At 53.9% G+C, this 61873-nt stretch overlaps 3 protein-coding genes across 6 annotated transcripts; 2 read left to right on the top strand and 1 right to left on the bottom strand.

The window, feature by feature from the left end:
- The first annotated feature begins 18551 nt into the window (after positions 1-18551).
- On the top strand, positions 18552-41519 carry PFKL (phosphofructokinase, liver type). The gene is made up of 22 exons (XM_044001352.1): positions 18552-18764; positions 21277-21350; positions 22781-22858; positions 24179-24368; positions 25894-26059; positions 27084-27128; positions 27811-27919; positions 29022-29117; positions 29446-29538; positions 30369-30494; positions 31124-31188; positions 32428-32491; positions 33724-33870; positions 34019-34089; positions 34433-34520; positions 36066-36218; positions 37459-37623; positions 38272-38333; positions 38788-38899; positions 39458-39557; positions 39986-40091; positions 40696-41519. The coding sequence occupies exons 1-22, from the start codon at positions 18656-18658 to the stop codon at positions 40841-40843; spliced, it is 2367 nt and encodes a 788-aa protein (XP_043857287.1). The 5' UTR covers positions 18552-18655; the 3' UTR covers positions 40844-41519.
- A 955-nt stretch (positions 41520-42474) lies between these two features.
- Positions 42475-45195, top strand: LOC122725568 (gamma-crystallin B). Its single transcript, XM_043962750.1, has 3 exons — positions 42475-42617; positions 44325-44567; positions 44920-45195. The coding sequence occupies exons 1-3, from the start codon at positions 42582-42584 to the stop codon at positions 45193-45195; spliced, it is 555 nt and encodes a 184-aa protein (XP_043818685.1). The 5' UTR covers positions 42475-42581.
- A 6526-nt stretch (positions 45196-51721) lies between these two features.
- On the bottom strand, positions 51722-58618 carry CFAP410 (cilia and flagella associated protein 410). 4 transcript variants are annotated; one of them, XM_043963151.1, is made up of 7 exons: positions 58290-58618; positions 57584-57602; positions 57024-57070; positions 55925-56154; positions 54640-54814; positions 53837-54041; positions 51722-52907 (listed from the first exon to the last, which is right to left on the bottom strand). In XM_043963151.1, exons 1-7 carry the CDS (start codon positions 58364-58366, stop codon positions 52779-52781), a joined length of 882 nt encoding a protein of 293 aa, XP_043819086.1. In that variant the 5' UTR covers positions 58367-58618; the 3' UTR covers positions 51722-52778. The 4 variants fall into 4 exon arrangements, with proteins under 4 accessions (XP_043819086.1, XP_043819088.1, XP_043819085.1 ...); XM_043963153.1 differs by having other exon boundaries at positions 53948-54041; positions 58290-58615; XM_043963150.1 differs by lacking the exon at positions 58290-58618 and having other exon boundaries at positions 57584-58174.
- Between the last annotated feature and the right edge of the window lie 3255 nt (positions 58619-61873).

Raw genomic sequence — 61873 nt, 5'->3', positions numbered from 1 at the left:
TCCCCAGATTCACCTTATGATGTGTAAACCCAAAAACACGCCTCCACAGAAAAAGGTACCTGCCTCAGGGGTTGGCTTAGGACCCCAGGAACTCCAAATTAGGATAAGCCCTCCCCTGTACCTCCCCAAGGTGGAGATTATTATAATGAGACTGATAATCAATTTATCTATACTATAAATATAACTGTCTTTCCTTATTCAAGAGATACCTTTCTACTTTTCTGGTTCTCTCCCTGTGCTCACCTACAGTATTGCAATAAAACTTGGGAAACTGAGTCACTGAGCCTTGTAATACTTTTGGGACAACTCACAATCAATTTGACCCCAAATTCTACCCCACATCAAAAATCTTATAAAAACAAATGTTGAAAAAGATCTTTACATGTAACTGGAAAATAATAAAATACTTTTCAGATTGGAAACCCCCCCACACACACACACACAGATCTAGACAAAAGAACTTATCTCCATTCCTTTTGTTCCCCTGGGTTTGTCCCAGATGAGATATGATAAAGTTTGTCAAGGAGAACTCTACTTTCTGGAGAGGGGGGAGGGAGAGAATGGACTGATCTCTGGGTCCCCCAAGAAATTCATTATTAATGATTATTTTCTCACAATGGACTGGAGTGGGAAGAGAGTAGGGGCAGGCAGAGTCCCCAGCAGCTATTGCAATAGTCCAGGTGTCAGGTAATGACAGTCTTCAACAAGCTGGGGGCAGTGTCAGGACAGAAGGGGGAGTGTCTTGCAGAGGTGAAATCAACAAGAGATGCGTCAGAGGTGAAATTAACCTACCTTGACTTCACTTTGTATGGGAGGAGAGTGTGAGAGTGAGGAGCCCAGGCTGACTCTTTTCTGAGGAACCAGGAGGTGAGGGACCAAGAGGAAGAAGGGGGGGGGGGCCTGCAGTTAGGGAGAAAGATAACATGTTGCATTTGGGACACATTGAGTGTAAAATGTGTAGTGGACATCCAGTTTGAGATGTCTGAAAGGCAACTGGAAATGAGATATGGGAAGTCAGCTGAGAGTTTGGGGCAGGAAAGGTAGATTTGAGAATCTTCAACAACCCTGGGCAAGTCACTTAACCCTCATTGCCCTACAAAACAAAAACAAAAAAAGAGTAACAGAGGGGCAGCTAGTTGGCACAGTGGATAAAGCACTGGCCCTGGATTCAGGAGGACCCAAGTTCAAATCCAGCCTAAGATACTTGACACTTAATAGCTGTGTGATCCTGGACAAGTCACTTAACCCTCATTGCCCTACAAAAAAAAAAAAGAGAGAGAGAGAGAGAGAGAGAATCTTCAATAAGATGTTTATTCAATCCCTGGGAGCTGATGAGATCCCCAAGTGAAATAGTCTAGAAGGAGAAGAGGGAGGGCCCAGAACAGACCCAGAGGGACACCCAGGGTTAGAGGGTGTTATCTAGAGGATCCAGCAAAGGAAACAGAGAAGGAGTGTTCAGAGAGGGAGGAGGAGAAGCCAGGAAGTGGTATAATGAAAAGTATCCTGGAGGAGAGAGGACTCCCTCCCCCTGCCCCCACCCCTGCCCAGCCCCTGAGTCCAAGGCTGCAGAGAGGTCAAGGAGAACGAGGACCGAGGAAAGGCCACTGGACTTGGCCACTAAGCGATCCCCAGTCACTGCAGAGGGTGGTTTGGGGGGAATGGCGGGGGCCGGGAGCCAGGTTGTAAAGGGGGGGGAGGCAGTGCCAAGAGTTGCTGGACCCATGAATTACCTGAGGGTGACCAGCCCCAGCCTCCAATTATTCTGTAAATACTGAACTCTCTCCTCTGGAGATCCCCAAACTTTCTTTAGTTTGTTCTGTAAAACCACTGGAATGTCCCAACCCCTCCCCCCTGCAGCCTCTCTCCCAGCCCAGCCCCCTCCTTGGACTCCCTGGCCCTGTGGCAACTCCCTTGGGCCGACCTCAATCTTGCTCGCTGGCTGTCTTCTCTGTCATTGAGGAGTGAGAGGACAGAAAGAGGAGGCACCATGGGAGTGTAGCCACAAAGGAATAGGATGTAGTCAGCAGAAACGGAAAGGGCAAGTGAGGATATTTTTGAGGATAGGGAAGACACAGGCATGTTTGTAGGCAGTAGGGAAAAAGCCAGGAGAGGGAGAGATTGAAAATAAGAGAGAATGGGGAGGACAAGGGGGAAGGGGATCTCCTGGGCAGGTAAGGTCTGAGGCTACCTCATCATGGGAGATGGGGCTGAAGGAGGAGAGGGCAGAAGGCCCTTATGGGAGATGAGGGAGCTCATGGCCAATGGCCTCCATTTTTTCCATAAAATATGAGTTCTTAGGGTTCTCAGCTGAAAGAGTGGGGAGAAGAGGGAAGCACGGGATGTTTGGAGAGGGCTGAAAAGGTTAGGAACAACCTCTGAGGACACTCCAAGAGTGAGTTGATAGCAGAGGCAGAGTAGGATTGCTTCTTCTTGTTGTTATTGTGTTGATTGACTGACTGACTGACTGACTGACTGACTGACTAAGGAGTAGATAGCTGTGAAGCCAGACCTGGAGGGTAGGAGTGAGCAGGCCCAAGAATGTCAGGGGAAGGGGAGTGAGGATTTTCAGAGACAATTGGGCTGAGAGGGAGCTAGATCTGCCCTCCGTCAGACTTCTTCCTGATCCAAATCCCAGTGAATCTGATGTAGGAGGCCAAAAAAGGGGTTAACAGAAAATCCCAAGACCCGAGCTCGAATTTAGACCTGAGCTCTAAGCGGGGTTCACACCCCGTTAATGGATCACTTAAGACTTGAGTCTTCATTATTACAAGTCAGGGCCTAGGTTCTCTTACCCACATTAATCAGCACCTATAACAAGAACGTACAGAGCCAGGTCATAGAGATCTTTTTTTTTTTTAAGGGAGGCAATTGGGGTTAAGTGACTTGCCCAAGGTCACACAGCTAGTAAGTGTGTTAAGTGTCTGAGGCCGGATTTGAACTCAGGTCCTCCTGACTCCAGGGCCGGTGCTCTATCCACTGCGCCACCTAGCTGCCCGGGTCATAGAGATCTTAACTATAACAATGATACATTGGCAGAGCATAGACATTCAACTGATAAATGAAGATATTTTGAAACTGGGTGTGGGGATCAAAAAGTGACATGCACAAAGAAGGCCGAATTTGTCCCCAGATTCACCTTATGATGTGTAAACCCCCAAAACACACCTCCACGGAAAAAGGTGCCTGCCTCGGGGGTTGGTTTAGGACCCCAGGAACTCCAGATTAGGACAGGCCCTCCCCCGTACCTCCCTAAGGTGGAGATCATTATAATGAGACTAATAATCGATTTATCCATACTATAAATATAACTGTCTTTCTTTTCCTATTTGAGAGATACCTTTCCACCTTTCTGGTTCTCTCCCTGTGATCACTCACAGTATTGCAATAAAACTTGGGAAACTGAGTCACTGAGTCTTGTAAAATTCTTTTGGGACAGCTCATGATCAATTTGACCCCAAATTCCATCCCACATCAAATCCACAGACAATCCTGAGCCCCAGAAAATAAGCCAGTTGTGCTGTGGGGGAGGGCCCCCCCCATGAAGGATCCCACTCTTTTTAGTGGAATCTCCATTAACATTTTCTCCATCTCATTCCTTTGTCTGAACAATGAACAAAACAACAAATCTGGCCCCAAGTGCAGTTTGCCTTTTCCAAAGAGTAAATGCTCACACAGAAAATTTGACAATTGGCTCTCTGGAACTAGGCCCTGAATGAGGCCTTTTGTTTCAGTTGAGGGCCATTCATTTGGAGGCTACAACCAGAGTTAGGAAAGTGGGGTGGAGCAAAGCCTCCAGGTGTCCCAAAATTTGAGAGTCTGGGAATCCAGTGCTTGCTGGGTTTTGCAGGACTCAGCCCACTGGTACTGAGGCAGGGCACAGGGGTGCCCTATTGACTTTGGATGGCATCTAGATAGAACCAAAGCTATGCAGAATCTGAGTTATGTGAACCTCCCAGAGACCAAGGTGGCATAAGGGAAAGCGTGGCCTCCAGGTGTCAGGAGGAAATATTTTGTCCTTGCTACCACCTGTCCCCCCCTTTTTTTTAAATAATAAGCATTTTTATTTAAAGTTTTGAATTCCAAAATCTATCCCTCCTTCCCTCCCTCCCCTCCCCGCTTCCCAAGGTGGTAAGCAATCAGATATAGGTTATACATGTACAATTATGTAAAACATTACCAGAGTAGTCATTTTGTACAAGAAATACTTGAATAAGAGGGCAGCTAGGTGGCACAGTGGATAAAGCACTGGCCCTGGATTCAGAAGGACCTGAGTTCAATTCTGGCCTCAGACACTTGACACTTACTAGCTGTGTGACCCTGGGCAAGTCACTTAACCCTCATTGCCCCGCAAAAACAAAACAAAACAAAGAAATACTTGAATTTTTAAAAAAATGAAAGGAAGTGAAAAATAGCATGCTTCAGTCTGTGTTCAATCAATATCAGTTCTTTCTTTGGAAGTAGATAGTGTGCTTCATCATTAGTCCTTTGGGATTGTCTTGGATCAGTGTATTGCTGAGAATAGCTAAGTCATTCACAGTTCTTCATAAAACAATATTGCCATCACTGTACAACATTCTCGTGGTTCTGTTCACTATGTGTCAGTTCATGTAAGTTTTTCCAGGTTTATTGAAATCATCCTGCTTGTCATTTCTTAGAGCACAATAATTTTCCATCACCATCATAGACCACAGCTTGTTTAGCCATTTCTCAATTGATGGATGTTCCTTTGATGTCCAATTCTTAGCCACCACAAAAAGAGCCACTATAAATATTTTTGTACAAATAGGTCCTTTCCTCTTTCTTTGGCTGTCTTTGGGATATAAATCTATCAGTGGTATTGCTGGATCAAAGGATATGCACAGTTTTATAACTCTTCGGGCATAGTTCCAAAATCCTCTCCAGAATAGTTGGATCAGTTCACAAGTCCACCAACACTGGATTAGTGTCCCAGTTTTCCCACATCCCCTCTAACATCCAACATTTTCCTTTTTTGTTATATTTGCCACTCTGGTATCACTTATCCCTTTGTAAAAGTTAATTAATTTTGGGGGGCAGCTAGGTGGCACAGTGGATAAAGCACTGGCCCTGGATTCAGGAGGACCTGAGTTCAAATCCAGCCTCAGACACTTGACACTTACTAGCCGTTTGACCCTGGGCAAGTCACTTAACCCTCACTGCCCTGCCAAAAAAAAAAAAAGTTAATTAATTTTAATTGGATAATTGGGACTAATGCATCAGTCACTTTCATTAACAGAAGGGAAAGCACACTGGAATATGTGCTTGAGCAGATAACAACCCCCATTAAACACCCCCAAGTTTTCAAGAATACCCCTAGGATCCCAAGGAGAGAGATGTACCTGACCTCACCATGGCAGATGAATTTACATATATGTTGTTTTTTGTTTTGTTTTTTGGGGTTTTTTTTGGGGGGGGGGGTTGTGAGGCAATTGGGGTTAAGTGACTTGCCCAGGGTCACACAGCTAGTAAGTGTCAAGTGTCTGAGGCTGGATTTGAACTCAGGTCCTCCTGACTCCAGGGCTAGTGCTCTCTCCATTGTGCCACCTATCTGCCCCCATATATGTTGTTATTGTTGGTCAGTTGTGTCCAACTCTTTGTGACCTTATTTGGGGTTTTCTTGGCAAAGATAACAGATTGTTGCCGTTTCCTTCTCCAGCTCATTTGAAAGAAGAGGAAACTGAGACAAACAGGGGAAAGTGACTTGTCTATGATCACACAGCTAGTAAGTACCTGAAGCTGGATTTGAACTCAGGTACAGGCCTGGTACGAAATCCACTGCAGTGTCATAGTACAACAGACGGGGGGGGGGGGGGGGGGGGGGGGGGGGGGGGGGGGGGGGGGGGGGGGGCATGCACCTGGGTTGATAAAGGCATTTCCCTCATCTGGAGTTCCTCCCACCAATGGAATGGCAGATCTAATCTGTTCTCCTCTGTCCCTGTTATGGGCCTGGGGTACCTCAGAAGTTTTCTAGGGGAAATCTAGGAACCTTCTCCTTGAGAAACTAAAACAAAGGACAGACATACCTAATGAGATAAAAGGAACCTAATCTGGACTGAGTTAGCCTCCAGGACCACCACCCTTCATTCCAGTTTCCCTCACCCCTAGGGGAGATAAGATTAGGATTAGGTGTAGCTGCTGCCTTTGTGGTTTGAGGGGGACAGAGATGGCTTGAGAGATCAGAGATCAGTGCCACTTCTCTCCCAACTTCCCCCAGCCACCACTAGTGGGGGATGGGCCTCCCCCAGTAAGGGAACTTTCCACAGTCAGATGATCACCCTGTCAGTCCTCTATAAAAGTATTTGCCTGTCTCCTGCTCCAGGAGATAGGTATCTCAGAGTCAAGCCTCTGTGCCATGCCTTCTCCCCATGAGAAGAAGTCCAAGGATTTCTCTCTTGGTTTCCTTTCCCCAGTACCTAAATAAACTATTATTTTATTCTAATTGGATTTGTGTGCAAGAGGGTGGAATTCTTTAAAGAGGAATTCCTAAGGACCCCAAACTCCTACCCCAACCCCCCTCCCACAATTTCCCCCATAAAAGTCCCCTCTGGACATGTGTATCTTCCTCTTGTTTAGGCAGTCATTAAGGGGATTGACAAAGTGGAAGAAAATGGGTCCCTGTGACTGAGGAGGCTAAAAGGGTTAACAGATAACCTAAGACTTGATCAATAATAGATAAAAGGGTTAACAGAGAAACTTAGGTTTGTGATCTTACAGTAACCAAGAGGGTTTCTCCCTAAAAACCCTCACCATCAACAGAGACTGTAACTAGGGACCATTAACCATTAACAGCCATTAATATTCCTAGATGACAGGACACCTTGAAACCAGATTCGAGAGATATCAAAAACACAAAACCCTCTGGATCTGACAAGACAAGTTTAAGCATGTCTTTAGGAACATGTGCAGAAAGGACCAAATGTGTCCTTAGGTTCACCTTATGATGTGTAAACCCCAAAAACACACCTCTAAGGAAAAAGGTACCAGCCTCGGAGGTTGTCTTAGGACCCCAGGAAGTCTAAATTAGGATAAAACTTCCCATGAACCTCCCACAAGGAGGAGATTAAGATAATGAAGAGAGGGGGCAGCTAGGTGGCATAGTGGATAAAGCACCAGCCCTGGATGCAGGAGGACCTGAGTTCAAATCCAGCCTCAGACACTTGACACTTACTAGTTGTGTGGCCCTGGGCAAGTCACTTGACCCTCATTGCCCTGCAAAAAAAAAGATAATGAGGAGGTAACCTACTTTTCTCACTATAAATATAAACATTTCTCTCTCCCTATTCTAGATACTTTTTCTCCTTGGTGTCTCCCCGGGGTCATCACAGTCTGATAATAAAACTTGGGAAACTGAGTCACTGAGTCTTGTAATTCTTTGGGACGCCTCACAATCAATTTGATCAATTTAATCACCTGGGCCAAAGGAATCTGCTTTTTCCCCAGGCCAGCCTCTCTCCATCAATAGTGCCTGCTCTATGCCAGGCCCAGGGCTAATCAAAGGGGAGAAGAACAAGGGCCAATACTGAGTCGGTGCCCTGGAGAAGCTCACAGGCTAGTGCAGATAGGAGAGTCCACTCTGCGAGTACCAGATGCTCAAAGGATAAAGCAGAGGTGGTCTCAGAGGGAAAGGACAGGGGTGGAGGAATGGGTGTACATGACAGGGATTGGGAGGGGGTAGGAGACAGGACATGGGGTGTTTTCCTGGCTAAGGGCCAGTGGGCCAATGTGGCTTCGGGCTTACAGCGTGCATGGAGGACAGTAAGTGGAGGCAGACTGTCTGGGAGGAGGTAGTGGGCAATGTGGTGCTAGAGGCCAAGGTGAGGGGCTGGAGGCTGGCTGGCTGTCCAGATTGGTAACCAAAGCAGGGAAGATGGTACTGAGAGCGGGGAAAGAGAGGGAGTGGGACAGCTTTGGGGGACAGGAAGTCAGGCTCCTGGTGGAGGTGGCAAAGGAGACAGGCCAAGGAGGAGCAGGCAGACAGGTAGGGGACCCCAAGAAACCTGAAGACCCCAACCCCCAAGGCCAAAGGAAAAACAGCTCCCCAGTATGCTGATGAGCAATATCAAGGTCTTTAAGAGAATAGACAAAATATGGTTGGGAGCTGCATATCTTACTGATGCCCCATTATTCCAAGATCCCCTTGGACTTATCATGGGGAGAAGGCATGGCACAGAGGTGTGGTTCTCTGAGATACCTATCTCCCTGAGCAGGAGGCAGGAAAATACTTTGACAGAGGACAAATGGTGGTCCGATGGGGTGATCATCTGACTGTGGAAGGTTCCCTTATTGGGTCCTGAGGGAGGATCATCTCCCACTGGTGGTGGCTGTGGGAAGTTGGGTGAGAGGCGGCTTAGATCTCTGATCTCTGGAGCCATCCCCATCACTGGACTCAGGCAGCAGCATGGACTTATCTCTCTTGCTTCAAGGTGTCTCAAGGAGACCTGTGTCAGCTGACCCGGTTAAACTTTAATTGTCCTAACCCTGTAACCATGATGAGCCTCCAGTTCTTTGGAGGAGGTAGTCCCCTGAAGCAGGTCGCAAGTTCCCCCTGTGGAAATTTATTTTGATTTGGGGACCCTACCTTTGGGCTGAGATTAGAAAGCCTTGGGCCCTCAGGTTTTTCTTCTCTGTGTGGGAGGGGCTAGTGCCCCTCCTCCTCTGCTTCAGCAGAGCCAAAAAAGCCCCGTGGGCCATATAAGACGCCAGGTCAGATGGCTGGGGGAAAAAACCCCAGCTCCTTCTGCCCTGAGCGGATCTATCCCAGAGATCCTGGGCTCGTCCAGGCCGGCCTCTGGCATGGCCTGTGCAGAGATCCCTGGGCGCACAGCAGGGGGCATGGGCCCCTGGAGCCCTGGGTGTAGTACGCAGGGGGATGCTGAAGCGTCCCCCCACCCCCACCACGAACCGCAGCCCTAGTGCGGCTGGTGGATTAGCTTGGTGTGTGTGTGGGGGGGGGGCGTAGGGAGCCCCGAGGTTTGAGTGGAGAGAAGGAAGATACATATACACGGGAGAGTTAGACGCTGAGAGGGGCAGACTGAAGGAGCAGACAGAACAGGAGATGGTACAGGAGGTTGGAGAAAGCAAGGGAGGCAGCAGAGAAGCACTAAGAGATGGGGGAAGGAGAAAAAGCTAAGAGCAAGAAGGGATGGAAGCCAATACGGAACTGGGGGGCTTTTCAGTGAAGGGAACGCTAGAAGAAGGTCTGTTGGTATGCAGGAGAAGGCTAAAAAAGTTCCAGGCACACCACGTGGAAAGAGACATGCCGGAACACAGTCAGGCTGTACATTTTATTTCCCTGTATTTTTATGTTTAAATTGTATCTCATAAATAAACTCTGCTTTGATTATTTAGTTAAGAGGCTTCTTAATCTTTTGCTTATCAATTTTGGGAGTGGAGCAGTGTGGTGGAACTTTTTAAACTGCCCATATTAAATTAATAGCAGTCATATAACCAAACAGTCACCAGTCCTAGATTAAGTACCACAGTCAGATTAGGCTCCCCAAATTAGTCCAATAAGTCAAAATATTTCTACATTTGAATGGCACCCCAGATGGGACTTACGGCCCAATTATAATTTTTCTAAACTTATAATTTTTCATATAATCATAATTTTTCATAAAAGTACAGTTATATATAATTTTTAGACTAGATTAGTTAGTAATAATTATTTTTTTTACACCCCAAACAGGGGAAGAAGGAGGAGAGACAGAGGTAAGCAGTGTCCAAGGCTGCAGAGAAGTCAAGAGAGGGCCTGAGAAAAGGCCAGACCCCAGGTACCTGGAGGGAGGAGTTTGGGCTAAGGTCAGAAGCGGCCCCACAGGAGGGTTAAAAGGGCAGGAGGAAGGAACCCACTTCTACAGCCTTTTCCAGGAATGTTGCCGCAAAAAGGAGCCGAGAGATGGGGGATGGACGGATCAGGAGGGTTTTTTGAGGATGGTAGAGACATGGGCGTGTTTGTAGAAACAGGAAAGTAAGGAGGGGCCCTTTGTCCATTTGTCCTTCCTTCTGAGAAGGTGCGATGGCAACATGAAGGAAGTCGGGACCTTCCTGATTTCCAGGAGCCAGAGCTGCACAAAATGACCAGACTCCCTCTCTCTTCGAGTCATCACAGTACAGGGGCAGGACAGAAGTCAGGGTGACTGGCAATGGCCAGGGCCCAGGGGATGGCCTTGGCACCTTCCATGTCCAGCCAAGCACTAAGTGCTCCAAGGCCTTCCTGGCCCTTGGAACAAACTGTTCTCACCCGCCCTTTCCACCAGGGGGAGTCTTCCAAACCTTGGGGAAGACACCCCCCTAACGAACCCCAACCTGTTCTGTCCTTTACCCTAGGCTTGGTTTAGCCTGTCTGCATAGGCGGCTTCATTGGAGTGTGGTCACTACTCTGCTACAGCTTCTTCGAGCCACAGGGCAGAGTTGGGGGACACAGAGCCTTGAAAAGGGCCCAGTAACCCCTCACACCAGAGCTGTTAATCCTTTCTGAACTGGGGAGATACTGAAGATAAGTGGGGGGCATCGGGGGTTCATGTAGAAGCATTGGTCTTGTTAAGAAAGGCTACCTTGGGGGCAGTGAGGTGGCACAGTGGATAAAGCACTGGCCCTGGATTCAGGAGGACCTGAATTCAATTCCAGACACTTGACACTTACTAGCTGTGTGACCCTGGGCAAATCACTTAACCCTCATTGCCCTGGAAAAAAGAGAGAGAGAAAGAGAGAGAGAGAGAGAGAGAGAGAGAGAGAGAGAGAGAGAGAGAGAGAGAGGCAAACCACTTGCCTCTTCTTGGGAGACCAGTTAGAAAGAGGAAGATGGTGGGGATGAGATCAGAGAGAACAAAGAAGATCCAGAGCAGACATTTCCAGGAGAGGCCGTGCTATCTGTGCTTTGCCTGGGGGAAGTCATGCCTGAGCCAAGCTAGGAAAGGTACCCTGGCTTATCCAGTAAGAGACAGAAATTTGGGCTGAGGGCTTGTGGGACAGGAACAGTTGGGAGTGGGTCAGCTGGTCAGCCAGTTCGACTAACCTTAAATTCATGACATGGAATGAGGCATTTGGGGAGGTCTCCCCAGAAGATAAGTTGGCCTGCTCCATATCCTGGAGGAAATGGGGAGCCATGGGGTTTCCTGAGCAGGGGAGTATTGAGTCTTACCTTGGCAGCTGAGGATGGAGGAAGGGGAAGAGGAGGGAGGAGGAGGGGTAATAGTTCAGAGAGGGCCCTCAGGATCAGGGGTGTGAAGCTGGGTATAAGAAGGATTGTGGTGCCTGCTGAGGCTAGGAACTGAGAGTGGGGAAGCTACTGTAGGAAAGGGGGGCAGGGACAACTCCAAGAGGAGTGAGGGGTTTGAGTCACTAGGAATTTTTTTATCATAAAAGTATTTTTATGACTTCCGGGGTGGAGCCAAGATGGTGGAGAAAAGGCAGTGAGCTCCCAAACTCATGACACGATCGCTCCCAAAACCATCCAAATAACACCATAGAAAAATGCCCGGTGCAGCAAAACTCACAGAAGAATGTGCTGAAATCATCTTCAAACCAAGAACGGCTTGGAAGGTCAGAAGGAGGAGCTGCTGTGCTGATACAGGAGTCGGGCCCAATCCCACAGTCACCCTGACACAGATCCAGTCCCAGGAAGGCCTCACCAGAGAAGGAGACCCCCAGAGCCTCTGAATCAGCTAAAGCACCGGTGTCATCTGGAACTAAGCTCACAGTCTGGTGAGTGGGCTGAGCCCTGAGCAGGGGAGAGACTACAGGGGTCTATGCTGGGGCTAAGGCAGAACTTGGATTTTACACCCCTGCTGAGAACCAGGAGGTAGGCTCAAGTAGCAGTGGCCCAGGTCGGGGAGGGGCACAGGCTCATCAGAGCTGACAACCAGAACACACAAAGTTGGTTGATTAGCAAGTTGGTCTGGGGTCATCTAAGGACCAGGGAACAGGCCAGGTGAGTGAAGAACCTGATTCTTCTTAAATCATACCACCTGGGACTTCTTAAGCTTGGGATACTGCAGCCTGGAAACAGTGCCCCACTTTAAGGAGCTAAAAGTCTAGTAAAAGAAAGGCAATATGAGCAGACAGAGAAAGGTGAGGACCATAGAAAGTTTCTTCAGTAACAAGGAAGACCAAGGAGTCTTCCTCAGAGGAAGATGTCAACATCAGGGCCCCTATATCTAAAGCTTCCGAGAAAAATAAGAATTGGTCTCAGGCCCTAGAGGTGCTCAAAAAGGGCTTTGAAGATAAAGTTAGAGAGGTAGAGGAAAAAATGGAAACAGAAATGAGGGTGATGCAGGAAAGACATGAGAAAAAAGTCAACAGCTTGAAAAGTCAAATTGGCCAAATGGAAAAGGAGATACAAAAGCTCTCTGATGAAAATAATTGCCTAAGAACGAGGATTGAACAAATAGAAGCCAGTGACTTTATGAGAAACCAAGACACAATAAAGCAAATCCAAATGAATAAAAAAATAGAGGGCAATGTGAAATATCTTCTGGGAAAAACTGCTGACCTGGGAAATAGGTCCAGGAGAGATCATTTGAAAATTATTGGTCTACCTGAAAACCATGATAAAGGAAAGAGCTTAGACACCATCTTCCAAGATATTCTCAGGGGAAATTGCCCTGAAATTCTAGAAGAAGAAGCTAAAATAGAAATTGAAAGAATCCACCGATCACCTCCAGAAAGAGATTCCAAAAGGAAAACTCCTAGGAATATTATAGCCAAATTCCAGAGCTCTCAGGTCAAGGAGAAAATATTGCAAGCTTCCAAAAAGAAAGAATTCAAGTACTGTGGAGCCCCAGGCAGGATAGCACAAGATCTAGCAGCTTCTACATTAAAGGACTGGAAGATATAGAATATGATATTCCAAAGGGCAAAGGAAATGGGATTACAACCAAGAATCACCTATCCAACAAAATGCATCATAATCTTTCAGAGGAAAAAATAGGACTTTAATGAAAAAGAGGACTTTCAGGTAATCATTATGAAAAGACCTGAACTGAATGGCAAATTTGACTTTCAAATAGAAGACCCTAGAGAACTATAAAAAATGGAGTTGGGGGACATACCTGGGATCATACAGTGGGTGACTGTCTTGTGTCTGAGGCTAGGTTTTGGCTGGGATCCCCCTGGGTCCAGGGGGGATGCTTTGTCCACTGTGTCATTCAGCGAGGTGATGACATCTTTAGGGTTAAATTGAGGGGTGAAGGGAATGCACTGGGGGAGGGGGAAGGGCAGAAGTGAAATCCTACATAAAAGTAACAGGAAAAGGCTTATGGAGTTGGGGAAGAGATGGGAGAGGAGCAGGGCAGTAAATGAATTTTATACTCATCAGAAAAGGCTCAAAGACCTTAAACTCATCAGAGCTACCTCAAGGAGGGACTAACACACACACACCCAACCGGGAGGAGTAATCTATTTAATCTGGGCAGTAAATGAGCCTAACACTCATCAGAATTGGTTCAAAGACCTCAATCTCATTAGAATTGGCTCAAGGAGGGAATAATGTACTCACTCAATTGGGTGGAGTGATCTCTCTAACCCTGCAGGAAAATAGGAGGGAAAAGGGATAAAGAGAGAGGGGCAAAAGAAGGAAGGACAGAGTGGGGGAGGGGACAGACACAAGCAAATCCCTTTTGAAGAGGGATAGGATGAAAGAAGATGGATAATAGAATAAATATCATGGGCAAGGGAATAGGATGGAAGGGAAACAGTTAACAATTAGTAATCATGAAAAAGAGAAAAGGGGGAAAATTGTACAAAAAATATTTATAGCAACTCTTGGTGGAGGCTAAGAATTGAGAATCAAGGGAATGTCCATCAGTTGAGGAATGACAGAAGAAGCTGTGTTATATGATTGTAGTGGAATGGTCTTACGCTACAGGAAATGACAAACAGGATGATCCCCAAAAAACTTGGAAAGACTAATGAACATTGATGTATAGTGAAGTGAGCAGAGCTGGGAGGACATTGTGCATAGTGACAGCAGTATTGTTCAATGAGCAATTGTGAATGACTTAACTACTCTCAGCAATGCAATGATCCAAGACAATCCCAAGGAACTAATGAGGAAGCTCACTATGCACCCCTATAGAAAGAACTGATAAAAAGAACACTTGTGGATTATACATATATAACCTGATTGTAATCTTGTGGAGTGGGGAGGAAAGGGAGAGAGGGAGGGAGAAAAATTTGGAACTCTAAATCTTATGAAAATGAATGTTGAAAACTACCCTTACATGTAACTGGAAAATAAAATAAATGTTGCTGAAAAAAAGTATTTTTATTATTTTCTAGTTAAATGTAGAGATAGTTTTCAATATGTTTTTATAAGATTTCTATTTCCAATTTGTTAAGGGCTAAAATTCTAGCTAAACTGTCTAAAATATCTAATGAGTGGTCGCCAATAAATTATAAGCTTTAGCAAGAGTTAGACTTTTAAGCATTTATTAAGGAGAATAAGAGTTTGGTAAAGAGAGAAGAAAAGGCCTAGATTCCTCTATCTATTAAAGGGAGAGCACACTTCTAGCTCCCCTCTCCACCAGCGTCCTCAGGAAAAGAGCCTCAGTCTCTTCCTTCCTCCTCCCACTAGCCCGCATCACTTCCTGACACCAAAGAAAAGACTCCTGGTCTTGCCCTCAAAGACCTTCGCTTCATGGGCGGAACTCTTCTACAGTAAGTCTCCAGCAGGTGGAGTTATTCCAATCGTTACAAAATTTTTCTCCCTCCCTCTCTTCCCTCCCTCCTCCCCACAGAAAAGCAATCTGATACAGGTTATCCATGTACAATCACATTAAACATATTTCTGCATTAGTCATATTGTGATAGAAGAATCAAAACAAAAGGGAAAAACCTCAAAAAAGAAGAAAGAGGGGGCAGCTAGGTGGTGCAGCAGAGTACTGGCTCTGGAGTCAGGAGGACCTGAGTTCAAATTCAACCTCAGACACTTGACACTTACTGGCTGTGTGACCCTGGGCAAGTCACTTAATCCTGATTGCTTCATAAAAAAGAAAAGAGAAAACAAAAAAAAGTAGAAACAGCATGGTTCGATCTTTCAATCTGCATCTAGATTCCACAGTTCTTTTTTCTGGCTATGAAGAGCATTTTCCATCATGAGTCCTTTGTAATTATCTGGGACCATTGTATTACTGAGAAGAGTTAAATCTATCACAGTTGAGCATCGCACAATGTTGTTGATACTGTGCACAATATTCTCCTGGTTCTCCTCATCTCACTCAGCATCAGTTCATGTAAGTCTTTCCAGGTTTTTCTGAAATCCACCTGCTCATCATTTCTTATAGCACAACAGTATTCCATTACATTCATATACCATAACTTGTTCCATCATTCCCCAAATGATGGGCATCCCTTCAATTTCCCATTCCTTGCCACCACAAAAAGAGCAGCTATGAATATTTTTGTACATGTGGGTCCTTTTCCCTTTTTTTTTTTTTTTTTGGTGAGGCAGTTGGGGTTAAGTGACTTGCCCAGGGTCACACGGCTAGTAAGTGTCAAGTGTCTGAGGCTGGATTTGAACTCAGGTCTTCCTGAATCCAGGGCCAGTGCTCTATCCACTGAGCCATCTAGCTGCCCCCCTTTTCCCTTTTTTATGATCTTTTTGGGATAAAGACCTGATTGTGGTATTGCTGGGTCAAAGGGTATGCACAGTTTTATAGCCCTTTGGGCATAGTTCCAAATTGCTCTCCAGAATGGTTTTGTTGTAGAGAAATAGGTGGGGGTTTTGGATAGGGCTAGGGGTTTGGGGTCCTTAGGAATTCCTCTTTAAAGAATTACACCCTTTTGCACACAAAGCCAATTATAATAAAATAATAGTTTATTAAGGGTGGTAGGGAAAGGAAACCAAGAGAGAAATCCTTGGACTTCTCATGGGGAGAGGGCATGGCATGGAGGTGCGGCTCTGAGATACCTATCTCCTCGAGCAGGAGACAGGCAGATACTTTAATAGAGGTCCGTTGGTGGTCAGATGAGGTGATCATCTGACTGTGGAAAGTTCCCCTATTGGGGGAGGACCATCCCCCACTGGTGGTGGCTGGGGGAAGTTGGGTGAGGGGCAGCTCTGGATCTCTCAAGCCATCTTTCTGCTCCTCATGCCACAAAGGCAGCAGCCACACCCAATCTTATCTCCCCAAGGGGTAGGGGAGACCGGTTAGGTGTGTCTGTCCTTTGGTTTAGTTTCTCAAGGAGAAGGTTCTTTTGATTTGCCCCACAAAACTTCTGGGGGTACCCAGGGTCATTCAAATGAGGTACCCAGGCCCATCACAGTTTGATCAGTAAACAGCTTCACCAACAATGCATTAGTATTCCAATTTTTCCACAGCTTCTCCAACATTTATTATTTTCCTTTTTTGTCATATTAGCTTATCTGATAGGTATGAGGTGGTACCTCAGAGTTGTTTTAATTTTCATTTCTCTAATCAATAGAGCCACTAAGAATTTTGCTTTAACCCCCCCCCACTTCCATGTGATAAAAGGGCCCCAAGCAAGGGTCCACTGGATGAAGTGGGAGGTAGCCTCCCCAGTAGCCCAACTCTTAGCTACCCCCATTTCTTTTTTCTTTTTTTTTAAATAATAATAAACATTTTAATTTAACATTTTGAGTTCCAAATTCTATCCTTCCTTCCCTCCCTCCCTCCCCTAGCCTCTCCTTGAGGCATTAAGCAATCAGATTTAGGTTATACATGTGCAATTATATAAAACATTACCAGATTAGCCATTTTGTGAAAGAAAACTTGAATAAAAGAAAAAAAAATGAAAGAAATAAAATGACAAACAGCTTGCTTCAGTCTATGTTCCATCAATGTCAGTTCTTTCTTTGGAGGTGGATACTATGTATCATCATTAGTCCTTTGGGACTGTCTTGGATCATTGTGTTGCTGAGAATAGTAAAGTCATTCACAGTTCTTCATCAAACAATATGGCAGTCTCCGTGCATAATGTTATCCTAGTTTTGATCACTTCACTCTACATCAGTTCATACAAGTCTTTCCAGGCCTTTCTGAAATCATCCTGCTTGTCATTTCTTACAGCACAAGAATATTCCACCACCATCATAGACCACAGCTTGTTTAGCCATTCCCCGATGGATGGGCATCCCTTTGATGTCCAATTCTTAGCCACCACAAAAAGAGCTGCTATAAATATTTTTGTACAAATAGATCTTTTTCTCTTTTCTGGGATGTCTTTGGAATATGTATATATATATATATATATATATATGTATATACACACACACACACACATATATATATATGTATACACACACACACACACACACACACACACACATATATATATATATATATTTTTTTTTTTGCAGGGCAATGAGGGTTAAGCGACTTGCCCAGGGTCACACAGCTAGTAAGTGTCAAGTGTCTGAAGCTGGATTTGAACTCAGGTACTCCTGAATCCAAGGCCAGTGCTTTATCCACTGCTCCACCTACCTGCCCCCTGTCTTTGGGATATAAACCTAGCAGTGGTATTGCTGGTTCAAAGGGTATGCACAGTTCTATAGCCCTTTGGGCATAGTTCCAAATTGCTCTCCAGAATGGTTGGATCAGTTCACTACTCCAACAGTGAATTAGTGTCCCAGTTTTCCCACATCTCCTCCAACATCCAATATTTTCTTTTCTTGTTATATTTGCCACTCTGGTAGGTATGAGGTGGTACCTCAGAGTTGTTTTAATTTGCATTTCTCTAACCAATAGTGATTTAGAGCATTTCTTCATATGACTATAGATAGCTTTGATTTCTTCATCTGAAAACTGTCTATTCATTTCCTTTGGCCACTTCTCAATTGGGGAATGACTTGTATTTTTATAAATTTGACACAGTTCTCTATATATTTTAGAAATGAGGCCTTCATTAGAGACACTTGTTGCAAAAATTCTTCCCCAGTTTTTTGCTTTCTTATAATCTTGGTTACATAAGTTTTGTTTGTGCTTCTATATAATCAAAATGATCTTTTTGACATTTTCTATTGCTCTCTCTATATCTTATTTGGTTCTAAATTCTTCCTCTGTCAATAAATCCGACAGATAAACTATTCCATGCTCTCTCTCTTTTTTTTTTTTTTGGTGAGGCAATTGGGGTTAAGTGACTTGCCCAGACAGGGGCAGTGTCTGAGGCCGGATTTGAACTCAGGTACTCCTGACTCCAGGGCTGGTGCTCTATCCACTGCGCCACCTAGCTGCTCCCATGCTCTCTTAATACGCTGATAGTATCACCCATTTGGACCTTATTTTAGTATATGGTGTGAGATGTTAGTTACTCCAATTTCTAAACCCAGTTTCAGTTTCTGGATCGACCTCGGCTTCCTGCAGGGTAGACCAAAACGAGTCCTTAGCCCGAGGGGCCTCAGTTTCCCCCTCATTAAAAAGAGGAGAGGACTGGACCAAAAGATGAAACCAAGGGGCCTCTCCAGTGACAGTCCGAGTGTCCAGGAAGGTCTGCCCACTCCCCGGGTCCCTCCGCCTCCGGGGCGTGGCCTCTCGCTGGAGGGGGGGGGGACGGGGCGGGGCAGGCGGAGGCTCCCTCCCTCTCATCTCAGGCTAGCGGGCGGGGCAGCCACCGTCTGGACCCAGAAGGGCAGAAGGACCCAAGTTAGCTTAGCGCGCGGCTGGACTGTCCGGGCCAGATCATGGCGAGCCCTGCGGCGGCAGCGTTGGGAGGCCTGGAGCAGCTGCGGATATGCGGGGCGGGGGCAGGCCGAGCTCTGGCCGTGCTCACGAGTGGCGGGGACGCCCAAGGTCAGCGGGGCGCAAGGGACCGGGATCGGAGGGCGTAACGGGGTAGGGGCGGTCGGGGGCCCGGAGCAGGGCGCGCCGGGCGCAGCGCACGGGGGAGGAAGCACGAGGTGGGGGGATGGACTGAGACTGGGGCCGCTGTAAGGTGAACAAGGCAGGGGCCGTGGGGGCTCGGGACCAGGTACAGCACACTGGGAGGACGCAGGGGGTCGGAGGGGGGGGGATGGACTGAGACTGGGGCTTCTGGGGGCTGGAAGAGGACGCAGCTCACCCCGGGGGGAAGGCATAGAGCGGGGGCTGAGACTAGGGCTGCAGGGTGGAACGGGACTGGGGCCGTCGGCGGATCGGAGAGGGGTGGACGGCCCCAGGGGAAAGGGCACCACGCATCTCCGTTCGTAGGTCAGCGCGGAAACCTGGGAGCCTGAGCCACCCAAGGGGGGAGGGGCCCGCCGTCCTCTTTGAGCCAGAAGGCCTCGCATCGCGCATGTGCCTGATCTCAAGTGGGCGGGGAAGGCGGGAGGGGGAGGGGCGGGCTGCGGACGTGCGTGTCCACACGGCTTAGGCTGGTTCAGGCACAAGTTTCTGAGAGCGCGGTGGGATGGCGCTCACCGCCTCCGTGGAAGGGGTGGGGGGTGCTGGAGCGGACAGTGGGCAGACTGGGAGCATGGGATCCAGAGCTGGGCTGCTGGCCCCAGCCCTTTTGTAGCCTAACCCCCCCCCCACACACACCCACTTTACAGACGGGAAGACTGAGGCGGACTAGGGCTGGAGGGAGCTTGGCACGGGAATTCTCCGCTGTGACATCCCGCGCCCTAATGCTGAGGGGCTGGGGGCTTGGCACGTCCAGACCTGGGCCGACCTCAGTTATTCTTCCGTTTTACAGACGGGAAGACTGAGGCAGACAAGCGCTAGAAAGGAGCTTGGCATCCCCCGGGACATGGGCTGCCCAGGGTCCCGCTGCTAAGCGCCCGAGGCAGGAAGGGAGCTGGGCCACCTGATGGGGCATCCCTGGGCACTGCAGAGTGGGGTGCTATGTAAAGTGGGCACCACTCTTCCTGCCCCACAGGGCCCCTGCGCTTGTGAAGGGAGCTACCATAGCCAAGTGAGCCCTTGATGAATAGTGGTTGGATTGAATTTGTTGAGTGATCGTTGGATGGAGAGCTGAGATTTTTCTCATCCTTGTCCCCTGGAGAGGCCCTTAGATCATCCTCCTACCTCCTCAGGGGTGTGGCCACATGGTGGGGGGCTGGGTCAGCTGGGCTATAGGGGAAGGTCCGGGAGGAGGCTCGCCCCTTCAGGCTGTGCCCTGCCTAAGCCTGTGTCTCTGAGACCCTTAGCCCTTGAAGTTGGCCCTCCCCTTACCAAGAGCATTGTCAATGCAGCTCCCATCTCAAGTAGGCAGATAGGGAAACTGAGGAAGAGGGGCGTTGGCAGTCAGGACTAGAACATGAGGGTCTCCCAGGCCTGGCTGGCTTCAGTCGTAGCCAGTTGAGAAGTCCTGGTCTCAGGGTCGGGAGGCCTTGGCCCACAGTCTCAGAGTCTAGACGAGCTTGGCCTCCCTGGACTCATTACAAGAAGGAGGCTTGTTGGAGCCTGGCCCAGAGCCCTGGCGCCTCTCGGTGTCTTCTCCAGTCCTCCCTCCCCTTCCCGCCAGATCGTTGTTAGTCAGAAGCCTGGAACCCAGGACAAAAGTGCCAGGTCCCAGCCTCTGAACTCAGCCCTGCTGCCTTGTGCCCAATTTACAGATGGGCTCCCCTTCCAGACCCAAGCCCCTTCTGTCCCCCCCTCTCTCCCTCGGCTTCTCCCCACCGCCACCAGTTTGCATTATCTGCATTCTGCCGCTTGGCTTGCATGACAACACCAGGTGTCAGGTGAGAGTTGAAGGACAATTTCTGCAGCTATGGGGAAAGCTGAGGACAGGGCCTCGCCCAAGGTCACACTGTGAGTGCTCCCTGGGTTTCCTAGCTGGGGCTTGGATGACACTGGTGCTGTGGGGGTGGGGGTGGGGTTATGTCCTAGGCACCCACACACACACACAGAGCTGACACAAGGTCACCCATGGGCACTTGGCATGCCAGCCCCAGGACCAACGTCTGAGTGACCCTTGTGGCTGTAAAGGGTGCGTCTGCAGGGGCAGGCTGGCAGGAGGCCAGCTGGGTGACCCACGTGGACAGAGGCTGCATGGGATGCTACATGTCCTCAAGTACTGAAAGGCCCATCTTGGAGGTGGGGGCAGGCCTGCCCCCTCCCTCCTCTACCAGCAGGAGAAGGGTCCCAGAGGGTTCCCTCCCATTAGGGAGGAGAACTAACCCCCCAAGCTGCGGAAAAGGAGGCTGGCAGCCCGGGGGGCAGGCAGGCCCTATGTCCAGCCTTTGACCTCTGACTTCCCAAGGGTTTTTCTGCCCGGAATTAACCTGAGCCCTTCCCGAGTGACCGAGGGTGCTCGCCCCTCTTGTTGGAAGCCACAGGGGTAGAGGGGCAACAGCCTTCCACTCACTGAGGGCTTTTCTTGTAGGCATGAATGCGGCGGTCCGGGCCGTGACACGCATGGGCATCTATGTGGGGGCCAAAGTCTTCCTCATCTATGAGGTAGGTGGGCCTTCGTGGGTCAGCCTGGTGGGCAGGGGCCGCTGTCCTGGGGCCCAGCCTGGGGTGCTTCTCTGCTGGGAGGATGGGGTAGAGGGACATAGCTGAGGTGGCCTGATGAGACTCACTCTGCTCCATCTTAGCCGGCCCAGTCCTACTGTAGAGGAGTGTGCACTGACCGGGGGGGGGGGGGGGTGATGCCCCTCCTCCTAGGATGGGGGCCTCGGGCCTCCGTCATTCTCACAGGGGACTGGAGGAAGTTTGTTTGAAAAGACCAGGCTGTCTTCAGGTCATTCGATTTCTAGCCTGCTGAGAACCCAGCCCTTCAGGCCGGACTCACAGGATGTCTGTCAGCTAGAAGGGGCCTCTGGGAGAACACTGGAGGGGAGGGGAAGGGGCTGTCCCCCTGGGTCAGATGCATCTCTCACCCATCGTAGCTGCCTTGCTGGGCGCCAGGGCTACCTGGCCCAGGACCAACATCATGTCTGTGCTGGGTGTGTGGCGGGGCTGAGGGGGAGCAGGATCGATGCCCAGAGACCAGGCTGATAGGGAGGCCAGAAATACACCTCCAGTAGACAGGGGGTCACCCAGCTGAGCAGTGAGGAGGCCGGTTGTGTCAAGCAGTGGCCCTGGGGTCTCCTCTACCACTTGGGGAGGCTCCCCTCAGTCCCTCCAGTTGGAGGGTGAGGTGGTCAGTGATACTTTCTCAGCTGGGACCATCCATGGGCAAGAACACATATACCAACACGCAGAACTCCTGGGTCAGGCTCTGAGGTTCTGTGGGACTGCCTGACTCTGGTACCCAGTGCCCACGGGGCACTCCTGGGTCACCACTTAATATCTGCCTCTACGGGGCATGTGTGGGTGTGTCTGAGTGCTGGAGCATGGGCCGGGGTGGGGTGGGGTGGGGTTGAGAGGGGCCCTCCCTTGCCCTGCCTCTCTGCCTCCTTCCTCCTCCCTCCTCCGTACCAGCTGCAGGGCCCAGGCACCCACTGCCCAGAGACCAAGTGAAATTGGGAAGGGTGTCATGGGGTCAATTGCCCACCCTGCCTCCCCATGCACACATATTCTTAGCCAGCTGGAATTGGGGGACCGGGAACGTGGGGGCCGGGGGGGGTTGGCACTGGTAGGAGGAGGTGTTGTCTGGCTCTGGGGACAACCTCTCTGATGCCCTTTTGTTGGCCCCTGGGCTCAAGGGTCCTGGCTTGTTCCCGGCCCCTGAACCCTAGCACTGGGCACCTTGGTGTGGTCCTTGGTCGTGTGTGAGGGCTGCCCCTTGAGAACCTCTACTACCCTGGCCCAGAGCAGCTGCGGCTGACTTCCTGCAGATTTGGTGCCTCTCACCCAGCTGGTGGTGGGTGTGCCCTCCCCTCCCCCCCTCTCCGGGGCCCCTCCCCCCAACTCTGCCTGCTTCTCTCCCCTCCTGATCACAGGGCTACGAGGGCCTGGTGGAAGGAGGCGAGAACATTCAGCAGGCCACGTGGCTGAGCGTCTCCAACATCATCCAGATGGTAAGTGAGGCTGCTGGGCCCCTGGCCTCTCTCTGCCTCTCCCCCTCCCAGGGGCCTCAGGGAGGCCAGAGGCACGTGTTCTGTGGCAGGCAGGGCCTTGGGGTTACTGTGATGCAAGCTGCTGCCGGCTGTGTGGCAATGCCCGCCCCAGCCCCCATAGTTCCTTGTTCCCTTGAATCTGTGCTCCCCCAGGGTCCCTGGGTGTCAGCAGGGAGGAGGACCCGGCTTTCTGGTGCTGGGTGACCCTGGGCCACACACTGTGCTCCAGGCTGGGGGCTGCAGGGAGCTCCGAGGGGCACCAGGCCGGCCCCTGACTTCTTTCTGTGTGAGGCTGCCAGGAGCATCTCTGATAAAGGGTTAGGGTTAGGGTTAGTGGCTCACGGCCACCCAGCTGCCAAGTGGCCAGAGGTAGCTGGGAGGCCGCAGGGCTCATTCCCTTTCCCTCCAGTGCCCTCAGGTACCAGCTGGAGGCCCTGAGTGCTGCTCCCGCCCCTCAGCTTTCCCTCTCGCCAATCCAAAGAGACCTCCTGGAGAAGGTGGCATGCCCTGCCGCCGCCCCCCCCCCCCCAAGCTGTTCTCCTGGTTTGGCTCTCGGTGGGCTCTGGGCCATTTTCCCCTCTCGGAGCAAAGCTCAGGGCCTCTGAGCCTGATGGGGACAGCATTCACTCTGTCCACTCATCCTCCGGTCCAGCCCCGCTCCCTCCCCGCTAGGGTCACTGCATGAGCTGCTGAGCCTCCAGAGTCAGCACCCATGGGCCCCAGCTCCCTCCAAGCCTTGCTGCTTCAGATCTGAAGGTCCTGCTGGGTCTTTAGTCCTGAGCCCACATTTTTCCGGAGATTCTTCTCCCAGCCTCGTCTGCACTGCCCACATAGACGGCTTTCAAAGTGCAGGGCAGAGCAGGGACAGCCCCACACATCCTTCTAGGAGGTGTCAAGGGCTAACCTTAGGGAATAGGCTGGGCCTGGGGTAGGGGGGGTAGTGGGGGACCCTCCAAAGAGCAGAGACCTGTGCCAAGTATATCCACATGGGTGGGGAGAGGGAGACGGTAGGGGCAGATTGGATGGTTGGGACCCTCAATCCTGGCTTTGAGCTCACTGTGAGGACTGAAAGGGTACTCAGCTCTGGCTGTGAAGTTCAGCTTGGACCTTAGGAGCATGGGTAGGCGGAGCCATCTTCACGCCTGCTGGGTCAGGGGCACTCTGTCTCCTGAAGGAGTGGGCAGACTGACTGGCAGAGAGCCTTGCTTGTTTGTTTGAGTCATGGCTTTTTTGGTTGGCAATGCCTTTGCTTCCCCCGACTTGGCTGTCCTGTCCCCTCAGGGAGGGACCATCATTGGCAGTGCCCGCTGCAAGGCATTTACCACCAGGGAGGGCCGCCTGGCTGCTGCCTACAACCTCGTCCAGCATGGCATCACCAACCTGTGTGTCATTGGTGGGGATGGGAGTCTGACAGGTGCCAACATCTTCCGATCAGAGTGGGGAGGCCTCCTGCAGCAGCTGGTGAAGGAAGGTCAGAGGGGCCCTGGGGGAAGCCCATGGTGGGGAGGGGTGGCAGGCAGGCAGGTCCCAGCTGGCCCTGACCCCTCCCCAGCCTGTCTTTCAAGTCTAGCCCAAGCTTCCCACCTCCAGAAAGCCTTTTCTGATCTTGCCACAGGGTGGGCCTTCACTGTGGCACTTTCTAAGGCACTTTCTGAGGTTATCAGAGGCCCAGGGGGTCCAGCTCCTCTGGGGGGCCTGTGGGATCTTTCTGTTTTGTTTCATCCCGATGTCATGTCACCTCAGTCCCTACCACAGTTGCCCTCACACAGCTGGGGCCCGTAAATGCTTGGTATTTTAAAAATCCAGGTTTCTGGGTTCCTGTGGGCAGAGCCCCCACATTGGCTTCCCCCCAGGTTAGTCCCTGCTTGTAGTCTTTTTTTTTTTTTTTTTGTGAGGCAATTGGGGTTAAGTGACTTGCCCAGGGTCACACAGCTAGTAAGTGTCAAGTGTCTGAAGTTGGATTTGAACTCAGGTCCTCCTGAATCCAGGGCCGGTGCTCTATCCACTGCACCATCTAGCTGCCCTCCTGCTTGTAGTCTTAAGCCGCCTGGGACCCTGAGAGGGCCAATGCTGGTCCAGGACCACCCAGCCAAGATAGCAGGCTTGTTAGGAGAGAACAGGCCTTCCTGGCTGCAAGGCGCGATGCTGCCCGCCAAGCTGCTTTTTCTAGGCCGCGCTGGCTCAGGCTGTGGAGACCCACGGCTCCCTCACTTCTGGCAGCCCTGGGATGTGCCCAGGTGAAGCCGAGGCTCTGATGCTGGTGTTTGGGGAGGATCTGAGGGAGATGGGGGTGCTTGGGCTGACACCAAAGGAAAGAAGGGAGGGGAGGGGCCTAAATTAAACCCCGGCTTTGCTACTAACCAGCTGTGGGACCTTGGTCAAAGTGCTTGGCTTCTCTGGAGCTGGTTTCTTCTTCCCTAAATTGAGGGGATTGACTGAACGGTGTATGGTGGCCCTCCAGCCTTCTGGGCGTAAGGTCACATGCCCACATAAAGTCAGAAGCCAGACCGAAGCCAGCGGAGCAGAGCTGGCACCCACAAGCATTTCTCAGGTGTCTTCTCTATTGCTGGGGACCCAGGAGATATTGAGTGCCTCCTGTCCCCACCCTCAGAGAAGCTTAGTCTAAAGAGGAGACGCCCCTTAGCTCCACAGGATCCTGCCAGGCCAGGCCAGGCCAGCCTTGTCCCTGGTGTTGGCGCTCACCTTCATCTACACTGACCCTCCAGTCTCCCTTCCCTAGGAGGGGAGATGACTGGCTAGGCCTGAGAGTCAGGGCACGAGTGGCATCTGAGCAGAGCTACTTTCGGGGGGATGGCCCTGGGGCTGGGGAGGGCCTGAGGACCTAGTCTTTACTGGGCCCTCAGCCACGGATGCTTGTGCCACCCTTGCCTGCCTCTGCTGCTTTGGTCCTCCCGTCTGGCGGACCTTCTTTCTGGTGGACCCTTTGTCCTCTCAAGCGTCTCTGGGTCTCTTTTTCTCTCTTGCTTCGGGCTCAGGTAAGATCACCGAAGATGTGGCCCAGACTTACTCCCACCTCAACATTGTTGGGCTGGTGGGCTCCATCGACAATGATTTCTGCGGGACAGACATGACCATTGGCACTGACTCGGCCCTGCATCGCATCATGGAGGTGATCGATGCCATCACCACCACAGCCCAGAGGTGAATGAGGCTGCCCAGCTGCTTCCTCTGTCCCCCTGACGCTCCCCCAGAGGTTGGGGATGCCCTGCGGGCCAGTGTGGATGACCAGCCATGATGCCCTGGGAGGGTGGCATCACTGCCCCCTCAGTTTGCAAATGAGTCGGGCCCAGGGATTTGAAGTGACCTGTTCATAAGACATAGGACAGCCCTTGGACCCCAGGTCCATAGTCTCTTCTCTCTATTTTTGCCTGTGGGTCACTGTCCACCAGATCACTCCCCTGCCCCTATAGGATCCATCATGACTAGATCAGCACCTTGGTCAGCACCTTGTGAGCCTTCTTGGAGATTTGGATGGCCCCTGTTTTCCTATCCACTGTGGGTGCCCTGATCTGCTGGTGCCAGCCACCCCCCAGGCTTCTCTGACACCATCCCATCTGTTAGCGCATGCCACACCACTGTACAAGTGAGCCAGGCAGGTCAGGGGTGGCATGCCCTATTAGTAGGGAAGAGACCAGTGGCTCTCACTGTCCCCCAGAGGGCATGTCAACAAACCCCTCCCAACTGGGGGGTGGCATGAGGCAGGTCACACACAGCAGGGAGAGGAAGGGTCACCAGGGCTCTAAAAACCATCCCAAAGGCCTTTGGCAATTGTGTACACCATACCAAAGAAAACAGGATCTAATACTGTTGGCTACTGAATTAAGCTCATCCTGCGATTTTATTAGGTAGGGGAGAAGGGAGTGGGTGAGCTCCTGGCCTGTTCAGGATCCCCGGAGGGAAGGTCAGTGCCCGGAGCCCCTCACAGCTTTCTGTTACTCAGAAAAAACAAAGGGAATCTGCAAATCTGGTACCAAACAGGGTCAGCTGGGCCCCCACAGGATCCCCTTTCAGTACCTGGATCCACCTTTGGTTAGACCTTGGGGACATCCCTCATCAGCCCAGTGGGGATGGCAGCCCCCCTCCCCCCCATCCCTCTGGTGGGGAGGGGCAGGGCTGGGAGGTCATAGCAGGATGCCTCATCTCTGTTCTCCTTGCCTCTTTGCAGTCACCAGAGGACGTTTGTGCTGGAGGTGATGGGCCGACACTGTGGGTAAGGGGGAGTCTCTCCTCACATTGGGAGGGAGGGAGGACCAAGGCCTGTCCCTGGGGAGGTGTTTGAGGTGTGCCCAGTATCCTTCCCATGGGGACTGCTCGACTGAATGCATCCGAGGGATGCTGTCCATGAGACAAGAGAGTTGGTGTGTGTGCATGTGTGCGCACGCGTGAGCTTATGCACTGAGTACACAGCAGACCCTGTGGGTTCTCTGTCCTGGGGGAACAGGGAGTCAGGAAATTGATTTTCTCAGAATTGACTCTAAGCTTGATAAGAAGGGTTGAGCCTGAGGTTCCAGAGATCCCGAGTCTAGTGCTAGAGGGCCCCTTATTTTACAGAGGAGGAAACGGAGGCAGGAGAAAGTTTAGAGACTTGCCCAAGGGCACCCAGGTGGGAAGTAGCAGAGCTGGGATCTGGGTCCAGGACATCTGCCTCCAGAGTCAGCCACTTCCCACTCATACCCTGGAGTGAGGAGGGGTTTCCTTGGAAAACTAAAGGCTGTGTGTGTGTAGGGCCCCCCAAGTGCCAGAGACAGTTTCCGCAGCGGAGGGCCTCGGGGCTGGTGAGGGTGGCAGCATCAGGTGAGGGAGTTCCCAGGTGGGCGACAGCTTCCCCCCCTGCTGCCTGTCCCCCCTTGGGAGCCCCCGCCAGCCCTCACCTCGTGCTCCTGGCTCCCCAGGTACTTGGCTTTGGTGTCAGCTTTGGCGTCAGGTGCTGACTGGCTCTTTATCCCCGAATCCCCTCCTGAGGATGGCTGGGAGAACTTCATGTGTGAGAGACTTGGGGAGGTGAGTGCCACCCTTTCCCTATATGGGGTGTGAGAAGCAGAGGCAGGCAAGTGTCCTGCCCACCTTCTCAGTCCCTGCTGCCCATTGCTGGCCTTGAGTGTCTTGGAGTCAAGCAGGCCTGGGTTCGATTCCCACCACAAAGTTTTACTATGAACTCCCAAGCCTCAGCCAGCCCCTTCAGACCAAGCCAAGACCAAATCATGGAACTTACTGGACTGAGACCCAGAGAGTCATAGTCTGCATCATACCAACCCCCCAGTTCTGTTCCTGAGGAAATCCCAGCATCTTGGGTCACAGACCATGTGCCAAGTGTTCATGGGGCCAGGATCCTGTCCTCGACCTGTCCCCAAGAAGATCCAGGGAGGCTTTTGGGGAGGGACTGGCTAGGCAGGTGCTCCATCCAGGGCACAAGGGGCTGGGGTTGGGGCATGGCTCGGCCTCTGGGGTGGCTCTTCTGCGCCAGCCTTATCTTCTCACCTCTCTAGGCTCTGTCCCCACCCCCTCACTGTGCTCTTTCACCCAGCTCCCTGACCACCTTCTGGCTGCTCGGTGTCCGATAAGCAGCCTCTGATAGGGAGTGAGCCTGCCCAAAGTGGCCTCTTCTGCTGTTGGGGGGCTCCCCTTCTGATCTCGGGGGCAGGTGTGCCTTGTACTCACTGTGATGCAAGTTCACTGGCCTCCACCAAGGCCGGGTCCAGGGAATGCCAGAGTCAGGGCTAACTGTGGGTGGACACCCTATGACTCTCAGCTGGGCATAGACTCAGGGCAATGTTCAGGAGGGCAGAGGCTCAGAACTAACCAGTGGGCAGCCCAGCCCCATGCCTACAGACCTGGTCGTGGGGCTCAGGGGCCATCCTGCCTAGTTCCCTCACATCACAAAGCAGGGAAGCCTCAGCTCACAGGCAAGAGAATTGCCCACGGTCACCTCGCCAGCAAATCTCAGGCCTGGGTCTGTATGACCTTGGAAAAGTCCCTTTTGAGCCTCAGCTTCTATGAAAGGGGGCTCCTCCACCTTCATTCCAGGCCAGGGCCTTAAAGGAGAGTGTGGACACTAGTGGGGTCCAGCCCCCAAAGGTGAGTTAGGATCCTCATTTCCTTCCAGACTCGGAGCAGGGGATCCAGGCTGAACATTATCATCATTGCAGAAGGTGCCATTGACCGACATGGGAAACCCATCACGTCCACTTATGTGAAGGATGTGAGTACCTGCCTGGAGCTGGCCAACGTGCTCCTCTGAGGCTTGTCGATGAAGGTCTGGGTGTTCTTCAAACCCAGAAGGGTTTCATTCTAGCCTGAAGAGCACAGCTGCCCACTCCCTGGTGCTCATGTGTCTCGGGGGCCCCCAGCCCCATGGGGTGCCATGGCTGTGCCCCTGCCTGTCCTCCCACCTCCACCCTTGCAGTTGGTGCCAGGCAGCACAGCCCCGTGCACCAGGGCTTCTTTCAGAGGCTCCTGTGAAACCCAAGTGGGGAGTGCAGAGTGATAGCCTGGGGTCCTCACTTGGAGTCTTCTCCCTTCCTCACTAGCTAGTGGTTCAGCGCCTGGGGTTTGACACGCGAGTGACTGTTCTGGGCCATGTGCAACGGGGTGGCACACCTTCTGCATTTGACCGGGTCTTGGTAAGTTTGCCTGCTCAGAACCTCCCAGAGGAACATCAGGAGCTCAGACTCTGAGAGTTTGGGACCCTGAGAAGGAAAGGAATGGGCAGCAGAGGCTTTTCAGACGTCATCCCTGCCAGTGGCCGGGTCCCCAGGCGTGTAGTGAGGGTGGGGCCAAGTGACAGTGGGCCAGACCGTGTCCTTCCTTCAGAGTTCCCTACCCATTTTCCACAGGGTTGAGGGAGGGAGCATTTGTGGCTGCTTGGAGGACTTGTGGGTGGAAGGAAGCGTCCAGAGCAGCGTGTGCCCTGGGTGCATGCAGACAGAATGGGCAGCTGTGGTGATGGGGGGCATCACAGCAGACCCTGGCAGGCCCGTCGCTGTGGGAGCCACTTGGCACTGCCCATGAATCTGAGTCCACACCAAAGTCCCTGGCTCCGTTTTGGGCTCTTCACAGTAGTTATAGTGGCCTTGGGCATGCCTGGCCCTGGCTTAGTCCCACTCTACCTGTCCCCACTGGAGATGTGGCTCCTAGAAAGCTGATCTCACCTCCCACTGGTAGACATGTGGGTCTTCCCACATGGTCTGGGTGGGGTCCAGACAGATCTAGAATGGGAGGGGAGGGGGGCTCCTGATGGAGAGTCCCAGGCCCCCTTGGGAAGGAGCAGCCTTTCTGTGAGCTTTGCTACTCAGGGTCTGATCTGGCACATTCCCACAAGCCTGCCCACACTTTGCACAGTTTTACACATTGTGTGGGGAGGAAGGGCAGGAGGAATTCAGGAATTGAGCATGCTGGGGGGAGGGGGCGGCATGTTGGCATCAACGTGGTCTGGCTGCTGTGTCCTCACCAGAGCAGCAAGATGGGCATGGAGGCCGTGATGGCCTTGTTGGAGGCCACGCCGGATACCCCTGCCTGTGTGGTGAGCCTCTCTGGAAACCAGTCTGTGCGGCTGCCACTGATGGAGTGCGTACAGGTGGTGAGTGTCTGCTGTCCAGGACACTGGGCGTGGGGAGGGGGATGGAGGCGGAGCCTGGAGGCTCTCCCAGGGTGGCCAGCTGGCCTGGCAGCCACAAAGAAGGGGGCTTTTACCCATGAGCTGAGGGGCAGAGTGGGTCTTATTCTAGCACTGGGCTGGCGGGTCATGCTGGTTCCTACACTTTGATTGTGTGTGATTTGTGGGCCTCCTTCCTCTCCCCCCACTTCCCCTACAGATGGAAGGCAGGCAGAAAGGGCAGGGGTGTGTTTGAGTGCCTTACCCCTCTCCTTGGGGCAACGAGGTGGTGCAGTGGATAAAGCACTGGCCCTGGAGTCAGGAGGACCTAAGTTCAAATCTCACCTCAGACACTTACTAGCTGTGTGACCCTGGGCAAACCACTTAAGCCCAATTGCCTTAAACATCCGGGTCCATCTCCAGGTGTCCTGATGTTGATCTTGCCACTGGACCCAGATGACTCTGGGGGAGACAGTGAGGCTGGTGACCTTGCACAGCCCTCCTTCACTTCAATCCAATTCAGTGCAAGTTGTGACATCACCCCGATGTCATGGTCCTCTTGGATAATGAAGGACAAACAACCCCTCTCCTGTGCTCTCTTTCTCTCTTTAAAGACAAAGGACGTGCAGAAAGCCATGGACGAGCAAAGGTTTGATGAAGCCATCCAGCTGCGGGGCAGGTGAGAGGCAGGGTGAGCTCGTGGGCCCTGGTGGCGTGGGCCTGTGTGGCGTGGGCCCCTGTGGCAGGAGCTGACTATATCTGGGCAGGGCCACACACTGACTGCCGGCTAACCTCATCCACTTGTTGGCCACCAGGCCCTTCAAAGGCCACCGCGTTTAAACCCCATCATGTTCCAGGGATGGGAAGTGACTGGCCACAGGTCACACCAGTCAATGGTAAGGGCAGAGGGCCCCTGACTCTAGGCCACAGCCGTACCAGTGGACAGTGCTGCCCTGAGTTTTTTTTGGGGGGGGAGGGGCTCTTTTTTTCATAATACTATGTTATTTTTTTTTAAATAATAAACATTTTATTTAAAGGTTTGAGTTCCAAATGTTGTTCCTCCCCTCTGCGTGAGGTGGTAAGATTGTCTCTTTCTGTGGGGGATGAGAAGCACCATCAGAAGCCAGCCTCCTGCACCAACCTTCCTGACAGATTCACTTACTGGTCATTTGTCCCTCTTTTCTGGTCTCCTCACTGCCCCCACCCCCAAAGACTCAGTGCCCCAGATGGAGGTAGAGAGGGGAGGCAGCTTGGAGTGTGAGCTGGCTCTGGCTGGCTGGAAGCGGCCTGGGGCTGAGAGTTACTGCCTGTCTCTCATCCCTGCTCTGCAGCTGCCTCCCCAAGGTCTCCTTCCCCATCTATGAAATGGGTATAAGCACGGGCCCAGCCCAAGGAAGGTGGCATCCTCAAGACACCCGGGAAGAGAGTGGTAGAAGTGTCTGCAGCCCCACGTTGTGGATGGGAATGAGGCTGGAGCAGGACAGTAACTTGCCTGGAGCCTCAGCTCTCTTTCTTCCTCTCTGTCTTTCTGTTTCTCTCTATCTCTCCATCCCTTCTCCCTTCTCCCCTCTTTGTCTCTCTGTCTCTCCCTCCCTCCCTCCTCTTCTCTCTTTGTCTCTCTGTCTCTCCCTCCCTCCCCTTTTCTCTTTGTCTCTCCCTCCCTCTCCCTTCTTTGTCTCCCTGTCTCCCCACCCCCTCCATCTCTGTCTCTCTTTGACCCACCGCCCTCTGTCTTTCTTACTAGGAAAAGCTAAGCTGCCAGGCAGCCCAGGCTTGTCCCCTCCAGCCTCCGTTCTCCCTGTGCCGTCCTGCAGGAGCCCGTGCCTTTGTTCACACTCAGCGGGACTGGTTTGTGCCTGGAGACCAGGCCTGGGCATCTCACCCTGAGCTGCTGCTTGTCTGGCTCTTTCCTTTGTAGGAGTTTTGAAAACAACTGGAACATCTATAAGCTTCTGGCCCATCAGAAGGTGTCCCAGGAGAAGGTGAGCCCCGCTGGGGTCTCCGGGCTGGGAAGGGGCCTGGCTTTTCAGGCGAGGAAGCCGCTGCCTCGGAGAAGGGGCTTGGCCGAGGCCCCGGCCCAGCTGGGGGATCTTGCTGGGAGGGTCTGACCTCGGATCCTCTCTCGTAGCCCCAAGGAGCCCCTCATTTGAAGCTCCGCAGGCCCCTTCCTCTCACCCCTGGAGCCAGGTTCCCTCCTCTCCACCACAGTTGGGATTTGAACCCAGGCCCTGTAACAGCTCCTTTGCCTCCCAACCAACCTAGAGACTGCTGGACAGGGCAGAGGAGGGGCTCTGATTCCCTATATTGAAGCAGGGGGTTTCAGGGAAGGGTTTCCCATCATGCTGTCTTCTCGTGGAGAGGACTGGATGATGAACTCAGCCTGATTGGATGGTGTGGCGAGAGGCCCCCGGCGGGCTGCCCCAGGGGGCAGGGACCACCTGCTTGGGCAATGGGCCGGTTGGCACGTTGGCCAGAGGCTGGCTGGGCTGAGACACGGCAGACACCAAGTAGGGCGTGTAGCTTCCCGAGCGTGGCCAATGGGGTGGGCGGGGTGATGGGCTCAGCCGTGCTCGAGCCCCAGCGGAGGGTCCAGAGGTGGGTAGCCAGCACAGCTAAGAGAGGCTGTAGGAGGCCCGGGGGCCAGGCCCCAGGGGCAGCTTTGTGGAGAAGGGCTCGGTTAGCCCCGGGAACAGCGGGGGCCTTTAGGGTTAGGGTTGGGGTAGGGGCTGCCTCTGGGTTGGGGGCTTTAAGCAGAGGCGGTTCTGGTTGGGACTCCTTGGGGCTTCCTCCTTTGTCTGGGACTCAGTGGCCCCAAGGTCTGTTCCAGGGAATCTTGGGTCTGAGGGTGGACATCTGCCCCTCAGGGCTGTAGCACAACTTCCTCTGTCTGCCCCCAGGGACCATTTGGGAAGCAGAGGGTGTCAGGGCTGGGTTCAGGTCCTGGATTTCACTGGTGTTGGGGAACTCTGGGTGTGCAAAGGCCTTCTGTCAATGCTGATGCTGCCCCGTCTCATTTAGCGTCTCAGCATTTGCTGAGCTTCTTGCCCAGGGTCACTTAGCTGTCATGTCCCTGCTCAGCCCCACATGCCTGGGGCCAAGCGTGACCTCCCTCACGTAGCCGCCTTCCCCTTGGAGCAGCCTTGGCCTAGAGAGGTCGGGGGTGGGGGCACTGGGCCTGTGCCTCAGGCTCCTTGTCTCTCCCTCCTCTGCCCAGAGTAACTTCTCCGTTGCCATTCTGAATGTGGGGGCTCCAGCCGCGGGCATGAATGCTGCTGTGAGGTCTGCGGTACGCACCGGCATATCCCAGGGGCACAAAGTTTATGTCATTCACGATGGCTTTGAAGGCTTGGCCAAGGGGCAGGTACGTGCTTGGGGAGGGCAGGGCAGGGTGGTGCAGTGGGTGGCCCTCTGCCCCCAGAGACAGCCCCGGGTGTTCCTGGACTACCTAGCCTCCACCCCTTGGAGCTGTTTCTGCCCATATTTGGTGACGCTACCCCCTTTCCCTGCAGCTGCGGGAGGTGGGCTGGCATGATGTCGCTGGCTGGTTGGGACGAGGAGGATCCATGCTCGGGACTAAGAGGTCAGCACTTGGGGAGCCTGGGTCCCCGCACCCAGGAAGGGCTCAGGGCTGTGAGGGACCTCAGGCATCAAGATCCAACCTGTATGTGGAGACCTCCAGTGACAGGGAGCTCACCACCTCCCAGGCATCTCAAGCCATTTTGGGTCTGCTCTCAGTATCAGAGAGCTCCTCTTCCACATCACCCATTGGCCCTGTGGGAGGGGTGGGGGAAATCTTGCTTGGGCTGGGGGGTGGGGGGTGTCTAAGCTTGGCTCACCTTCATGGTTAGGGGAAGAAGTTGGGTTTGGGGGGCAGCCAGGGGAGTCCAGCTCTATCCAGTGGCTAAGCCGGTCTCTGGTTACAGAACTCTGCCCAAAACTTGCCTGGAGAAAATTGTGGAGAATGTGCGGACTTACAACATCCAGGCCCTGCTGGTGATTGGTGGCTTTGAGGTGAGATCACCGGTGGGGCCCCTGGGAGGGGGTTTCCAGACCCTTCCCGAATCCGCAGGCCACCCTCCCAGGCCCAGGAAATAAAAAAGGCCCCAGTGAATGAATGCGTGGGATGTCCTGGCGGAGGGCAGGGGAGCAGAGACCTTCACAGAGTTGGAGCTGGGCCTGAGGGCAGCCTGTAAGCCCCCCTTATCCTCGGGGCCACACCCCATTTCCCGGGCCACCTTTCCTCTCCCCCAACCACCAAAGGGCAAGAGGACACTCTAAAGGCAGGATACAAAAGGTGGGGAGTGTTTGTCTTCTCCCCCTCCCACATTTTTCTTTTGATCTTAATAGTATTTTATTTTTTTCCAGTTACATGTAAGGATAGTTTTCAACATTTGTTTTTATAAGATTTTAAGTTCCAGTTTTTTCCCTCCCTCCCTTCCCCCCCCCTCCCCAAGGTAGCGAGCAATCTGATGTAGGTTCTATACGTACAATCACATTAGACACATTTCTGCATTAGTCATGCTGTGAAAGAAGAAGCACAAGGGAAAAACCTCAAAAAAAAAAAAAGTGAGAAACAGTCAGGTTCTATCTGCATTCAGAATCCACAGTTTTTTTTCTGGATGTGGAGAACATTTTCCATCATGAGTCCTTTGGAACAGTCTTGGGTCATTGCACCGCTGAGAAGAGCCAAGTCTGTCACAGTCGTTCATCACACAATGTTGTTGATACTGTGTACAATGTTCTCCTGGTTCTGCTCCTCTCACTCAGTGTCAGTCCACTTAAGTCCTTCCAGGTTTCTCTGAAATCTGCCCGCTCATCACTTCTTACAGCACAATAGTATTCCATTCATGTACGTGTTCAGTCATTCCCCAAAGGATGGGCAGCCCTCCATTTCCAATTCATTAGGGTTCCAATTTTTCTACATCTTCTCCAACATTTATCCTTTTCCTTTTTTGTCATATTAGCCAATCTGACAGGTGTGAGGTGGTACCCCCACCCCCTCACACACTTTCTTACTGGAAAACCCCAGTAAAATACATGCTGCAGCCCATGTCACCTGTGCGGGGAGGCAGGGGAGGCCTTGCCCTTGGGCCTCTGCAGTGCCACTCTCTTCACTGAGGTTTCCCAAGTCTTTCAGACTTGACCACATTGTTATTGTATAACTTCCTGGCCTTTGCTGGTCCAGATGTGGACAGACCACAGCCCCTGAAACAGGACTTTGTGAATGAATGAATGAGTGAATGAAGCTTTGATTAAGGACCCCCTTTGTGCCCATCACTGGGCTCAGCTCTGGGAATGCACACAGAGAAGTCAGATAGTCCCTGCTCTCAGAGGGGAGAGAGCCTCTAGGGAAGGAAGCCCTGACCTACAGTTTTCTGGGCCCACAGCCCAGGGCGGGGAGGGTCCTTGCAGTCTTGGGCTCCTTCGATTGCCTCTTACAGAGGAGGAGGCAGAGGGAGGCCTGGGGACATCCCAGGATGTGGGGGGCAGGGGCCCTGAAGACCCCAGGGTGGGGGAGTCACTGGTGTGTGCCCGGGTGGGCCTCCTCTCTCCCAGGCCTACGAGGGCGTGCTGCAGCTGGTGGAGGCCCGAGGTCAGTACGAGGAGCTCTGCTTTGTCATGTGTGTCATACCTGCCACTATCAGCAACAACGTCCCTGGCACCGACTTCAGCCTGGGCTCAGACACGGCCGTCAATGCCGCCATGGAGGTGAGTCAGGACCTGGGCAGCAGGCCCCCTGCTGGGGTCCAGACTCTCTCCCGTCCCTGTCCTGGGCACCAAGCCCCCTCCTCTCTTTCCTGGGCTGCCAGGGCTCTGTCTCTGGCCTTCTGATGACCCGAACCTTCAGCCGTCCTGCCTAGGTTGGCCTTTACAGTGCCCAGCTCATGCCCTGTCCTGAAGGGCATGGGGGGTGCAGTCAGACCCTTCCCTCTCTTTGCCTGAAGTGCTTCTCTTCTGCCTTTGCAAGGCCAGGTGGGGGCCTGGCTTTCTGGTTCTCATAGTAATGCCTTTTAAACTCCTGATGCTGAGGTGGTCCTGGCACGGTGGGTCCCTCAGGCCCAGGGTTCAAATAAGCAACCCGGGAGAAGCAGACCCCAACATGGTTAAAAGCAGTTTGGGAAAATGAGAGGAGAAAAAGGCCCAGGACGAGGAGGTGATAGGCACCTTTAGCATGGGGGCCCTCGACAGGCCCTCAGACACTCCCCCGGCACCGTAGAAAAGCAGAGTCCACAGTGGGGCCCCGGGTCTCCACTACAGTAGGGCTGGGCATCTCCTCCAAGTCTCCTTTTTGGCTACCATAGAAAGAGGTGCTGTCAGTGTTTTGGTTCATGGGTCCTCTTCCTCTTCTCTTGATCTCTTGTAGTGGTATCATTGGTTCAAAAGCTATGCAGTTAGTTGTATAGCCCTTTAGGCGCACAGACTTCCACATTATTCTCCAGAATGGTTGGACTGAGTGCCACCAACAATGTACAGTGTTTGTCATATCCTGTTCTGCCATGTTAGCCAGTCTGAGGGGTGTGAGGGAGTGCCTCAGACCAATCCCTTTTCTTTCTTTTTTTTTTTTTTTGTGGGGCAATGAGGGTTAAGTGAATTGCCTAGGGTCACACAGCTAGTAAGGGTCAAGTATCTAAGACTGGATTTGAACTCAAGTCCTCCTGACTCCAGGGCCGGTGCTTTATCCACATCACCCCCTAGCTGCGCCCCCTGACCCCTTTCAGATGGGACAAATTGGGCCCTGGGAGTGGAGCAAAGTGACTCCTCACAGGGTCAGCAGGAGGTCAGTGCACATGATGTTACCCACCTGACTTAGGGGGTCTGGGCTTCCCTGCGCTCTGGTGGTGGCAGGGTTTGTGTAGCATCTAGGCCAGCGGCCTCCTGGAGGGCAAGAACCTCACTGCCCCTGATGGGGAGGAGGGAACATCCTAAGCCTTTCCGACTACTCCCGCAGAGCTGCGACCGCATCAAACAATCGGCCTCTGGCACCAAGCGGCGGGTGTTCATTGTGGAGACGATGGGAGGCTACTGCGGGTACCTGGCCACGGTGACGGGCATTGCAGTGGGGGCTGACGCTGCCTACGTATTTGAAGACCCCTTCACCATTCACGACCTGAAGGTGCAAAGACAGTCATTGGTGGGGAGCCTGCCAGGAGTCACAGATCTCAGAAGGAGGGAATTGGGGACCTTGGGGGGGCCCTTATTCTGTGCCCTGGGGTTCGGTGGGTTGCTGAGGAAGCCCAGAGAGGGACAGGATTTGAACCTGAGTCCTCTGCCTTGCACGCAGAGTGCATGCTCCAAGGATGAGGCCATGGTCAGTGCAGAGATCTGAGGGCCGTCCTGTTGGCCTTTTCTTGCTGCTTTCATTGCTCCTTCTCGTTTCCTGGGCCCCTAGACTGGAAGCGTTTGGAGGGCAGGGCTGTGACCTCGTCTGCTCTACCAGTTTTTCAGTCGGGATGTGCCCCGACAGGAGCTCCCTAAACTTGTCACAGAAGGATTGGCGGTGAGGGAGCCCTGGGGCAGGTGGCCCAGGGAGAGCAGGGAGTCCAGCCCTGCACCTCCTGAAGTCCCTAGAGCGCCCCCATCTGGTGAAGGAATGAAGACAGAAACACTTCTTTTACAGCTGTGGAAAAGCGAGAGGCCCGCAGCTCACAAGGAAGGGATTGGGTGACCCAGGTGGGCTTAGGCGGCTGGGCTAGGGGCCAGGGAAGCCTTCCAGGAAGGTCACTCCCCAGGGCATCCTCTCCCTCCCTCCTGTTTCCTTCAGGCCAATGTCGAACATCTGACGGACAAGATGAAGACAGACATCCAGCGGGGTCTGGTGCTCCGGTGAGTCCCCCTTCCCCCATGAATGGGCCCTCCAAGCTGGCCATACATGGACCCCAGGTGAGCCAGGTGCACAGGACGGAAGGTTGGCAGACAGCATGGCAGCTGCCACTGGGTGAGAGACCCCAGCCCATTCATGAATGATTCACTGTGTGCAAAGCCTTGTTCAGTCCTGGGAAGGAAAGACTGTCTACATGGAAGGTGGGGCAGGACAGGGTCCATCCAACAGCCATCAAGATCAGGGAATAAAGTTTGAGGAGGGAGGGCTGACATGTGGGGGTGACCAGTGAAGGTGAGAAGGGGGAGCATTCTAGGAACAAAGGCATGGAGGTGGGAGACGGCAGGCCAGGCCCGTTTGGCAAAGGACAGATTGTGGAGGGTGACTGGAGACAAGAGTGAGCCCGTGAATATTCTTGAGGAGAATGCCAGCCAGTGAGCCATTCTCCTTTCTTCCCAGGAACGAGAAGTCCCATGAGCACTACACCACAGAGTTTCTATATAACTTGTACTCCTCAGAGGGCAAGGGCATCTTTGACTGCAGGACCAACGTCTTGGGGCATCTGCAGCAGGTGTGCACCGTGGCCATCCTTAGTGGGACCCAGTGCAAATTGGGAAGAACCTGGCATGGGAGGGTCCGAGGTTCATGTCCCAGCTTGCCTCTCTGGGCCTTAGTTTCCCTCTTTGTAAAAACTGGCTCGGGCTTGATAGAGCTAGAAAGGCCCACAGAAGCTGAGTCATTTTGTGGTTCTCTCCCTGGGGTGGGGGTGGGGCAGTCCACAAGCCTGGGAGGGACAGCAGGGCCCTAACCTGGCCACTCTCACCGCTGGGATTCCTGGGGATTTCCTGCCCTCTGCAGGAGATTCAAGGTAGTTCCCATTTGGTAGACAGACAAACAGGTTCAGAGGTTAGGCAATTTACCCAAGGTCACACAGCCAGCATCACAGCGTGCTGTGGGGGCAGGGGCTGCAGATCGTCTGGGGCCAGAACCCAGACCTGTGGGCTCTTAGCCCCTGAGGATGCCCAGTTTTGGCCGGGGTCCCTGAATTCCATGCCCCGTGCTGGGGGAGTGTCCGAGGCTCTGCCCCCATCTGTTTCCTTGCCCATCCCTTGGCCTGTTCTGCTTGCAGGGAGGAGCCCCCACGCCCTTTGACCGAAACTATGGCACCAAGCTTGGGGTGAAGGCCATGCTCTGGATGTCAGACAAGTTGCGAGAGGCCTATCGTAAGGGTACGTGCCAGGCCTGCCCCCCCCCCAGTCTCCTGAAAGGGGTGGGGCTAAAAGTGGGGGCAGCCCCCTTCTGTGGAGGAGCAGGAGACCACTGCCCACAGACAGTGAGGGCATGACTCCCTTGCCCTTCCTTTTCCCCTACTCCCATGGGTTCCCTCTTCTTCTCTTTTGTCTACCTCTGCCTCTTCCTCGTTTCTTTTTTTTGTTTGCAGGGCAATGAGGGTTAAGTGACTTGCCCAGGGTCACAGGGTCACATAGCTAGTAAGTGTCAGGTATCTGAGGCTAGTTTTGAACTCAGGTCCTCCTGAATCCAGGGCCGGTGCTTTATCTACTGGGCCACCTCGCTGCCCCCCTCCCTGCTTCTTTCTCTCGCTCCCCACCCCCCATCCTTTCCCCTCCTCCCTCTCATTCTGTGCTTCTCCCTCCAGGGCGGGTTTTTGCCAACTCTGCAGACTCAGCCTGTGTGATTGGGCTAAGGAAGAAGGTGGTGGCCTTCAGCCCAGTCACTGAGCTGAAGAAAGTCACCGATTTTGAGTGAGTCGAGCCTGTTTGTTAGGCCAGAGTCTGTGGTTTGTGGCCATCCCAGGAGAAAACCCTTCTCTGACCCCAAAGCCCAGGAAGCTTGTGCCACCCCTTCCCCAGCCCCAGGCTTGGCCTAAGGCCATCCCCCCCACCTCCCCCGCACTGGGCTGTGGCTACAGACAGCCCTAATGGGCCTCCACACTGGCCTCCTCCACCTGGGTCCTCCCCAGGCCACATTCATCAGAACTAATGAGAGCAGGGGGGCTCCCTGTGGTTTTCCCAAAGATTTGGGGTCTTTTATCCTGCCCTCACTGCCTCTGGCTGGGGTGTGGCAACAGGAAGAGGGAAGCTTGGCCTAAGTCCTGCTGGTCCCATCCCCAGAGCTCAAAGATGGAGAATGGTCTTGGGGCCCTTGGCCTCTGAAGTGCCCCCAGCTGGGGAAGAGCAGAGCTACCGAGGGGAAGAGGCGGGGGACAGAGGAGAGAGAGTGACAGGGGTGGGGGGGGTGGGGGGGAGTGAGAGGGAGGAGAGCAGGACGGGAGGGAGCGACAGGGAGGAGGGGGTAGGGACAGGACAGCAGCGGGCTGAGGCCACTGCCCCTCTTCTGCCCGCCCAGGCACCGAATGCCTCAAGATCAATGGTGGTTGGACTTGAGGCTGATGCTGAAGATGCTGGCTAACTACCAGATCAGCCTCACCGAATACGTCTCTGGGAAGATGGAGCACGTCACCCGGCGCACCCTGAGCATCGAGAAGGGCTTCTGAGTGCCAGTGGCAGTGCTAGCCCCTTCCCCGTGGCTCCCTCTTTGGTCTCCCCTCCCCAAAGCCTCTTGTGCCCACCTTCCTCACCAGCTCCACTGTGGGCTCACTGCCTAGAGGCGGCCTAGTGTGTAGACAGGACCCTTCACTGCATTAAGGGAAAGGGGTCTCACCATTCACTGTGCCCTGTCCTTGGCATCTTAGTATGTGAAGAACGCACGGCAGCCCCAAACTAGGCCTAGACTCGGCCTGTCAGAGCTAGAAGGGACCTTCTAGCCAAGGGCCTCATTCTATAGTTGGGGACACTGAGGCTTGGAGTGGGGGGGCGGGTCTTTCATTGAAGCTGGAAGGGACCTTAGAGACCCCAAAGACCAAGCACCTTGTTTTAGAGATAGGACAACTGAGGCACGCAGTGGTAACCCCCATAGTATGGAGGAGGAAGTGATGTTCCCTTGGCCATTTGACTAAGGAAAGGCTGGCCTTTATCCACACTGTTTCTCCCTGGGCCTGCTGCCCACGCCAGCATGAGGGAGGACCACCTTTCCCTCTCCCAGGCATGGGGCTCTGCCACCCAGGAGCCGGCCACCCAGGGCCAGGACCTCAAACTGTGCAAACATTCCTACTGTGATCATGCCGTATCTGTATCATGTCTGTTAGATTAAAAACTTACTGATTGAGCGCACTATGGTGTGACTGAGGCTCTTGGGCCAAGTTGGAACAGAGGAGGGGAGCTTGGGGAGGCCACCTGGGCTGAGCTGGGGAGTTGGGGGTCAGAAGACAGGAAGGTGGCCAGCCCTGCCTGCTGCGGCCCCCTCTGGAGGCCAAGGTCCCCTTGGCAGCAGCCAGACGTCAGCCACGTGGGCATCCCGGCCAGTCAGCTTGGTGGAGGCTACCAAGGGGGATCTGGAGGGAATGAGGAGCCCCCCTCAGTCACCAGACCTGCCTTCACCATCCTGCATCCCTTCTGCCAGGAGCCCAGGCTCACACCCTGGGGGCTGTCCGATCACCTTCTTTCCATCAATCTATCTGTCCTGTCAAAACTACCTCCCTGAGGCCGCCTTCATGTCACTCCTGGTTAGTCTCCTGCGGGAGTGGGGAAGGGGAAACAGGATTGGAGCCCAAGGGGGAAGAGGCAGAAGCCCAGGTTTGCTGACCGGGAGCTCAGTGGCAGAGGAGGCACCTAGGGAGGGAGCTGGGAGGGGTCCCAGAATCCCAACGCTAACTGAAAAGAAAGCCCTTCTAGGTATCTGGCCCCTTGAAGACTTCTAAGAATGGAGAGCTCATTTCCACTTGTGGGTAGCTCTCTGTTCCTTTGATCCAGTCCAAACGGGCCCCTTGGCACTGCCCCCTCCTGTGAGCCCTCTATCACAGCACAGTCTCATAAACACTAAGCACCTACTATGTGCCAGGCATACAAAAAGCTCTTGCCTCACATGAATGGAGGAGACAACATCTAAATAAGTGTGTAGGAGGTGGGATTGCAGTTGGGACTTAAAGGAGGCCAGGGAGGTCAGTGGTTGGAATAAAGGGGAAGTGTTCAGGCCTGAGGGCTGCAGCCAGGAAGCTGGTGTCTCAGGAAGTAAGGCGGAAGAAGATTGGAGAGGGAGGAGAGGCCGTGGGGAGCCCCTGGAATTTATTGAGTGAGGGGGTGGCGGGCCTGTGTGCTAGAAAAAGGACAGATTGGAGGATTGAGGCCAGCCCCCACCCAGCCCAGCAGTTACTGCAATGGTCCAGGGGTGAGGTGATGAGGACCTGCACGGGGTGGGGGCATATCGGAGAGGTGACATCGACCAGCCTGGATGTGGGGGGTGATGGGGGTGCCCCCTCTAGTGACAGGGAAGGGGGGCGGGTCTACCGGATGTCCAGTTTGAGATGCCGGGAAGACAGTTGGGAATGCCCAGGTAGATGGGCATAGAAATAGCCATTCAGTCCATGGGAGCTAAGGAGATCCCAGGGTGAGGCAGTCCAGGAGGATGGAGCCTGAGGGCCACCCACTGTTAGGGGCCGTGATCTGGAGGAGGAGAGCCCAGAGAGGAGGGAGACCTACAATCCTCGAGGGACGAGAGGCGGCTGAGGCTACAGAGAGGTCATGGAGAGGGAGGACGAAGGAAAGGCCATTGGGCTTGGTCCCTCACCGGAGAGGGCGGTTTGGGGGGAATGACGGGAGTTTAGAAGAGAGTGGGAGGGGAGAAAGTGGGCGCTTTCTTGTACAGCCTCCACCAAGAAAGCCCTACACTGGGCAGAAGAGAGATGAACAAGGGAAAGCCGAGGGGAGGAGAGGATCAAGGGAGGGGTTGGGGAGGATGAGGGAGAGGTGGGAGGGTTCCAAGAAGATGGTGAAGAAAGCCACCTTGAGCTGCCCAGGGGGCCTAAGAAGGAGGTCCCGGGACTTACTTGCTTCAAGCTCCAGGAAGGGAGGAGGGAGCAGGGAGAAGGGACGGGGGGGGGGGGGGCGGGGCTCGGGGGGTTCAAGACTGGCAGACTGTGCTGAGAGGGTCATGTGGGGTCACTGTGAGGATCAAAGGGCTTCCCCTCCCTTCATCCACCTCGGATGTATGGACAGAAGGAGGTGGGTCTCTGAGGGGACCTTGGCTTTTAGGCCACGTGGTCCGGGGCCAGAGTCTCACAGTGTGGGGGAAGTGGGAGCCTGGGGGAAGGGGCAGCTTGGCTGGATTCTTTCTGAGAGTGGCTATTCTAGGTCATTTCAGCTCAGTCATCCGGCAATGAAAAGGCTTTGCCTTCCCCAAAGTAAAATGCTCAGCGTCGAGAATCATTCCCATGGGGGGTCCCAACCCTCCACACACAAAGGAAGTGCCAAGCTCAGCAAAGCCCCCCAGGGGGCATGGGCTATTGACTGCTGACTCCGGACTGTTGCAAATCCCCCATTGAAAGGGTGCTGACCCAGAAAGTTGGGGGTGGGATGGGGCTATAAAGAGGGGTAGCCCAGGCAGTTGGGGCCACCTGCTTCTGCCCCGAGCATTCCTGCAATATGGGCAAGGTAACCAGTGTGCCCGGGCAAATGGGAGAGGAGAGGCCGGGGAGGGGACCCAGTTGTGCAGGGCAAAGTAGCCAGTGTGGCCTGGGCAGCTGTGAGGGGGGAGAGGGGAGGCCGAGGGGGGACCTGCTGTGTAGACAAGGTAGCCAGTGTGGCCTGGGCAGCTGTGAGCAGGGAGAAGAGGAAAAGGCTGAGCGAGGCACAGGGGCTGGTTGGGTAGCCCTGGTCTAGAGAGACAGTCAGGGAGATGGCCCCTGCGTGGCCTCCCATGGCCCAGCTCTCGCCTCAGCCACCGAGCATGTTGGTTGCAGGGGTTCATGGAGAAAACTGGTGGAACATGCTGGCTATCACTGATCCTCGCGGGGTCTCAGTTTCCCTCTCCGCAAAGTGGAGGCATTGGACTGGGAAAGTTCTGAGGCCCCTTCTAGTGGCTCCGGGGCCTGGAGGCAGCCCCTGGCTTGGACCCTGACCCTGCCTGCTCTCTCCCCGCAGATCACCTTCTATGAGGACCGTCATTTCCAGGGCCGCTGCTATGAATGCAGCGGTGACTGTGCCGACCTGCAGGCTTACTTCAGCCGCTGCAACTCAGTGCGGGTGGACAGCGGCTCCTGGGTCCTGTATGAGCAGCCCAGCTACAAAGGGTGCCAGTACTTTCTGCGGCGTGGCGAGTACTCAGACTACCGCCAGTGGATGGGCACAAGCGACTCCATCCGCTCCTGCCGTCTGGTGCCCAGGGTGAGTTCCCTAGGGACCTCTGCTGTCTTAGCACAGTCTAGGAGGAAGGGGGTGGGCCCCCAGCTCAGCAAGGTCCGTGGGCCTTCTGTGGCCTCTGGGCAGTTCTCATGAAGGGTGGGCTTGATGCCAGGCAGCCAGGGCCCCCACTGTGGCCCCCAGCTCAGATGCCAGGCAGCCAGGGACCCACTGTGGCCCCCCGCTCAGATGCCAGGCAGCCAGGGCCCCCACTGTGGCCTCCAGCTCAGATGTCAGGCAGCCAGGGCCCCCACTGGGGCACCCTGCTCAGATGCCAGGCAGCCAGGGCCCCCACTGGGGTCCCCAGCTCAGGGCTGCCCACTTTCTGCCCTTGCAGCACGAAGGCTCTTACCGCATGAGGATTTATGAGAGGGAGAACTGTGCAGGGCAGATGATGGAGTTCACCGAGGACTGTCCGTCTGTCCATGACCACTTCCACCAGAGGGACGTCCTGTCCTGTAACGTCCTGGACGGTTACTGGGTCCTCTATGAGCAGCCCAACTACCAGGGCCGCCAGTACTTCCTGCGGCCTGGTGAGTACCGGCGGCACAGCGAGTGGGGGGCTGGCACCGCGGTGCTGGGCTCCTTCCGGCGGGCCGTGGACAGCAGTTAGGCACCTGCCTGCGGGGCTGCTCAGTTCGATTCTTTCCAAACTCAATAAAAGTATTTATTGCTCACCGTGACTCTAATTCCAATATTCATTAGCTAGAACATTTAGTAAAGGGGGAGGCTAAGCCCACACACCATTTCTCGGGAGAGGCGGTGGCTACTGCTCTGTGTGTCCCAACTCAGGAGTAGTTTGCCTGAAATTACAGAAGGGTGAACTGAGGCAACAAGAGGGAAATGACTTTTCTCTGTCCCACCAGAAATGAGCGGTAGAGCTTGGCGATGGGGAGTGGGTCAGTGTGACCTGCTGAAGGGGGCGCCCCACAGGAGCTGAGTGCCTTTGGGCAAATCCCTTCTAAGAGCTAGGCTTCAGTCCCTTGAAGGTATGACGGTTTACAAGGTCATCCAGATTTTCCAGCTCTTCCATCTGACCTGGTCTAGTAGAAAGTCTCCTAACTGGTTTCTCTCCCTGTGTTTGCTCATGCCCCTCAGTGGCCCAGCAATCTTCCGGAGGCAGAGAGGTTTGACCAAGTCACCCCCCGCTTGGCCATGTTCCGTGGCACATTTGGCCCCATTCCCTTGCCAGCCTTACTCCCATCATGCCCTCTGGATGCTGCTGCAGACCCTCCCCCAGGGTCAGGGCTCTCCCCTCCCCCAAATACCTCTGCTAGACTCTTCTGCTGCCCCTGGGAGGATGTCAGGATACCAGCCGAGTAGGAAGTGCTTCGTTGAGTTCTGTATGGGACAAACCTGGCCATCCCCACATCTAGGCTGAGCTTCTGACGGCCTGGGCAGGCAGGGGCCCCTTGGAGGAAATGGGTTCCCTGGACAGCCAAAGTCCCCCTGCAGGTAAATGTGAGGATGACCCCTCTTGTTGCTGGCTGACCGCCACCTCTCCTGGTTCGGCTACGTGTGACTCAGTAGGAAGACAGACAACAATGGCTGGGGGAGGCATCCAGCTGAGTTGTTGGGAGGACTTCGCTCTGGGCTCCAGGCCTAGAGGAGGCACATCTGTGCTGGTGGGGGGCTTCCAGCATCAGTGGAGCCACACCCCAAAGGGGGGGACCTGCAGAAAGTTGTGTGGCACCACCCATTCTCCCAGGAATGGGCCCTTGTTTACAGCTGACCACAGCTGGGCTCCAGGAGGAGGTGGCGGCAGCTCCCCGCCTCTCGGAGGTCCATGGGTGCATGGGTGGGGAAAGAGAGGAGACCCTTCTCTCGGGGAGCCATGCTTTCTCGGTGGTGCTGCTGGTGGTGGCTGGGCCCTGGCATGAGCAGGGCCGCACCACACTGGGCCACACGGGGGCCAGGCCTAGTAGGAGTGAGGGGTGCTAGAATAACCCTGTTCTCAGCATACGGTTGGATGATGTTTGGGGGAACTTTTCTTCCAAATGGCTTTGCATGGGGCTGAGTGCTGAGAGATACAGAACACGGTGAACGGGAGGGAGTCACTCCCTCCCTGGCACCAGGCTGTGCCAGACAACATCATGCATGTCTCTGCCCTCCAAGAGCTGTAGTTAGAGGGGGAGAGCACCCACCAGGGGGCCCCAGGACTGGTAGCACTGGCCAGAGCAGAGCCTTCCTGAAAGGGAACTGGCATCAGGAGGAGGGGGAGGGAGGGCATGGCAGACCCTGGGGACAGCCCATGTCCAGCACAGACTGCCATTGTGGGGAAATTGTGCGTGGGCCAGTTTGGCTGCAATGGGGAGGGTATGGGGAGCAGCCCTAGAAAGAGGTGGGAGCCAGATTACAAAGGTCTTAAATGTCATGTGGCTCAGTGGCCAAAGCATCAGGGCTGGACTTCAAATCCTGCCTCGGACACTTATTAGCTGTATGACCCTGGGCAAGTCACTTTGCCCTGTTTGCCTCAGTTTCATTTATAAAATGAGCTGGAGAAGGAAATAGCAAACCACTCCAGTATCTTTGCCAAGAAAACCTCAGATGGGGTCAGGAAGAGACTGATGTGACTGAAAAACAACCAAACAACAAAAAACGTCAGGTAGAGATTTTGTTGTTCATCCGAGAGACAACAGGAAGACAATGAGGATGCCAGCCCTGGTCCTGGCGTCCACTGAAATGATGCCATGTTCAGTTGTCTTAATTACCTGAGGATGCCCACAACACACACAATACTATTCTTTAGAACATTTAAATGCCTGGTCCCTCCCTTGTGAGAACTTGGTCTCTGGGGAAATACACTCACCAATGACATGCCCCTTCTCCAAAGAGGCAGAGCTCTGTTCCCCAACTCTCCATTATTGGAGAATGGATTCCTGTGGGGGCAGAGAATTCTCCAGGCCTTTTGCCCCTAGCTGCCTTGCTCAATAGTCAGCGCTCAATAGCCAGTTCAGGTTGTAGTGACCACCTCTGCCAGGGCTGCCCACCTCTCCTAGCTCAGGGTGTGGATGAGAGCCAGAGACAGAACTCGGGAAATGTGGTCGCTGAGGCTCCTGGAGGCTGCAGACCCACGGCCACATCTGCATCCATCACCACTCCAGAGAACTCGTCTTCTCCCCAAAGACTCTGCTTTCTACTCCAACATGCAAGACAGCCACTTGTAGGGAAATGTCTCCACCAGACTGGGAGACTTCCCAAGAACACCCAGAGATGAGCCAGAGGAGCTACAGCCAGCCTGTCTACAAAGGCCTCATGCCCCCTCCCCAGGAGGTTCCTCCCCAAGAGGCCCTGTGGTGTCTCCGGGGCTCCTCAGGGCTCTGACCTCTGGGGCCAACAGAAGGGTGCACCAGACAGCTTTTCAGGACCTCGGACAGGGCTCTCCGGTCCTGAGTCAAAGCAAGTCAGTTCAGGTTTCACTTATTAAGCGCCTTTTCTGTGACAGGCACGCTTAGCAGTGGTGCCACACAGAAGAAAAGACAGTGGCCACCCTCAAGGAACAACTAGTGCTATGGGGGAGGGGGTGGCCAAAAAGGCACAGAGGTCCCAGTCATGGTGTTCTCAGAGTCCAGAAGCCTTTCAACCAAGTACTTGAAGATAAGGTGTTATTGAACATCCTGCGCTGGTAATATAGTCTCGAAACTTGAGGCATGACTGGGGTGGGGGGTTGGGGGGGGGGACAAGAGACAGCATGCAGGAGGTGGGAGTGACCTGGACTGCCTTAGACACAGCCAACTTATCACAGGCAAGGAACCACCTCTTAGGGTCTGATTCCTCACCTACAATGGAGAGGGAAAGATGGAGAGAGGGAGAGGAAGAAAGACACACACAGAAGTGTGGGGGGGAGACAGAGAAAGACAGAGAGACAGAGACAGAGGCAGAGAAACAGAAGGAGAGGGACATATACAGAAGGGGAGAGAAAGAGGGAGAGAGATGGACATACAGAAGGAGAGACAGAAGAGCAGATAGAGAAACAGAGAGACACGGAAGAGGCGACAGAGAGAACTAGACAGGCAGACAGAGACACAGAGACAGAAGGAGAGAGACACACAGAAGGGGGGGAGGGAGGGAGGGAGGGGGAGAGAGAGAGAGAGAGAGAGAGAGAGAGAGAGAGAGAGAGAGAGAGAGAGAGAGAGAGAGAGCGCACTAGACATAGACAGAGGCAGACACAGAGACAGAGACAGAGAAATAGCACTTCTACTACTTCCCACCTCTGACACAAAATGTCCGAACGTTTTGCAAACCCTGAAATGCTCTATAAATGAAGCACTTATTTTTGCCCATGTCCTTCCAAAAATGTGGATGGAGGGCAGAACAGAGCATCATACACTAGTAGAATCTGCACAGAGGACAGTCCTGGCCTTCTGTCTCTCTTAATGAAGTATAAAGTCCCATTGGCTGTCTTGACCACCACACCCATCTGCTAGTGAGATCACAGTTGACTTAAAGCCCCAGATCTTTCCCCATGAATTGCTATGTCGTGACAGCTATCAAGCCCTGCTCTGTACCTGTGAAGCTGATTTTTTGACCCAAGTGAAGGAAATCACACTTAGGACATTTTGTTGCCTTTGAGTTTGCCTATTCTTCCAGGCCCTGAGATTGTTTTAGTTCCTACGTGTCATCTACAACTTTGTTAGATGGTATTCTCAAAATGGGGCCCATGGACCTCTGGGGGAACCTTTTTCAAGGGGTCCTTGAGGTCAAACCCATTTTCATTTTGTACCCATTCTCTCTTTTTAGTGAGGCAATTGGGGTTAAGTGACTTGCCCAGGGTCACACAGCTAGTAAGTGTTAAGTGTCTGAGGCCGGATTTGAACTCAGGTACTCCTGACTCCAGGGCCGATGCTCTATCCACTGCGCCACCTAGCCGCTCCTGTACCCATTCTCTCAGAGGTTTCATGACCTGGAAATGGATGACTGGCCCGTAAACAGGAAGACTGAGCATCTCATTAACAAGAATGGTTGATGCTTTAGCCTTACAAATGGATGCATCTCCAGACGTGCCCAACAAATACAAGGGGAGGTAAAATATCCCGTGATGATGTGCTTGAATTTTCTGAGCTATCTTGGAGCCACTATTCCAACATCAGCCCTGATGGCAAAGCAAGCTGCCAGGGCTGCCTTTCCACCAGTCAAGACAGGGGCACTAAGCATACTTCCAGGAAAAAACAAGAAGTCCAGTTTTACTTAAGAATGTCCTTGAGGAGGCAATGTACTTCCACTTAGCCTTGGCCCTTGTGGGCAGGCATGCTCTCTCTCTGTGGGGTGGAATGGAAGAGGTGGGGAAAGCTTTTCTGCTCCCTGACAAAAAGAAAGCCCTTTTGTGGCCAGCTGGGTGGCCACTTTTTTCAGGGAACACCATTTTTACTTGTAAGAGTGACAGACAAATGCTAGTCATTCCCCTCTGGTGTTTGGCAGATGTCTTCTAAAAAATGAACCAAGTGAGTCTGTTACTTCAGAGTAAACAACTGATTCTATTTGTCACCAGTGATAAAATTCAAATGAAATTTAGAATTTTGGAAGACTTCTACCTGCCACTGTGAACTTGGCAGATTCCCAACCTTTAAAGACCTTTCCGATTCTGTGTTGATATTAACACATGTGATCCCCCAAACCCACCATTTGCCACTGTATAATGAAATGTGCCAACATGTATAAGATCCACGTAACTCAGGGAACCCACATTTTCCAAATGAATGAGGCACAAAGTAATACTTTCAAAGACAGACCAATAAATATTAACACAACACAGGATGATGCCAGGTTGGTGCCTGATCCTAGGTGATCTGATGCATCTACTTCTCTCTTTTCCAACCACATAGCAGGGTGAGGGTGGCCAAAATTAGATACTGCAGGAAATCGAATGCAAGAAAGGAAATGAGAATCTGGCTGTCTTTGACAAAGCCAGACATTAGTGAAATTGCAAAGCTGTGAAACAACATCTCCTCACTATTTTGGAGGGGGAAATAGTTTTAAATTAAAATTGTTAACATGTAATAGATTTATTAATATTTTACATTCATTTTTAAGTTGCTGATTTTAATTCTTAATATGGTAAATATCAATAGGTATAACCCACATCAACAAAAGCTCTTTGGGATCTTCAATAATTAAGTGTCTAAGCGGGGCCTGAGACCAAGTTTGAGAACCTCTGCTTGTAAAGCAGACTGTTCAATGCTTTTATTCAAACTACTGGTAAAAAAAAAACCCCAAAACAACAAAAAAAAAACCCCTCACAGAACTGGGGAGGGCCAAGGGCAGAGCTTGGGGACATTCCACTGGAGAGTCTAGGCTGAGCTCTGTGGGTGAGCCATGGCTCTATGGGGCTGGTCACTGAAACTAAGCTGTGGAGCTAAGAAATGACAGCTAGTGTGGTTGCTTTTTCTAGCTCTATCCACAGGTTATCAGAAGAGATGCAAATACCGAACTGAAATCCACACACGGGGCCCTTGGCCAAAGGCTCAAAGTTGCGTCTCTAACGAGATGATGTAGGAAACTTGTGGGAGCCGAAGTCCGGCTTTCTGGCCTTCTCATTCTTCACTGTCTGCAGACATCACCAGTGTGACAACCACACCCACAAATTCTTTAGGTGATCTGGGTTGTGGCACCTCTGGGCCTGGTGCCCACCATTATGGATGGCAGGTTCGTGCACTAGCAGAGGCCACAGTTAACCACAAGGCTTGGCTGGGATCAGTGGCAGCGGCCCTTTGGCCACAGCAGAGTGGCCGCCTCTTCCTTGTTGTTTTGGCCATGGTCAGATGGGCAACCACATCTATACCACTGCCATATCGGGGTCTGGGTCCGCATGCTGTCCTGGCTGGTGTCCAACGCCAACCTGGGCCCACTGCCATGGGCGTAACAAGGGAGCAGTTCCAGATTGTTGGTACACTGCACTGGCATCTGGCACAGTATCAAGGAAGCCACAGGTGCCTGAGGTGGCACAGTCAGATGCTCATTCACATGACCATACTGCTGATTTTCTGAAGGAATGTCCATTGATTTCTTTCTCCTGCCCAGTGGCCACGTGTTCTTGTCCCTTGACTTGAGTGCAAGGCCGAGGGGCAAGTGGACGGCCCGACCTTACGGCAGTCCCACAGGAAGTACCGCTAGCCAAAAAAGAGTCAAAGACAACCCCCATCTGCTGTTCGGAAAAATGGCTTATTTTACTAAGATTCAGACGATCGTTAGAGGAAGGCTAAAGAAAGGACAATCAGTGTGCCCCTCCCCTCCAAGGTGATTCTTTCCCAGAAAACATAAGAGCTGGCCATTCCAACAGACAGCCACATGCCACTGATGCTGCCGTGGCTCTTCTGTGGTCCACCATTGATGACCATTCCCATCAAATTCAGGGTCAAAGCTAAGCAATTCACAAGGATCCCCCTTAGAAGGGGTCAACCGTGAGGAATCCATATTTGAAACAATCCAAAAGCCCCAAGACTTAGGCAACAAACTTTGGTCAGACTCTCCCAGTGGGGGCCCTTCAACTGGAGGAAAGACCCCCGACGCTCTGAGAGCTTCAGACCTTCTGACAAAGGGTAATTGGCACTGAGCACTGATGTCCCTCTTCCTTCCTCATGGCCTACAGGCACATGGATGTCCAGAGAGCCTGGAGACCCATTTCTGAGGGTGCTGTTGCTCTCCCGGTCAGCCTAGCACATGACTGAAGAGGAAGAGAGAAGCCACTGTATTCTTCCTTGAGTGCCCAGACAGGGGCTCAGCTGAAACCCTATGACTGGAATGCTCCCTGGAAGCTGGGCTCTCGCTGTGGGTCTTTCTAGCCCCACCAGATGGGCAGGGCCATGCTGAACGCAAGGACACTTTGAACAATCCCTGTCTACCTGGGAGACTGGGCTTGGGAACAATGGCCTCGGAGACTCCCATCACCAGATGACTTCCCTGTCGCCCAGTGGGAAAGCTTGGATTTAAAAGGACCAGCTTTTCCCAAGGCCTGGATCCCCAATATTCACATACAAGAGTGAGCTCTGGAAACAAGGTCTTGGACAGACTCAGAGCCTCCTCTCTCTGGGCACCACAGTTTGTCCCTTTAGGGTGCTGGCCATCCAAGTGGGGAATAGCCTTGGGGCACACTGACCACAAGGAGCTGTCCAAGGAAGAGGCACAGACCCAGCCCCTCCCAGCTCGGTTGGGGTCAGGCTGCAGTGGATGACCTTCAGGTGGACACAGCAGCCCAGAACCTTAGCGTTCTTCAGACAGCTCTGGTTTCCGAAGGGCCTGGAGGCGGTGGCCGACTGTCTGCTGGACAACTTCCAGTCCCTTAGCGTCCAGTTCCTTCAGAAGCAGCAGGACAGCATTGAGGATGTTGTTCTGTGGAGAAAGGAAAGGGAACCCCAAACATAATCATCCCCTTCCCCCTGAGTGGCTCCTCATGGCCACACCCAGGTCCCTCTGCCCTGGTGCTTCCTGTAGGAAGAAGTCATTCATGGGCTGTGGGTGGGAAGAGGGTCCTCTTCCATCCCCCTTCACAAGCACTACTCAGAGCGGGGAGGGAACATCCAGCCTGCCCTGTCCCAGCGCAGATACACCCAGAGCCTGCCAGGAAGAAAACACGGACAACCCCCCACCCTCCCAGAATGGGTCATGGATGGGTGGTGATCTGCACCAGGGAAGGCAAAAACAACGTGGAGGAGGCCAGACCTACAGAGATGGTGGCCCAGGAGGCTTGGGTGACTGGAACCAGGGGTCTCCTGCTCAGCGATTGTTTTCCACCCCATGGGCCAGGTGTAACACACAGTAGGTGGTTAATAAATGCTGACTGCTGGGCCTTGGCTGGCACAATGACAAGCTCAGCTGATCCTGAGCTTGGCTCTGGATGTGAGTGGGAGCCTCAGCTGCCTGTCAGCCAGAGGGCCGGGGAGCCAGGCCTTGGGTCCATGCCACATACTCCCACTTTATGCAGGCGCCATCTTTAAAGACAGACAGCCCCCGCACCTTGTTTACCCGCCAGGTCTACTCCAGATCTGCTATGGGGACAGTTCTCAACATTCGCTCCTCTGAGAAGCAACGCTTCTTCTCTTAACTCGTTTTGGAGAAAATCTCCCTAGGACACCCCCTCCCCTGCCTGCCTTACAGAGGGCTCCATCCCTGGCTCTCCTCTACCTCACTGCCTGCTGCCCCTTCTTGGCCCCACACGAGTCTGGGTCTTCCGCTAATGCCCATCAGGCCCAGTGCCAGAGCTGGAGGACCTGGCCTCGGGCCCGGGCGGTGGCAGCGAACGCAGATGCTTTTTCACTCACTTCAGGGGGCGCTGCCAGAAGTCCGGCCTCCGGATAAGTGGGGAGCCCCAGGGCTCCCACAGGCCTGTCCTCGCACTGGGCACACAGGAGAGTGCTCCCAGGCACACTCACCCTCTTCTTTCGGCTACTGACTGAGGCTCTTGGGGAGAAGGAGGAAAACCGGTCCCTGGGCAGGGGCTTCATGCCAAGCTGCTCCCGGATTTTGCTGGGCAAAGGGAGAAAATGATGGGCATGAGGGAAGGGGCAGCTTTGGGGGCTGCCCTTGGTCTGAAGGTTCCCTTGGGGAGCAAGGAAAGCCCTCGAGTCCTTCCTGCCTGCTCCCACCTCCAGGCCTCTGCACGGGCTGTGACCCAGGCCTGCCAGGCCTTCTCTGCTCCCCAGGTCCTTTGCTTGCCGGCCTCACCTTGCCCCCTCCCCAGCCCCTGGCATTTATTCCCTTTAGGCTGCGCATGCTTGGTGAGGCGGGGCCAGAAGGCTGGTCTCTGGGTGAGTCCCCGGGCAAGTCTCCGCCACTATTGCAGCTGGAGGAAGCAGAGGAACTGACTTGCCCGGGGGTACCCCACACATGCCAATGATATTGCCAGCCCCAGCCCTGAGCACTGTGCCTGCCACATGAGGCCAAGGGCTTCTCAGGCTGGGCTTCAGCCACTGTGGTGCCAGACCCAGTCACTTCTCTGGGGTGGGGTCCCTGCAGGACCTCCCAGGGCCTGGAGGTGGCACCACTCCATGGAGCCCAGGCCAGCCCTCTCGAGGTGCCCCTGTGACTTCAGGCTGACTGTCCTGGGGCCAAGGGAGAGGCTCACTTGGTCTCCTCCATGCTGTCACTGAGCAGGTCGCTCTCCATGTCTGCGGATGAGTCAACGGTGCTCAGCTCACAGGAGAGCTCGGCATGACCGTTTTCGGAGGCTTGCCGGGCCGGTGCAGCCGTGATCTCCTCACCCTCAATCAAGGCCTGAGACAGCTCTTCTTCAGTGACACCTGTGGGGCGAGCAGAGACCCGATGTCCCCAGAGTCGTTCTGGGAGATGCCCCACCCCAGAGAAGTGACTGGGTTGGGCACCGAACACACCCTTTTCAACCTGGGCGACCAAGGAGAGGCCAGGGCCTGGTCATCCCAGTGTTTGTGTGACCCTCTTCTGGTGGGCGTTGTTATCGTGTCCTTATAGAATCACACCTGGCTCAGTCCAATGTTCTCCTGGGGCCAATCCATGGCTGGGGGTGACCCAAGGCCAGGGCAGGAGGCCCACGGGCTGCCCTGGTGCCTCCTCCTAGGCCACGGACACGGCCCCCAGGAGGGGGTCCCTGCCCCTCCCTGCCTTCTCTGCCTGGCTCACCTGAATCAAAGGGTGTGGCAGTGTGAGACTTGTCACCTCCCCCAGGTCCAATTCTTCTGCCCTGCTGCAGAGCAGCAGCGCAGACTCAGGGATCCCTCCCCTCATGCATTAAGGGCCTGGTGTACTGAGCTCTCCAAAGCCAGGGAAGGCGCCTGCCCTAGGATGGATGGGAAGCCCCTGCCCCGTTCCCCAGAGGTTCACTCCCTTCCTGCCGGGCATAACTGGGGTTTGTGCAAACACCAGACTCTCCCAAGGAGCTGGATGTGGCTCATGACTAAGACACATGGCAGTGGGTGTGTGTGTGCATATGCTTGTGCACACAAGCTAATCAGAGGATCGCAGACCAAGGCTGGAAGGGTCCCCCATTTTCCAGACGAGGAAACTGAGGCCCAGCTCCTGCTGCCTGGGGGCTCCCTGAGAAGCCATGGTAAGAGCAGACAAAGTGATGGGTGACCCCGAGCAAGCCCCTTCCCTCCTCTGGGCAGCAGGCCTGGGAGTCAAGTCTCAGACACTGACCAGCTGTCTGCCTGTCTCCTCATCTGTAAAATGGCCGGCCCCTCTAGGATCTCTGTGGGGTCCAGAGTGTCAGATGTCACTGAGATGACTTGACTATAACCGCAAAGATGAGGGGCTAGACTGGCTGATCCCAAAGGCCCCTCCCACACAGCTCGAGCACCCCCCCACCCCGTCTGACCCAAGATGAGGGCTCTGAGGAGTGAGTCCCCACGGGCCACCTCCCCCGCCGCCCCACCTACTCTGGTTGTCCAGCTTCTGCAGACTGGGCAGGTTGCGCAGCACGGTCATGCGGTAGCGCCGGGGGTCAGGCCCGCAGCAGGGGTTTTCCGACAGCCACAAGACCCTCAGGCGGGGCAGGTCCTTGAGGTAGAAGAGCTCATCCAGACTGGGGATGCTGTTTTTCCGCAGGTAGAGCTCGCTCAGGTTCAGGCAGTGGCTCACGGGCTCCAGGCTGGAGATGCTATTGACACTGTGCCAAGTGAAAGGGTCGATGCCCAAGGGCCCAGGGCACTCAGCCCGGCCTGGCTTGGCACTGGGCAAACTCTCCTACAGGCTGGCGGCCTTCTGCCAGCTCCCCTCCCCTCAGGGCACTGGCCTCAGTGAGCTCCGGCAGTCTTCCCTAGGCATGCTGGCGGACCATGGTGGAGCCAAAGAGGAGACCAGGAGCGTCGCTCAGGTCAGCGGCCTTCCCGGGCCTCCTAACCCAGGAGGGTGTTCCTGTCTTTAAAACTCCATTTTACAGGTGGTGATGCAAATGCCCAACGTCTGCCCCCAGGAAGGAGGGACCTGCCTGGAAGGTCCTGGGGATCTCTGGGCTGGGTGGGGGAGGGGAGGCAGAAGGCCAGGCTCCGGGACCCCTGCCAAAGGCCGTCTGCAGGTCCCTGGCACCCCTGAAGCTCTGTCTGCCCTCTCACCTTGTCCAACACTTCTCCTTCCCTCTGTGCCCGTGTCCTTGTCCACTCACTTAAAGGGACCCAGAAGCAGGGGCTTCCAACCCCCACTTCCCACCCCCACATCATCACTAGCCCTGGCCAACCCCTCAAGGAATTATTCCTCTACGCTTCTCTTTCTTGGGGAAACTCCTAGAAAAAGCTGTCTACACCTGCAGTCTGCCTCCACCTCCAACTCACCTCTTTGTAACCTGGCTCTCAAGCTCAGGCTAGAGGCCTGAACATAAGCAACCAAGAGAAACAGAGGCTGAGACCCCCCACCCCCACCCACCCCCAGAGTGAGTCCTTTGTCGAAACCAGCAGATGCTCCCAAGAGAGGGGCTGAGGGAGGGGCCCCAGAGAGGTTGCCCAAGCCCGGGGCCCTGGCAGGGGATGTTCTGGTACCTACCTGAGTGTGATCACTTCGATGCTGGGCAAGCTTTGGCAGATGGAAATCTGGGAGTGCAAGAATGCCACAGATGAAGATGACCCTCCTCCCCAGTGGGGCCGCCCCTCCCTTTGCTTACGGACCCCACGGGGAGGGGACCACCCAGACGGGGCCCTTAGCTGAGGTGGGGCTTCAGGTCACTTTGTTCTGCCCTCCCCACCCAGGCTTGTCTCCCTGCCCAAGGGTGCAGGTAGAAGGAGGAGGAAGACCCCCTGGGGAAGGTGGGTTAGCGAGCCAGAGCCTGGGCTTGGCTGATGTTCAGAAATATTCCAGTGTCAGGGGCCCCGCTTCAGGGAGCAGGACCCAGACCCACCAACACAGGAAGAAAAGTGGAGGAAGGAATCGGAGGGGGAGTGGGCAGACGAGGCCCTTCAGCTGGACTTGGGAGAGGCTGGATGATGTCACTGGCTGATAGAGGCTTGGTGGGGCCACAGATGAAAGGTGAGCCCACCCCCCACCCCCAAGAAAAGGCTCCATGGCCTTGCTAAGGAAAGGGCCCAGTAAAGCACAGCAGCACTTACATCAGTAAGACGGCTACCCCTGGGAACAGAAGAAAGACAAACACTAGGTTTTTCAAAATCCGGCCAAAAGAGCATCACCAAGAAATGGGGTCCAAGTCCGGCCCCAGAGGGGGCCACCCAGAAAGCAAAGAAGGCGCAGGGGAAACTCGTCTGCAGTCCTGGGTTCCCCCCAAGTGCCTCCTGGGCATTCCCACCCATCTGAACAAGGGGAGCGGGAGTGCACAAACAACTCCCCAAGGGTAAGAAAACGATCTGGGGGCCCCAGTAGCTGTCGTGGCATGTCGAGGCAGCCCAGCAGGCTGGCGGCAGCCAGAGAGAGCAGGTCTGGGCCCCGCTTCCGGACGGACCCCGGGGAGGCTGGAGGGCCGGCCCCGTGGGAGGGTGACCAGAAACCCCGGGGGGTGGGCGCGGTCTATCACTGTGACTCCCATTTACAGAGGGGGAAACTGAGGCAGACGGGGAAGCCAGGGTTGGGGGCAGGCTGAATCCTGCACCTGCTGACCCCGCCCCGGAGGTGCCGGGCCCCACGGGCTCGCCCACTCTCTCTCCGCGCCCCGCACCCTTCCCCCTCCCCCCAGTCGCCGCCTATGGTGGAGCGCACGCGCAATTCAGCCCCTTCACTTGGAGGGAGGCGGGGGGGGGGGGGGGGGAGAGGCCGCTCCCCGGGACGCATGCGCCGTGCCCTCATTCTGGCCCGCCCTCTCACCAGCAGTTTAGCTTCTTCACGCTCTCCAGCTCCGAGGCCTTGGCCCGGGACAGCACCATTTTCCGGGTCAGCTTCATGGCCTGCCCCAGCCCGAGCTGCCGGCCTGCCGCCGGCTCAGCGAGCGAGTCAGCGAACAAGCTACGGACCCACGGGCCGCTCCGAGCACCCTGACGGCGGCTCCATCCGCGGGCGGCGGCACGTTTCTAAGGGGCGGGGCCTGAGCGTAGCCAGGGGGCGGGGCTCCGCGGCTTGCCGGGATTGGAGGGCCGCGCGGGTCACGTGGCAGGCAACGGGCTCCTCCCACCGGGCCCCCGCTTCCGCTGCTTGGTCCGGGACCTGCGCAGTGCAGAATGCAGCCGTTCTCCCCGCCCCCTCCTGCGCATGGTCACTAGGCTCGGTAGGCTCAGCTCCCGGCTCCGATTTGGCTCCCCTGCTGTTCCTGCGTTTAGGCTGGGGCCCACGGTCGGGCGGCGGCCCTGGCCCTGAGTGACGGTCCCGCCCCGCTCTGGGGGCCCGCAGCCCCGCTCCCCCCGAGAGAGGGGGCTGCTCGGGAGGTGTCCAAGGGAGGGCGAGAGACATAGGCACGGTCAGGGAGGGAGGAAGGTCAGAAGCCAGGGTTCCAACCCACTCACGAAGGGGCCCGGGGGAGCCCTGGGACCCTTGGATCCTCGCCACAGCGAAAGGGTCCTCAGGCTCTAGTCCCTCTCCTTTTTACAGACTGGGAAACTGAGGCCCCTGCGCCCGGGGAGCTCCCACGCACTCGGCTATTCAGGGACACCGTGGATGCGGACGTTCCGCGTGTGCCCCTCCCCCAGAGCAGGGACCTGCTTGATGTCCCTAGCGCGGAGCCCGGGTCGGGTGCCTGGGTGACTGACCCGGCCGCCTCTCTCCGTCCCGTTGCTCCCGGCCCTTCTCTGTGACTCCCTGCCTTTGGGAGGCCGGGAAGCCCAGGGTTTGAATTCCATCCTGGCTGTGGGCCCCTCTCAGTGCCTCAGTTTACCCCGTAACGCCGGGGTAATCGTGCTGTCTAGGGTTGGAGTCAGAAGCGAAGGGAGGTGCCTTCGCAAGTGTTGATGCTCTGCCTGAATGCAGTGTTCAACTGTGAGGGGGCAGCTAGGTGGCGCAGTGGATAAAGCACCAGGCCTGGATACGAAAGGACCTGAGTTCAAATTTGACCTCAGACACTTGACGCTTACTAGCTAGCTGTGTGACCCTGGGCATGTCACGTAACCCTTATCGACCCGCAAAAAAAAGTTCAACTGTGAAGCACCCCGTGGCTGAGTTTTGTGGTTCAGGTGGTGACCCCGTTTGGCAGAGATACTCGAAGGGTTTGTGTTTCTCCAGCTCCTCTGACAGATGAGGAAACTGAGGCAAACAGGGTGAAGTGACTTACTCAGGGTCACACAGCTAGTGTGTGTCTGAGGACAGATTGGAACTCAGGTCTTCTGTCTCTAGGCCTGGCACTCTATTCCCTGAGCTACCCAGCTGCCCCAGTCCAGTAAACACCAGACACAAGCAGGCTCCAAGCAAGCCAGTATCTTTCCTCTTTAGAAGCAGCTTAGGCAAGTTATTGTGAACATCAAATGAAGTAATGTTTGTAAAGGGCATAGCACAGTGCCTGGCCCATTGTAAGTGTTATAGAAGTATGTGTTCCTTTCCCTCTTTCCTCCTGCCCTTCCTCCTTTCCTTCCTTCCCCCCTCCCTCCCTTCCTCCTTTCCTTCTTCCCTCCCTTCCTCCCTTTCTCCCTCCCTCCCTTCCTTCTCCCAGTTCCCAGAGAGCTGGGAGTCTGATCTCTCCTGACTCTATGTCCTGATGCTGGCCCTTGAGATCACTTTAGATTCTAAGGACTTTGAGAACAATGGGATGGCCTCCAGCTCTAACTCCTGGGAAGCTGTGGCTGGCCCGTAGGTCAGTCAGCTGATAAGCTCTTATAAAGTGCCTACTGTGGGCCGGCAATGCGGATACAAGGACAGAAGTGAATCACTTGGGGGAACAAAGGTCAGTTTGGCCACTGGCTATTACTGGCCACCATCCAGGCTCAAGGAAGAGGCGGTCTGACCTCTAGGAGCATCTATCTGCAGTTTGTGGGGTGGTGGATCTGGAAATGGATCCTGTAGAAGGAGCTGGTTGAGCTGAATCTCTAAGGAAATCAAAGCTTTTCTGAGTCAGAGGTGAGGAGGGACAGCATTCTGGATGTGGGGGCCAGAGCAAAGGCCTCTGCTCTTCTTCCACCACTCCCAGGATGGACACTGGAAGGCGGATTTGCTCATTGAGGCTGGACTGGAATCTCCTCTCCCCATCCAAGCACACTGACTGTCCTACCCACTGAAATGTCTCAGACTGATGGAGATGTTCCCACTTGATAAAGGGATCCTGGCTAGAGTATTAACCCTGAATTCTGAGCCAGGTAGGGTGACTGACTGACTGACTGAATTCAATCCTACCTTTACATTGCTGTTCAGACCTGGGCTTTAGAAATCTCAATCTGGCAGATATGGAGAATGAATTAGGGCAGATGCAGATTTAAATCTAAGTGGAAAATGTTTAATAAAATGAGTATGCAGTACAACATATATAATGTTAATTTGTGGTTTTCTAAGTCAATATGCAACCTGCAGGGATCTGTTGCAATACTCTCCGTGAGAGGTGATGAGGGTCTGGATAACGTGGGGATGGATGATGGAAATCTTATGGCCATGGAACCAACAAGACTTGGCAACAGATCGGAAGAGAAAAGTATTGAAGGTGACTCCAAGGCCGAGAGGATGGATGGTGGCCAGTAATAGCCAGTGGCCAAACTGACCTTTGTTACCCCAAAGTGAGATCATTTAGCAGATGGACCAGTCACCAAGTCCACAGAAGGTCTTTTGTCCAAAAGTGAGGTCTTTCCTGCCCTCAGGGAGCTGACAGTCTTTGGGGAAGACACATCCATGAGAATATACAAACCACCTAGAAAATGTAGCCAGGTAACTTTGGAGGGGAGGGCACTAGCTGCCAGGGAATCAGGGTGACATTTGAGCCAAGTCTTAGAGCACATTGGAGACTCTTACTTTTTAAAATAACAAACATTTTTGTTTGAAGTTTGAGGTTCCAATTTTTATCCCTCCCTCCTTCCCACCCCCTCCCCACTCCCTGAGGTGGTAAGCAATCAGATAGAGGTTATACATTATGTACATTATTATGTACAACATGACCATATTAGTCATTTTGTATAAGAAAACTTGAATAAAAGAAAGACAGTGAAAGAAAGTGACAAACCGCCTGCTTCAGTCTGGGTTCCATCTATATCAGTTCTTTCTCTGGTGGTGGGTACTATGTGTCATCACTAGTCCTTTGGGATTTTCTTGGATCATTGTATTGCTGAGAATAGCTAAGTCATTCACAGTTCATCCAACAGTATTGCTGTCACTGTGCACAATGCTCGATGTTGGAGAGTCTAAGAGAGGGACAGGAGATGGGGAACTTGGTCTACACTTCACTCCTACACCAGAGTTGACTTGGGAACAGCCAGCCTCCTGTGGAGAGAGGGGAGAGCTTTGTTGGTCAAATAGGGACTGGAGTTCTTGTCTTGGGAGCAGGTCCC

Source organism: Dromiciops gliroides, chromosome 4, assembly GCF_019393635.1.
Source record: "Dromiciops gliroides isolate mDroGli1 chromosome 4, mDroGli1.pri, whole genome shotgun sequence".
In the NCBI taxonomy this organism is placed as follows: Eukaryota; Metazoa; Chordata; class Mammalia; order Microbiotheria; family Microbiotheriidae; genus Dromiciops; species Dromiciops gliroides.
Note: the sequence above shows the minus strand (reverse complement) of the source record. Positions and strands in the feature narration are given on the sequence as shown.

What these genes read in the sequence shown, in the direction of transcription:
- PFKL (XM_044001352.1), top strand. Translation starts at nt 18,656, where the DNA reads ATGGCGAGCCCTGCGGCGGCAGCGTTGGGAGGCCTGGAGCAGCTGCGG. An exon ending in AAGGCTTGGCCAAGGGGCAG is followed by an intron (nt 33,871 to 34,018) that starts GTACGTGCTTGG and finishes CTTTCCCTGCAG; the next exon opens with CTGCGGGAGGTGGGCTGGCA. An exon ending in TCCATGCTCGGGACTAAGAG is followed by an intron (nt 34,090 to 34,432) that starts GTCAGCACTTGG and finishes CTCTGGTTACAG; the next exon opens with AACTCTGCCCAAAACTTGCC.
- LOC122725568 (XM_043962750.1), top strand. Translation starts at nt 42,582, where the DNA reads ATGAGGACCTGCACGGGGTGGGGGCATATCGGAGAG. An exon ending in GGTGGGGGCATATCGGAGAG is followed by an intron (nt 42,618 to 44,324) that starts GTGACATCGACC and finishes CTCTCCCCGCAG; the next exon opens with ATCACCTTCTATGAGGACCG. An exon ending in CCTGCCGTCTGGTGCCCAGG is followed by an intron (nt 44,568 to 44,919) that starts GTGAGTTCCCTA and finishes CTGCCCTTGCAG; the next exon opens with CACGAAGGCTCTTACCGCAT.
- CFAP410 (XM_043963150.1), bottom strand. Translation starts at nt 57,781, where the DNA reads ATGGGTGGGAATGCCCAGGAGGCACTTGGGGGGAACCCAGGACTGCAG. An exon ending in ATCGAAGTGATCACACTCAG is followed by an intron (nt 56,155 to 57,023) that starts GTAGGTACCAGA and finishes CACTTGGCACAG; the next exon opens with TGTCAATAGCATCTCCAGCC. An exon ending in TTCTGGCAGCGCCCCCTGAA is followed by an intron (nt 52,908 to 53,836) that starts GTGAGTGAAAAA and finishes CTTTCTCCACAG; the next exon opens with AACAACATCCTCAATGCTGT.